Source organism: Triticum aestivum, chromosome 5D, assembly GCF_018294505.1.
Source record: "Triticum aestivum cultivar Chinese Spring chromosome 5D, IWGSC CS RefSeq v2.1, whole genome shotgun sequence".
Lineage (NCBI taxonomy): Eukaryota > Viridiplantae > Streptophyta > Magnoliopsida > Poales > Poaceae > Triticum > Triticum aestivum.
In genome coordinates, this window is record NC_057808.1 from 27,095,252 (window position 1) to 27,167,340 (window position 72,089).

The window sequence follows — 72,089 nt, forward strand, 5'->3', positions numbered from 1 at the left end:
TGGACGTAGAGCTTATCACACCCGATCATCACGTGGTGTCTGGGCACGATGAACTTTGGCAACGGTGCATACTCAGGGAGAACACTATTATCTTGAAATTTAGTGAGAGATCATCTTATAATGCTACCGTCAGTCAAAGCAAGATAAGATGAATAAAAGATAAACATCACATGCAATCAATATAAGTGATATGATATGGCCATCATCATCTTGTGCTTGTGATCTCCATCTTCGAAGCACCGTCATGATCACCATCGTCACCGGCGCGACACCTTGATCTCCATCGTAGCATCGTTGTCGTCTTGCCAACTTATGCTTCTACGACTATCGCTACCGCTTAGTGATAAAGTAAAGCATTACAGGGCGTTTGCATTACATACAACAAAGCGACAACCATATGGCTCCTGCCAGTTGCCGATAACTCGGTTACAAAACATGATCATCTGATACAATAAAATATAGCATCATGCCTTGACCATATCACATCACAACATGCCCTGCAAAAAACAAGTTAGACGTCCTCTACTTTGTTGTTGCAAGTTTTACGTGGCTGCTACGGGCTGAGCAAGAACCGTTCTTACCTACGCATCAAAACCACAACGATAATTCATCAAATTAGTGATGTTTTAACCTTCTCAAGGACAGGGCGTAGCCACTCTCGGTTCAACTAAAGTTGGAGAAACTGACACCCGCCAGCCACCTGTGTGCAAAGCACGTCGGTAGAACCAATCTCGCGTAAGCGTGCGCGTAATGTCGGTCCAGGCCGCTTCATCCAATAATACCGCCGAACCAAAATATGACATGTTGGTAAGCAGTATGACTTGTATCGACCACAACTCATTTGTGTTCTACTCGTGCATATAACATCAACGCATAAAACCTGGCTCGGATGCCACTGTTGGGGAACGTAGTAATTTCAAAAAATATCCTACGCACACGCAAGATCATGGTGATGCATAGCGACGAGAGGGGAGAGTCTTGTCCACGTACCCTCGTAGACCAAAAGCGGAAGCGTTAGCACAACGCCGTTGATGTAGTCGTATGTCTTCACGATCCGACCGATCAAGTACCGAACGTACGGCACCTCCGAGTTCAGCACACGTTCAGCCCGATGACGTCCCTCGAACTCCGATCCAGCCGAGTGTTGAGGGAGAGTTTCGTCAGCACGACGGCGTGGTGACGATGATGATGTTCTACCGACGCAGGGCTTCGCCTAAGCACCGCTACGATATTATCGAGGTGGACTATGGTGGAGGGGGGCACCGCACACGGCTAAGAGATCAATGATCAATTGCTGTGTCTCTAGGGTGCCCCCTGCCCCCGTATATAAAGGAGCAAGGGGGCAGAGGCGGCCGGCCAGGAGGGGCGCGCCAGGAGGAGTCCTAGTCCCACCGGGAGTAGGACTCCCTCCCTTCCTTCTTGGATTAGGAGAGGAGAGGGAAGGAGAGAGAGGGGGAAAGGAAAGGGGGGCGCCGCCCCCCCCCCCCTCCTTGTCCAATTCGGACTTGGGGGGGAGGGGCGGGCGGCTGGCCCTTGGCCGCCTCTCCTCTTCCACCAATTGAGCCCATGAGGCCGAATAACCTCCGGGGGGGTTCAGGTAACCCCCCGGTACTCCGGTATATATCCGATAACCCCCGGAACGATTCCGGTGTCCGAATATAGTCGTCCAATATATCAATCTTCATGTCTCGACCATTTCGAGACTCCTCGTCATGTCCGTGATCATATCCGGGACTCCGAACTACCTTTGTTACATCAAAATACATAAACTCATAATATAACTGTCATCGAACTTTAAGCGTGCGGACCCTACGGGTTCGAGAACTATGTAGACATGACCAAGACATGTCTCCGGTCAATAACCAATAGCGGAACCTGGATGCTCATATTGGCTCCCACATATTCTATGAAGATCTTTATCGGTCAAACCGCATAACTACATACGTTGTTCCCTTCGTCATCGGTATGTTACTTGCCCGAGATTCGATCGTCGGTATCTCAATACCTAGCTCAATCTCGTTACCGGCAAGTCTCTTTACTCGTTCTGTAATACATCATCCCGCAACTAACTCATTAGTTGCAATGCTTAAGTGATGTGCATTACCGAGTGGGCCCAGATATACCTCTCCGACAATCGGAGTGACAAATCCTAATCTCGAAATATGCCAACCCAACAAGTACCTTCGGAGACACCTGTAGAGCACCTTTATAATCACCCAGTTACGTTGTGACGTTTGTAGCACACAAAGTGTTCCTCCGGTAAACGGGAGTTGCATAATCTCATAGTCATAGGAACATGTATAAGTCATGAAGAAAGCAATAGCAACATACTAAACGATCAAGTGCTAAGCTAACGGAGTGGGTCAAGTCAATCACATCATTCTCCTAATGATGTGACCCCGTTAATCAAATGAAAACTCTTTGTCCATGGCTAGGAAACATAACCATCTTTGATCAACGAGCTAGTCAAGTAGAGGCATACTAGTGACACTCTGTTTGTCTATGTATTCACACGTGTATCATGTTTCCGGTTAATACAATTCTAGCATGAATAATAAACATTTATCATGATATAAGGAAATAAATAATAACTATATTATTGCCTCTAGGGCATATTTCCTTCAGTATTATCCATGCTAGTTTATTTTCCTTTTTATGTTTTCTTCTTGTGTGTTTGTTAAACCTTAAGAAAAACCAAAAAAATTAGTTGTAGCTTTTAGCTAGTTTACTTTTCATGCCTGTAGTAGTAATAATTAAAAGAAAACCCAAAAAGATTCCTTGTTCTTCTTTTTTCTGTTGGGAGCTTTCCCGTGTAAATAGTTTTATTTCTTTTCTTTTCTTTGGGTGTCGATAGGAGAAGACCATATTGAAAATGTTGAAGTGGCTCTTATATACATTATTGTTGATTTAACCAAGAGCCCATATTGCCTTGTCTTCTCCTGTTTATTGAATGCCTGCAGATTCCAACTTAGTCCAATGCACGTGCACTATTACTATTATTCACATCGTTTGGTCGTGCAAGTGAAAGGCAATTATGACGATATATGATGGACTCATTGAGATGAGAGAAGCTGGTATGAACTCGACCTCTCTTGTTTTTGTAAATATGATTAGTTCATCGTTCCTGATTCAGCCTATTATGAATAAACATGTTTGCAATGATAATTAGAGATTATAGTTGCTTATGCCATGCTTAATTAGCTAGGAGTTTATAATGGTTTGCCTTGCGTGCCAACATGCTATTGAAATGGTTGTGATGTGGTATGATAGGGTGGTATCCTCCTTTGAATGATTCAAGTGACTGGACTTGGCACATATTCACACATGTAGTTGAAACAAAATCAACATAGCCTCCACGATATTTATGTTCATGGTGGATTATATCCTACTCATGCTTGCACTTAATGTTTATTAATTTTAATGCATGTTCATGACTGTTGTCGCTCTCTAGTTGGTCGCTTCCCAGTCTTTTTCTAGCCTTCACTTGTACTAAGCGGGAATACTGCTTGTGCATCCAATCCCTTAAACCCCAAAGTTATTCCATATGAGTCCACTATACCTTCCTATATGATGTATCTACCTGCCGTTCCAAGTAAATTTGTATGTGCCAAACTCTAAACCTTCAAATAAAATTATGTATTCTATGCTCGAATAGCTCATGTATCAACTAGGGCTGTCTGTATCTTCCATGCTAGGCGGGTTATTCTCAAGAGGAGTGGACTCCGCTCCTCACTCACAAGAAAATGGCTGGTCACCGGGATGCCCAGTCACATGCTTTATGCAAATCAAATCAAAATAATTGCAAACAGAACTCCCCCGGGACTCTTGTTAGTTGGAGGCACTCGTTGTTTCGAGCAAGCCATGGATTGATGCTTGTTGGTGGAGGGGGAGTATAAACTTTACCATTCTGTTTGGGAACCGTCTATAATGCGAGTAGCATGGAAGATATCAAGATCTCTCGGTTGTTACGTTGACAATGAAAGTATGCCGCTCAAAATATTATTCATCTCTATTTCAAAATCGAGCTCTGGCACCTCTACAAATCCCTGCTTCCCTCTGCGAAGGGCCTATCTATTTATTTTTATGTTGGGTCATCACCCTCTTATTAAAAAGCACCAGCTGGAGAGCACCGCTGTCATTTGCATCCATTACTATTAATTTATATTGGGTATGACTATGACTGGATCTCTTTTACCATGAATTACAATGTTTAGCCAGTCCTTGATCTTCAAAGGTGCTCTACATTTATGTTTTGCGGTCTCATAAAGGGCTAGCGAGATACCATCTTGTCATATCATATTATGATTGTTTTGAGAAAGTGTTGTCATCCGAGATTTATTATTATTGCTCGCTAGTTGATTATGCCATTGGCATGAGTAAACATAAGACCTAAGTGTTATTGTGAATATGGTTAGTCATAATCTTTGCTGAAAACTTGAATGCTGGCTTTACAAATTTACAACAACAAGAGCAAACAGAGTTTATAAAGTTTTTCTTTATCACTTTCAGTTTATCAACTGAATTGCTTGAGGACAAGCAAAGGTTTAAGCTTGGGGGAGTTGATACGTCTCCGTTGTATCTACTTTTCCAAACACTTTTGCCCTTGTTTTGGACTCTAACTTGCATGATTTGAATGGAACTAACCCGAACTGACGCTATTTTCAGCAGAATTGTCATGGTGTTATTTTTGTGCAGAAATAAAAGTTCTCGGAATGACCTGAAAATCAACTTAGATTATTTTTGGAAATAATAAAAAATACTGGCGAAAGAATCAAGGCCAGGGGGCCCACACCCTCTCCACGAGGGTGGGGACACGCCTGCCCCCCTAGGCACGCCCCCTGCCTCGTGGGCCCCCTGGAGCTCCACCGACCTCAACTCCAACTCTATATATTCACGTTCGGGGAGAAAAAAAATCAGAGAGAAGGATTCATCGCGTTTTATGATACGGAGCCACCGCCAAGCCCTAATCTCTCTCGGGAGGGCTGATCTGGAGTCCGTTCGGGGCTCCGGAGAGGGGAATCCGTCGTTGTCGTCATCATCAACCATCCTCCATCACCAATTTCATGATGCTCACCGCCGTGCGTGAGTAATTCCATCGTAGACTTGCTGGACGGTGATGGGTTGGATGAGATTTATCATGTAATCGAGTTAGTTTTGTTAGGGTTTGATCCCTAGTATCCAATATGTTCTGAGATTGATGTTGCTATGACTTTGCTATGCTTAATGCTTGTCACTAGGGCCCGAGTGCCATGATTTCAGATCTGAACCTATTATGTTTTCATGAATATATGTGAGTTCTTGATCCTATCTTGCAAGTCATTAGTCATCTACTATGTGTTCTGATCCGGCAACCCTGAAGTGACAATAATCGGGACCACTCCCGGTGATGACCGTAGTTTGAGGAGTTCATGTATTCACTATGTGTTAATGCTTTGGTCCGGTACTCTATTAAAAAAATGCCTTAATATCCCTTAGTTTCCATTAGGACCCCGCTGCCACGGGAGGGTAGGACAAAAGATGTCATGCAAGTTCTTTTCCATAAGCACGTATGACTATATTCGGAATATATGCCTACATTACATTGATGAATTGGAGCTAGTTCTGTGTCACCTTATGGTATAACTGTTGCATGAATAATCGCATCCGGCATAATTCTCCATCACCGATCCGATGCCTACGATCTTTTCACATATTGTTCTTCGCTTATTTACTTTTCCGTTGCTACTGTTACAATCACTACAAAACTATCACTGTTACTTTTGCCACCGTTACCATTACTTCCATACTACTTTGCTACTAAATACCTTGCTGCAGATACTAAGTTATCCAGCTGTGGTTGAATTGACAACTCAACTGCTAATACTTGAGAATATTCTTTGGCTCCCCTTGTGTCAAATCAATAAATTTGGGTTGAATACTCTACCCTCGAAAACTGTTGCGATCCCCTATACTTGTGGGTTATCAGGCTGCCAGGCACCGGTGTAAGCCGATGGAGCACCGAGGGGAGCCGGAGCGGACCATGGCATGGGCCAAGCTTGGATGAGCCCCGTCCAGGGATCATGTGGAGGATGCCAAGGCGTAGCTGTTGGTGGCGCACTTGGGGCCGGCGACGGTGAAGGAGTGGGCGCCGAGCGCGTCGTAGGCGGTCGGTAGATGGGGTTCTTGCCGCGATAATTAGGGCTGGGACGGCAGCCTAGCGGTGGAGCGGGCGCGGTCGAGGAGGAAGGCACCGCTGGTGAAGGGGACGCCGCGGGTGGCGCCGTGGGTGCTGGACCGCGCGGAACGGCGGCGAAGAGCTGAGGACGAGCGTCGTTGTTGGTTTGAGCACGGTCGGCCCACTGGAGGATAGAGCGCACCTCGGCAAAGGTTGGCTGGGGCCGCATCATGGGTATGAAAGAAGCCTGCTTGTCGAACTGTTCGCTGAGCCTGATGAGGAGGATGTTGATAAGCTGCCGGTCTTCAACGGGATCACCAAGTTCACGTAGTTCGTCGGCGATGGACCTGAGGCATTGGCAGTTGACACTGAGGGAGGAGTCGCCTTGCACCGTATTCCTGAGCTCGGTGTGGAGTAGATTGGTGCGAGCATCGACGTTGTCTTGGAACAACTGCTGAAGGGCCGCCCAGAGACTGGCGGCGGTGGCGGCTTCCCAGAAGACGAGATTGAAGATCTCGGTGGAGACGCGCATGTAGATCCATTGGATGATAGCGAGGTCATCCTTGACCCATTGGGGATCATGGGATTGCGGCACGGCGGTGGCGTCGACGTGGGAGCGAAGATTGCAGTGCCCGAGGTGAACTTCGAAGAGGTGGCGCCAATGGTAGTAGTTGTGGGAGGTGAGATCGAGGGTAATGGGGATATAGGGACTAATATCGGAGATTGTATCGGTGAAGGAGAGCACCGGAGGCATAGGTGGTGGTTGTGGTAGAACTAAGGCAGTGGAGGAGGAAGCCGCGGCAGCGGCCCGGGCGAGGATAGCGGCCCGGTGCTCGAAGTAGCCGGGCGGCAGCGGCGGTGGTGGGGTGGGCGGCGGAGCCATACCCTAGGACCAGAAACCCTCTGATACCATGTAAGATTAAATAGAACTATTATTGATGATTATTGCTAGCCGCATAGAGCGGTATATATAAGAGATTACAAGCCAACTAGACCTATTACAATACGACTAGGACTAGATAACTTGAGAGCCAAGTAATAGTCTAACAAGAACTTCGCCCTAGTTACTAGCCCAGTTAGGTTGCATCCAAAAGGCCGTGGTTTGAGTCACACATTAGTCTCATTTTTTTGTTTTCCTTCAGCCACTGACATATGAGACATGTTGGTCAGATCTGTGGCCGCAACTGGGCAGTAGACAGCCCATGCTCTTTCCTCTGTTTGTAATTTTTTTTAACTGCAGATTTTGTTTAAGTTCAAGTCAAATCCATGTGGAACCTATTAAATTACATATGATAGGTCCTTTTGTATCAGAAAAATGTGTGGATTTGAAATCTGTCCTCTAGTTACAGATTTGAGCACTCGAAACTAAAGGAAAAAGTAAAAAAAAAACTTAAACTGGTAGATGAAAGCCAAATCAAACCCTGAGCTTATAATGCACGAAAGTAGCACACCGAACTCTCTGATTCCGGTCTATTCTGAACCTTGAGCGCATTCGCAAACAGGGATTGTCGATGTGGTAGGTCGAACCTGGGATTGTTGTCTCACAACTGGGCCCACCCACCAGGCGTTGGGAAGCGTAGTAGAAAACAAAAAAATTCGCCCTACGATCACCTAGGAACAATATGAAGATGCATTAACGGTTTGGATTCAATCGACACCGACTCCGAGTTATTGCGGAAGTAGACGAGTCGGTGTAAATCGCACTTGGAGTCCCCCGAACCATAGATGAACGATCCCATGAACCGTCCATGAACAGTCGCTCGAGCGGAAGACCGAAATCACGGCCTCTCAACATGTTGCAAGCATACAATCTTCATGATCCGGTAGTGCTTCACCGTCCAAAGCGATTCGTCGCCGGAGAATTCAAGGGAGGAGATTAGAACCACATTGGGTTTCTAATTATGAGGATTAGAGAATCTAGGTCAAGCTCTAATTGATCAACTAGGACCAACGAGAACTAGAGGATGCTCTGAAACTTTATGTATTCAAAAGTGCCCAAAACCTCTAGTATATATATAGGTTGCAGGAGAGGGAGGGGCTCCACAAGGGGGGAGGAAACCTACCCCCTTAGGCCGGCCAGTGAGGGGGTTTCCCACTCCAATTCGGCCTCCCCTTGACCTCTAAAAAGGCTAAGGGGTGGCGCCTCCCTTATTGGGCCCAATACTCCCTCGACTACTTGACCTTTTAAGACCTCTTGATATTAAATTAAATATAAAATCCTCCTAACTATTATTAGAGCCTTTTATTATTAATTTAACATCTCTGGAAACATTTTGCACCTATATATTAGCAATACCCACTATTGCCCGATAAACTCCGAAACCCTTCTCATGGCCCCGAAACGTTTCTGGTTCCTCTCGAGACTATTTTGAATATTAAGGAAACTATTTCACAAATAAATCCCCGTTATTCCCGTCCTACTGGCACTCAGCAGATCATGATTATCTTAAGCTTGTGACCATGTAGGTTCGGTAAATCATAGACATGAACAAAATCGTGTGTTCAATGACCGATAGCAGAACCGTGGACGTCCACATTGATCCCTATGATTACTTGAATGACATTTGAGTGAATCTTGCGTTATCATATGCTATTCCATTTGCTTCGCGGTACTTTACAAACCCGAGGTGAGATGTATTAGTATCCATTTGAGTCATACACATGCTCACTATGCCGGTCTCCTCGTTACTGATTTTGTTCTTCTTTCTTGTTAACATGTTTCGGCATCCCCGTGACATAGTCACCTGTGTCTGGCCACTAGGATTATGGATGTCGTCACATCGAGAGGGCCCTAAGAATGTCTCTCCATCGTTGGAGGAGCAAATTTGACTCTCGAGCTATCTAGTCCCTTGTCAAACTTTTGGATGAACATGTAAGTTGCCGTTATGATCATTGTGTTACAGATGAAGTTTGAGCAACCCCAAAGTCCACCGTACGGTAAGAAGTTATTATGATACTCTCATGGTCGAAGGAACTAACACACATGTTATAACAATTGACAGTTGTTATAGCTCAATATGATTGTTCTTCTAACGTCATATTCTCAAAGTTGTTTTAGGACTATCGTTACACTTAACGATATTCTAAAATCTGGAAAACATGATCATCCACAACACTTGAGCTAGTCTTAGAGGCGAGACTAGAAATCTTATTTTACCGTTTATCATTTCACACGTGCATAAGAGTTTTCCAATTAATCGCACATTCCAGAATCATAGCAGTTATAACATAGAATATAAACTCTTAATTATGAACTTGTAAATATAATAATACAATATTATTGTCTCTAGGGCATATTTCCAACATGCACAAAGCGTAGTTTGTTTTTTGTAATGCACGCGTAAAAAACCGAAAAAGGAGAGACTCCCGGGGAATCAAACTTGCAACCCGGCGTTGCTGGACTCCTCCTGCTAGACACTAGAACCAATAGTTGTTAGTGATAATCAAGAAGCACGCAAATATTTAACCACAAACCGCAGTGTCGATATTTGAAACCATTTTCTTGAAAATTGTCAGCTATTTTTGGAATTACAAACATTTTTGAAAGGCACAAACAAATTTAGAATATTTGAACAAATTTTGAAATCCCAAGACATTTTTAAAATGCGAACACTTTTTTAAAATAAAAAATTGAGAATATAAACATTTTATTTAAATATAATATATATATATATATATATATGTATATATATTGAAAAAATGGGAACAGAGTTTGAAACCTGACAAATTTTTGAAGTGCGAACCCTATCTGAAAAGTTAAAAAAGCACGAAGAAATTATGAAACCTGAACAAATATGTAAGAAAAATGTTCGTGACATCTAAAAAGGTCAAGAGTTTTAAAAAATGTGCGTGAAATGTGTGATTAAAAAAAACATCATACATTCAAAAGAAACTGTAACACTTCAAAAACGTTCATGAGTTTAAAAAATGTGTTTGCAACATTTACAAAAAGTATGTATGATGTAATAAAAATGTTTGCATAATATAAAAAAATGTGTCATACCATTAAAAATATACATGACATGTATTTCAAAAAAGTATATACAATTTTAGAAATGTTTAAACAACATATAAAAAATGTTCTTGTTGTTTTCAGAAATGTCTCTTGTCATTAAAAAAAGTTACCACGTATATTTGGAAAATTATTACTGTGTATTCAAAATATTATTGAAAATATGTATTTTTTAAAATGTACATAGTGTATTTGAAAAATGTCGCAAGCGTATCAAAATATGCTTCATGTGTGTGCTAGAAATGTACATTGTATATTAAGAAAAATTAGACACGTGTCAAAAAATGAAACGGATTAAAATCAGCAAAGAAACCAAACGAAAAGAATAATACAAAAATAAACAAATGAAAACCGAGAGTACAACAACAACAAAAAAAGCACCAGTGAAAAAAAAAGTATTACGAAGGTAAAAAGAAAACCAAAAGAAAACCCTGATGAAAAAAGAAAGTAAGTCCAAATAAAACGAAAAAGAGAAAAAAAAACTAGAGCAAAGCGAACAAACCTACAACTAGCGCACCGTGCGTGGACCGGGCTCCCATCGATCGCTCTCGGATACGGCCGGGCAGCCAGTATCATCAGTCCGACTCGTCGACCTACCCACCGTGCGTGGACCACCGTTAGCCTATTATATACGTATATAGCTACCTAAACTACTTCCAAACACGACAGGCGAAGAACCTCCTATACTCTCGATCGATAGGAGCAGCGCGTTATCGACCGACCATGAACCGTTTGTGGTGCTCGCTCTCCCAGACGCTCCGCCGCTGCAGAGCTCCGGGCGCGCCGCTGCGCCTGCTTGACTGGTGGTGTTCTTCTGCCTCCCGCGTCACGCCCGCTCTACTCCGTCGTTGTCCGCCGTCGACTGTGTCGCGGCCGCTTCGTCGGCAGTACCGTTGGTACGACGACCCTCGGAAGGCCATGACGGCGACGGCGATCGGCTTGAGCGCCGCGGTCATGGCCGCCTGCCAGGTCGTGCCCGGCACCAACCGCTCCCACCTGGTCGTCCTCTCCGCCCAGAAGGAGCGCGACCTTGGCGAGTCCCATTTCGCCGAGTTGAAGCACATCTACAGGCACAGGACGGTCGACCCACACCATCCGGATAGCGTCCGCCTCCGTCTCATCGCCGACAGAATCATCCACGCGGCCAACCGCTGCCTCGGCATCTACGACAGCCGTGACGCCCCCTTGCTCAGCGTCACCCGGAAAGGGAAGAAGAAGCCGTGGGCACGGCAGCCGCACACGAGGCACCTCCATGGGCTCGACACCTGGGAGCTGGTCCTTGTCAGTGATGGTAGGATCGGAGCCACGTCCTCGCCCGGTGGCAGGATTTTAGTCTTCACCGGCCTGCTCGACTTGCTTAAGACCGACGGCGAGATCGCCTTCTGCATTGCACACGAGGTGAGGTTCCTACCGCAGGGTTTCAGGTTTAGGTTCATTTGGATTATTGGCTAGCTATGTAGTAATATCGTAGTACTCCCTCTATAAAGAAATATAAAAGCGTTTAGATTAGATCTCCACTTTAATGATCTAAACGCTCTTATATTTCTTAACGGAGGGAATACAATGCTGGGTTGATGTGTTTCTAGCTGGTGTGTTCAATCTAACGACGTGCGTTGCTGTCGGTTATTTTCTCTAGGTTGGGCACCACATTGCAAGGCACACTGCGGATATCACGATTTGGTTGTGGCTACCGGCGTTCCTACGCCCAACCTTCTTACGACGGTACATACCATATAATAACCGCTTCACCATATGCATTCCACATTAATTGTTTTTTAGATTAACTGTTCATACTGGTTATTTGTGTTTTGCATTAAAAACAAATATATATGTTTAGAAAATATTAGTGTGTAGAGGTAGTCTCTTTGTTGCCCATCCTTTTTCCCTTTTGAAATAATTAATAATTTATTTAGATATAGACTTATTTAGCTTTGGAGTGTGTTATGTTACGAGAACATACTATATGTTGCCACCGACACCTCTCTCCTCATTAACTATTTGCCACATAAGCAAACTTGTCTAGGAATGTGTTCTTACTTGCTATGTTACTCCCTCTATGACCACCCCAACCGAGACCATCACCCGATGGAACTTGGCGAGTTCAGTTAAATTCCAGTTACTATGTAACTAGCTTTTTTCTTTTGAGAAACTATCTAACTAGCTAGTATGGTAATGTTCAATGTGCCCCCTTCGTGGAGACCCTTTTCAAGACTTAGATTGCTTACTTTGTTTAGTATGAAACCCATGCAAGTATTTCATGTTAATTAGAAACTCTCCTGATAATGTTGCCTATGTATGTAAATAGGGCTGAGATAGAAGCAGATCGGATTGGAATCTTGCTGCTCGCTGCTGCTGGTTTTCATCCAGACCATGCCCTTGCATTCGCTAAGAAGGCAGCTACAGTTGTACCAAAGTATTCTGTACTGAAACAGATGCTAGAAATTACTCATCCCCACCCTGAAGACAGACTGGCGCGTTTATCAGAGGCTAAGACCATGGAGGAAGCGCTTGAACTGTACAGAGAAGCTACTGCCAGGGATAAAGTAACTGAAAAATATTTCAGTAACCCAACCATGTAAGATATACTCCCTCCGTCCCAAAATAAGTGTCTCAATTTGAGACACTTATTTTGGGACAGAGGGAGTACCTTTTTGGGTGAATTCCATGCAAAGTTGGGCAAATTGTATTTTAATTCATTTTGTAAAGGTGTGTTCGTAAAGACATCTGATACTTAATATATGGCCTTGGATCTCTCCGGAAAGATAATGGTATTTCAATTTATGAAAATACCATCCAGTGAAGATTAACTCTCCTAGTAACGAAGACTAAACTAATACCCCAAAACCCCCTGGTTACTAGTCTGGAGGTGGAACTTGAGGATTGTAGAGAATGTTTGCAACTCGCGCTGCACCGGACACAACTTCCTATTATTTTCGAGATGGACTGCCCTGAGGCGGTATCTATGATCAATTTAAAGGCTGGAGACCAATCCAGGTATATATATCCGAGCGAACCAATATGTGGTTGGATGTTTGGAGTATAGTGGTATCCTCGGCCCATCAGGGTTCAAGTCCTAGACTTGCCGCTGGTGCTTGCATTTTTCTGAATTTATTTCAGGCCTTCCGGCGATGTGTGTTCAGTGGGAGGAGACGTTTTCGTCGACTACAAATGTGTTTATGGTGACTTCGTCAATCTCAAGATGATATGTGCCGCCTCAGTCTCTCAAAGGTGCTCATAGGATAGGGTGTGCGTATGTGTTCATAGGGCAAGTATATGTATATGAGCGTCTGCGTTGGTACTGTATTAAAAAGGAAGATTTTGATGTCCGGAGATAGGGAGATTGTGCTTACCTTAATTAGTTGCGCTCAAAATAAGGTTAGCCATGGCCTTGTGGCCTATGGACGAAGCACCCTGCAAACTGAAGTGTGGTTCAGCTCGAACACACCCCCCACGGGGAAGGGGGGCGGGGCAGCTTAATTTCTAGTCACTTATTCCTCCGGAAACAAAGAGTATCTTCTTTTGGTTTTATTTAATTTTTATTTATGCAGCTCAAATCTTCTTCCTTTTGCGAGGTGAAAGAGAGTTTTATTCCGTAATGATGGGGTTACAATCTCGAGACAACAAGTCCTCACAACACAGAAGGCTCAAGTTCAATCACACCGCAGTACAAGCTTCGGTGCAGCTATAATATGTCAATTGATGTGCTAGCCTGTTCGTTCCCTGCTAATTTTGAGAGAAAAAACTCTCTAACAACCATATTTTCTTTAATCTCAGCAGCTAAGTGTCCATATGCCGACCTGGACAAAGTGTCGCCTGCAAGAATGGCTAAAGCATTAACATAATCTGATTGTACCACCATGGGAAATTCGAATGTTGGATGACCAGTGTCATCCCTTGCATAATTGCATATATTTCCGCTACAAGGGCGCCATTGCAGTGAAATATGTATGTATATGCCGTGAAGATCAACGAGCCATCTTCCCTTCGTAAGACCATTTTGGCCGCTGCCCGACCATCCATGCTCGAAAAGGAGCCATCAACAGAAAGTCCCACCCAGCCCGACTGCGGTGGTGGCCACAACTTAGGGGAGCTAGTTCGATTTTACTTGATAAACGCGGTTGTCGTCACGCGTTGCCATCTTTCCTTTTATAATTTCCTCCATACTATATCTGCTAACAAGATTCAGAGATTTGCAGTAATTGTTCAAATATTGCACAGTCACCTCCATCGGGCCTCCTTTTTTCCTTGCGCTATGTCATTGTGAAGCTACCAAATTCGTCAGATAGTCATGATTAATCAGTCACGAATATGATCTAGACAATTACATAGCACTTGCAACAGCCAATCCTTTCCCGTATCCACAAGAATTGAGTGATCTGGCCAGATCATACGTTGAGCCTCCCACACATGCCGAGCATGCACACATGTGATAAGAGAATGAAAACTGCTTTCCCTCTCAATATCGCAGACCGGGCAAGTACTGGACACCGGAATTCACTGGTTCTTTGTCAGATTAGTGGCCAATGACCCCGCCGCTGTCCTCCATGTCATAATCCGCATCTTAAGGGGAACCTGTGAATTCCAAATATTGCTCCAAATTGTACGCACACCATCTGGACTTGTGCTACTTGCGCCACTAGCATGCAGTACATCATGTGCTTATGTTGCCAAACGATAGACCGATTTGACCGTAAACATGCCGTGTGGTTCAGGAAATCACCCAATGAAATCGCTTATGTTCCTAGGCGAAGTTCGAATTTTGATAATTTCAACAACATCCAATGGCCAGAAATGTTCCTCAAGGCAATCAATGATCCATGCACCACTTTCATTCAAAAAATCAAAAACACGGTTAAAACATCAGTTCCTCTTAGGAGTAATAGGACGAATCAAATCGTCGAAGGATCCAGGGGTCCCTCCATGTCCTGACCGAGGCCCCATCACCAATTCTTCAAATTATACCCATGCACGCACACTATGCCTTTCCAAACAGCCGAAGACTATCCTGTAAACACAGTATCAAGAATGCTGCCATTCGGATAATGTTTCGCCTTTAACAAACGAGCACATATACTTGCAGGGCATCAATTAATCTCCATGCTTGCTCAGCTCAAATCTGTTAATCTGATGCTGATATGTGTTGTTTGTGGGGAATATAGCGGGGCACGTTCATAGGGTGTGTCCAGTGATTATTGACAGGATGATTTTACTGTTGACTGGATTGTTGATCGGTCGGTTCATTTTGGATATGCACGGTCTCATCTCTTGAGTACACCGTCCTAGATGCAACTGCGTGCCGAAAAGTTGCGACCGGCCAGGCGCCCGGCTGTGACGACGAGCTCCGCGAGGTGAAAAGCTTCAACCGGCGAGGTGCATAGCTGCAACAACGAGCTCCGGCCAGGCGCGCGGCTCTGACAAAAAGCTCCGGCGAGGTGAAAAGCTGCGACCGTCGAGGCGCATAGCTGCAACGACGGGCTCCGACGAGGCGAAAAGCTGCGACCGGCCAGGCGCACGGCAGCGACGACAAGCTCCGGCGAGGCGAAAAGCTGCGAGCGACGGGGCGCACAGCCACGACGTCGAGCTCCGGCGAGGCGAGAAGCTGCGACCGGTGAGGCGCGTAGCTGCGACAACGGCGTGCGCGATGCAGTTCGTGGGCGGCGACCCCTTTTTTCCCAGGCTGGAGCGTTCGTGCGAGCAACGATTTTGGGGCGGGTTTGACTGTTTCATCGAACGGCTGTATTTGCTTTAATCCCACGGTTAAAAAGGGGGCCGATCTGGGCACTTTGTAGGCGCCGGCTATGAGTAAAACCCAGAGCATGCACTATATCCCAGCAATTAATTTGGGCTGCCAAACCTCCTCTCAGTTAATCGGACGTCTATCATAATGATATCTACATACAGTCACAGATGAGATTAGGCCAAATAGAGTCTGAGGTGCGCCTTTGATGTTTCTAAAGGCGCTCAGCATGCTCTTCTATTTCTTTTTCATGACGAACAAGTTGGTATACAACAGCATATATGATGCCACATGGCATTATACAGGGCAGCATGTTCCTATCCTTTTATTACACTTTGCATCATAAATCATACCACAAGCGGGGTCGTCTCATCTTCGGCGGCGCCAGCCGAGGGGTCCAGCAGATCGGGCAGGTCCTCTCTGACGGAGAACCTCAGCCACCGCTTCTTCTCCATGTACACCAGGGCCGGTTGCAGCGCAAACCCGACGAGCACCGCCAGGATGCTCACAGCCATCACCTTGAAGGAAGCCAGCACCATCACCACGACAATCAGGATAGTCGGAGGGATGATCATCAGGACGGAGCCAACGGTGCCCAGCGGGATCCGGAAAGGCCGGGAGGTGCTAGGGTGGGTCATCCTCAGCTTGATGAAGGCGATGAACTCCAATATCATCCCGAAGCAGTAGAGGTAGTTCTCAGCCGCAATGATCTCCTGGAAGCTCATCCAGGACAGCAGGACCACACCGAACGCGGAGAACAGGATGCCGATCAGTGGGGTCCCGTAGCGTGATCTCTTGCCGAAGAACTCAGGGAGCATGCCACGCTCAGCCATCCCCAGAAGCTGGTATGAATCACTGCTCATTTCAGTAACAAAGTTGCCCATGTTCGACAATGCGGCCGCCGCTTGAATCCATGAGTGCAACCAGAAACCACCAAGAATTTTTGCAATGTCTGAAAAATATCCGTCTGTCCACGACTCCCGAACAACCGGAAGTGCTGCTGTACAAGTGATCAGAGGGTAGAGGTATCCCCCGACTACTAAAACAAGAGCATAAGAAAGTGCCCTGGGGAGGGTTCTCTTTGGATTCTCAACCTCTCCAGCCAATGTACTGATTGAATCCCAATAGTTGAGGTTCCAAAACAGAGTGTTCAGATACAGGCCCCAATTCACATTGTCCAGGTCCATTTCAAACCATCTTGAAGGTTCAATATGTGGAATTGCTATCAATCCCATTACAAAGAAAGGGAGCAGAGAGAACACCCCAAGAAAGACTGCCACCCAGCCAACTATCGTTAATCCTCTGTAGTTCATGTAAGTAAGGGCAACTGTGAGGATAAGCACCGCAAAAGTCCTTGGAAGCCCACCCCCGAGAGCTGGAATACTGGACTTGACATAGTCAAGAAAAAGGACTGGATAGAGAGCATTATCTATGACACCACTGAGCCACTTTGCCCAGCCTTGCTGAAAACCCCAAAAGGGCCCAAGAGCTGAAGAGACCCAGACGACATAGCCACCATTCTCAGGAAACATAGTACCCATCTCAGCTGTGATTAGGGCTTCTGGAATACTCCATATGAGCGCAAACAGAAGAAACCCCACAATTGCCAGGAGTGGTCCAGCAGCCTTGACACTGTCCTCAATCCCAAAGGGACCCCCTGAGACTTCATAGAATATGAGGAAGACAAGTGGGACCATGGAAACCTTTGGGATGCCATGCCCTCCCTTACGCTCTTTGCTCTCATTGTTGACACCGTCATACTTGAAATCAACACGATCCTCCATATGAAGAAAGGCTGAATTTGCTCGTGTTACTGCTGTACTCCTCAATATCTGCAGTTGGAAAGCCAATTATCCATTAAACTACAAGCCTTATGTTGTCCCTCGTTTTATCATCCAGAATATGTACACAAGGACCACAATTTTGATGTCACAAACTTGTAGCTTGTTCTGAATTAAATTAGTAATAGAAAGGAAAATATGCCTTTATGCCAATCAAAGATGCATAGCTAAGGAAATTACCACTGAATTCGAATGGTTCTATGTAATAAAATTAAAAGGTAACTCCACTGGCATTTTTACCATTGTGTCAATCTAAGTTAGGCTTTTTTCCAGTCAGGTTCTGCATTTCACGAAAGCCATAGTTGAAATCAAAACAATCCCCCATAGGAAGGAGAGGTTCAATTTTCTTGTGTTATGCTGTGCTCCTCAATTTCTGCAGTTGGAAAGCCGATTATCAATAAAAAGGTAAACCTTAGATTATTCCTTGTTATAACATGCAACATGCCCGCAAGGAATGTAAATGGTAGTATAAATCTAATTTTTGATATTAATTTGACAGCTTGTCTACACGTACTACTAAAAGAAACGCGGCTTTTCAGTCACGTATAGTTCAAACATACACAAGGCTTTTCAATCTTTGCCAGTAAATCGTGTATAAGTAACTATCAACGTTATCATTTTATCCATCCTGTAGGCCTCACCAAATACCTTTTGGTCGCCTATAAGATAGCAGTCGTGTTAACTTTGTGAAACTCGAATATGTAAATCATGCATAGTCAAAACATGCACAAGGCTTAGGTGTCTCATGGAATTTTCGTATGGCCATATAAGGTATGTAGCATATAGTACATCAGTATGGTATTTAAGCTGTTGAATTATTGATGCAACATGAGCAAGTTTGAGTGATAATTTCCCTCCATAAATATCAGGATTTCTAAAAGCTTCTACTCCATGCAGTGATGGCCAGCAAATATCAGGACAATCCATTACTACAGCACAAATCCATGGGGCGAGGACCAGCACAAAATCTACCACGGCACAGGAGAGGAACAAGTAGCTTACCACCTGTGCCGGAGTATAAGAAGCACAGGAATCGGCCACCGGAGGGGCAGGAGGCGCCGGAGTGGAAGAAGAATCCCCCGCGCCCCACCACACGGCGTCGGTCTGCGAGAAGAAACCGCATCAGTGAAGAAGAGCAAACGGAGTCGAACCAAGCAAGGGGCGGCTGCAGATAGAGGAGAAGTGGGAGGGGGACCTTGGCTTGACGAGCTCCTCTCCCGGCGGCACAGAGAGGAGAAGAGGGAACCAGGGGGCGGCAGCACACAGAGGCTCCTCTCCCGGCGCGGCCCTGCTCGAAGCCCTTGGCTGCGCCGCGGATCGGGCCTGACCTGCTCGATCTGCGGCCCCCCGACCTAGGGTGGGGAGAGAAGCTGAAGTGAGGGAGGGAGGGAGAGGGTGGAGTGCGGCGGCGGTGGGGGAGAGGGCGAGTTCGCCGGCGGGGTTGGCTGTGGGGGCGGCGCCGATGTGGGAGCGAGGGAGGAACAGATCGAGACTGAGAGAGAGAGAGAGGAGTCTCGGGTGTTTACGTTTTGTTTTTCTGAGAGCATCGCCAAAAACTGGGAGCGACTACGGTAGAATCTCGGTTTGTGGTAAAAAAAAATACTAGAAAATTTGATCTGGCCGTTGGATCAAACAGAGATGGTACAGATTGTAGCGGAGGATAGAGTCCCGGAAATATTAGAAGCCATGAAGGTTTTGAGGCTCTATCTCTGGCAGCCGATTTGGGTTATCAGAGGATCCAAGTTTCCACTGACTCTATGGCAACGGTTGTGCATCCGAAGAGTGAATACAGCAGGTCTTCTCTGGCTATCGTTCAGGATATCAGAGGAAAATTACATGATTTTGTATCTGTAGAGTTTATCCACGAGAAGAGGGATATGAATGTTGAGGCTCACACCCTCTCCAAGGCAGCAACTACTTACCTTTTGATCGTCACGTGTCGCTTTCGAATTTACCAGACATTATTTGTATTTCTAAAATTATTTCAAGTTAAATAAAGTTGTGGCAACTCAAAAACAAAAGAACATTTGTCCCTCGTTCCTAGCCATTGTCATTTCGACACCCTTCTTCCCTTCATCGCAGCAGCGCACATAGAAAATTTTCCCGAACCTAACCCTCGTCTCTGTCACCGCTGCCCGCTAGTGTTGATGGGTAAACGCCGTATTAGAGAATTTCTTTCTTAGACAAGAGGTGACGGGGAAGCAGCCACGGACACAATTGAGTTCTGCCACTCATCAAGCATTCTTTCCCCTCCCTCCTTCACGGCGTGGTCTGCCTCTACACGCCTACTCTCCTGTAGCAACTCATCTCTACCTTCTTCCTTGTTGAATCATCTTTTCTTTCTCCCTTGGCGTCTCTTTCCCCCCTCACATGGCCCTTCTCAACCCAAACCCTCGCCTCTGCCACATCATGCTGTCATCGCAGCTTGCGAGCGCTCAGGAGGGAGATCTTAAAGGATTTATTCATGGATGCATGGAACCTGATATCATTTTGCCTATTGCGGAACTTTGGAGTAGTAGAGAAATGACCTAATGTGAAGCACATTAGTACCGGTTTGTAACAAAACCGGCACTAATGTGTCCATTAGTGCCGGTTCGAACGGCTAGGCGGGCGGAGCTAATTAGTACCGGTTCGTGGCGAACCGTTAGTACCGGTTCATGCCACGAACCGGTACTAAAGAGGCTGTGGCACGCCGTGGTCCGGCTGGGGCCCCACCAGCACCTTTAGTACCGGTCTATACCACAAACCGGTACTATAGGTTTCTAGTTGATTCATTCTGCAGCGCTTTTTTAGTCCCACGTCGATCAGCTAACAGAGTTTTTACCACCTTAAATATGTTACTTCTCAAACTATCACGAGCACTTGGTCTTCATTGAACTATATGTGTAGGATCTGTACCCGCAATAGGAATCCTCACCGGTTCTTAAACCAACCCGTGAGGATTCCTATTGACAATTTAGATTCTACACAAAAAGATCATTGATGATCAATGTATTTTTGATGTATTTCTCTATAGCAGTAGCGCGTTTTGGCTGAAACGGTACTGATCAATGTATTTTTGATGTATATTTTTACATGTTTACACAATCTCTTTCGAAATATCAGGGTTTCGTACGAAAACTCATATGTTACAAAGGCATTTCATTTAGTACCGGTTCTAAGGCTGGGGCTCCACGAGCACCTTTATTACCGGTTCGTGGCATGAACCGGTACTAGAGTTCTTTAGTAGATTCTTTCTACAGCTATTTTTTAGTCCCACCTCGACAAGCGAGAGGCACTCGCAGCGGTTTATAAGCCTTGAGTGCAAAGATTTGAAATGGCTGGTGTAGACTGCACGGAGGTATGTGTAGTTTCTCAAGGCCTGAAGCTAAGCAACATGCAGGTGAGCATTGCAGCTCTCTTTTGTTTTTTTTAATAACTTATTACAACTCCGGACTTTTTTGCGTTCAGTATGCATGATTCAAGGCCACGTCATCAACTTTCAACCCTTTCTGACATCATTTGCTATTTTTGATGCATTTACTGATTTGTTTTGAGCTAAATGACCCCGAAATTGAAAAGCACTACAAATGAACTCTTAAAAGGTTGAAATTTGGCATGGTATCATCATTTCACCCACATGGCATGTGCAAAAAAGTAGAGATGGTTACGGCAAAAACTGGATGCACTTCATGTACAAACTGGACACTCTCTTTCGAAGTATCAGGGTTTCGGACGAAAACTCATCTGTTACAAAGGCACTTCATTATTTTAATAACTTATTACAACTCCAGACTTTTTGCGTTCATTATGCACCATTCAAAGCCACGTCGTAAACTTTCAACCCTTTCTGACATCATTTGCGATTTTTTATGCATTTACTGATTTGTTTTGAGCTAAATAACCCTGAAATTAAAAAGCACTACAAATGAACTCTTAAAAGGTTGAAATTTGGCATGGTATCATCATTTCACCCACATGGCATGTGCAAAAAAAGTAGAGATGGTTACGACGAAAACTGTATGCACTTCGTGTACAAACTGGACACTCTCTTTCGAACTATCAGGGTTTCAGACGAAAACTCATCTGTTACAAAGGCACTTCATTATTTTAATAACTTATTACAACTCCGGACTTTTTTGCGTTCATTATGCACCATTCAAAGCCACGTCATAAACTTTCAACCCTTTCTGGCATACTCAGAAATAAATAGAAGAAAATAAATAAAGCGGAAAAGAAAAAAACTATATAAAAAACTACTCAGAAATAAATAGAAGAAAATAAATAAAACAGAAAAGAAAAAACTATATAAAAAACTACTCAGAAATAAATAGAAGAAAATAAATAAAGCAGAAAAGAAAAATTATATAAAAAACTACTCAGAAATAAATAGAAGAAAATAGATAAAACAGAAAAGAAAAAACTATATAAAAACTACTCAGAAATAAATAGAAGAAAATAAATAAAGCAAAAAAGAAAAAACTATATAAAAAATAATTGGGGCGCTGCCCAGTGGGCCTGCTAGGCCTCGGGTGTGGAAATTCAGGCTCACAGGGCAGCGCGCCTAGGCCCAGAAGCCTGCTTTACTGAGGAGTTCGAAGGAGCAGTTGATACGTCTCCAACGTATCTATAATTTTTGATTGTTCCATGCTATATTATATTCTGTTTTGGACATTAATGGGCTTTATTATACACTTTTATATTATTTTTGGGACTAACCTATTAACCAAAGGCCCAGCCCAGAATTGCTGTTTTTTTGCCTATTTTAGAGTTTCGCAGAAAAAGAATATCAAACGGAGTCCAAACGGACTGAAACCTTCGGGAACGTGATTTTCGGAACGAACGTGATCCAGAGGACTTGGACCCTACGTCAAGACATCAACCAGGAGGGCACGAGGTAGGGGGCGCGCCCTCCACCCTCGTGGGTCCCATGTTGCTCCACCGACGTACTTCTTCCTCCTATATATACCTACGTACCCCCAAACTACCAGATACGGAGCCAAAAACCTAATTCCACTGCCGCAACCTTCTGTACCCGTGAGATCCCATCTTGGGGCCTTTTCCGGAGCTCCGCCGGGGGGGCATCGATCGCGGAGGGCTTCTACATCAACACCATAGCCTCTCCGATGATGTGTGAGTAGTTTACCTCAGACCTTCGGGTCCATAGTTATTAGCTAGATGGCTTCTTCTCTCTTCTTGGATCTCAATACAATTTTCTCCCCCGCTCTTGTGGAAATCTATTTGATGTAATCTTCTTTTGCGGTGTGTTTGTTGAGACCGATGAATTTTGGGTTTATGATCAAGTTTATCTATGAACAATATTTGAATCTCCTCTGAATTCTTTTATGTATGATTGGTTATCTTTGCAAGTCTCTTCGAATTATCAGTTTGGTTTGGCCTACTAGATTGATCTTTCTTGCAATGGGAGAAGTGCTTAGCTTTGGGTTCAATCTTGCGGTGTCCTTTCCAAGTGACAGTAGGGGCAGCAAGGCAAGTATTGTATTGTTGCCATCGAGGATAACAAGATGGGGTTTATATCATATTGCATGAGTTTATCCCTCTACATCATGTCATCTTGCTTAAAGCGTTACTCTGTTCTTATGAACTTAATACTCTAGATGCATGCTGGATAGCGGTCGATGTGTGGAGTAATAGTAGTAGATGCAGGCAGGAGTCGGTCTACTTGTCTCGGACGTGATGCTTATATACATAATCATACCTAGATATTCTCATAACTATGCTCAATTCCATCAATTGCTCAACAGTAATTTGTTCACCCACCATAATACTTATGCTCTCGAGAGAAGCCAGTAGTGAAACCTATGGCCCCGAGGTCTATTTTCCATCATATTAATCTTCCAACACTTAGCTATTTTTATTAACTTTTATTTTACTTTGCATCTTTATCATAAAAATACCAAAAATATTATCTTATCATATCTATTAGATCTCACTCTCGTAAGTGACCGTGAAGGGATTGACAACCCCTTTATTGCGTTGGTTGCGAGGATTTATTTGTTTGTGTAGGTACGAGGGACTCGTGCGTGGTCTCCTTCTGGATTGATACCTTGGTTCTCAAAAACTGAGGGAAATACTTACGCTACTTTGCTGCATCACCCTTTCCTCTTCAAGGGAAAACCAACACTGTGCTCAAGAGGTAGCAAGAAGGATTTCTGGCGCCGTTGCCGGGGAGGCTTACGCAAGGTCAAGTCAAGATTTGGACTCCCGACAACGAGCCATTTCTGGCGCCGTCGCCGGAGAGTCTACGCAAAAGTCAACATACCAAGCACCCATCACAAACCCTTATCTCCCGCATTACATTATTTGCCATTTGCCTCTCGTTTTCCTCTCCCCCACTTCACCCTTGCCGTTTTATTCGCCCTCTCTTTTCTGTTTGCCTTCCTCCCTCTTTTTGCCCCTTACACTTTCTGCCGTTATGTCTGAAATTGGGGAAATTATTATCGATATGGACAATAATAATATCATGGAAATTTCTGATGCTCCTGCTGAGGAACCCCCTATCTTACATACAAAAAAATTCCGAATTGGTAGTGCTAATATTATTGGAAAGGAGTTATCCAAGATTTCTTTACTTGTGCCAGTGCTTTGCCTTCTATGGGTAGTTCTATTCTTCATAGAACTAGTAGTCTTGCGGACGCTATCGCCATGCTTGTAGTTGAACTTGAAAGACAATTTATGCACATGCATCCTTGCATACAAAGGATTTTTCTAGAATTTTCTAATGATGAGCATTCTTCTGTTAAGCGTGCCGCTACTATCTTTTTGGCTCATGGGTTCAGATTTATAATAAAAGAGGCCAAAGAAATCTGTGCGCATTATAGGGTGGATGCTGGCCATCCTCCCATAGAAACTAGTTTATTTGATCAAGAGGAAATAATGCATTTTCAATCTCTAGACTATGTTGCTTTTAATGAAAACCTTAGAAAAAAGGTTCCTACCAATATTCTAGTTGATAGAATTTCTGAACTTAATAATGATTTTGCTATTCGAGATAATGAGCTAGGATATTCTCTCGAATATAGGCTCACAAAGTTCTATCAAAAGAATGCTTATAATGATGAATTGGTTGTGCAATACGAAGGGCCAAAGGAGGAACCTATACCTCCTAAAGTTGATCTTGGGGATTTTTGTCCCATTAAATTCAGCCCTTTTGATTAATTTTGTTTGCCTCAAAGAAAACTCTCTGCTGAACGTAGAGAATATGAAATGAGTTTTACTGATCTATCCTATTATTATGGCAATACCTAGATCTATCCTTGCTTTTATGCCTAGCTAGGGGCGTTAAACGATAGCGCTTGTTGGGAGGCAACCCAATTTTATTTTTAGTTTTTTTCCTTTTTCTTCTCTTTAGGAATAAATATTTGATCTAGCCTCTGGTTAGATGTGTTTTTATGTTTTAATTAGTGTTTGTGCCAAGTTTAACCTATAGGATCTTCTTGGATGATAGTTATTTGATCTTGCTGAAAATTGCAGAAACTTTCTGTTCACGAAAATAATTGTTAAAAATCACCAGAACGTGATAAAATATTGATTCCAATTGCTTCTGATCAATAAACAAATTTTCTAGGTCGTCCTATTTTGTCTGAATTTTTGGAGTTCCATAAGTTTGCGTTAGTTACAGATTACTACAGACTGTTCTGTTTTTGACAGATTCTGTTTTTCGTGTGTTGTTTGCTTATTTTGATGAATCTATGGCTAGTAAAATAGTTTATAAACCATAGAAAAGTTGGAATACAGTAGGTTTAACACCAATATAAATAAATAATGAGTTCATTATAGTACCTTGAAGTGGTGTTTTGTTTTCTTTCGCTAACGGAGCTCACGAGATTTTCTGTTAAGTTTTGTGTTGTGAAGTTTTCAAGTTTTGGGTGAAAGATTTGATGGATTATGGAACAAGTAGTGGCAAGAGCCTAAGCTTGGGGATGCCCATGGAACCCCAAGATAATATAAGGACACCAAAAAGCCAAAGCTTGGGGATTCCCCGGAAGGCATCCCCTCTTTCTTCTACTTCCATCGGTAACTTTACTTGGAGCTATATTTTTATTCACCACATGATATGTGTTTTGCTTGGAGCGTCTTGTATTATTTGGTTCTTTGCTTTTTAGTTTACCACAATCATCTTTGCTGTACACACCTTTTGAGAGAGACACACTTGATTCGGAAATTATTAGAATACTCTATGTGCTTCACTTATATCTTTTGAGTTATATAGTTTTTGCTCTAGTGCTTCACTTATATCTTTTAGAGCACGGTGGTGATTTTGTTTTATAGAAACTATTGTTCTCTCATGCTTCACTTAGATTATTTTGAGAGTCCTACAAAACAGCATGGTAGTTTTCTTTGACAATGATAGGCATTGAAGATTAAAAAAATCTTATGAGTGTGTTGAATATTATGAGAAGTTTGATACTAGATAATTGTTTTGAGATATGAAGATGGTGATATTAGAGTCATGCTAGTTGAGTAGTTTTGAATTTGAGAAATACTTGTGTTAAAGTTTGTGATTCCCGTAGCATGCACGTATGGTGAACCGTTATGTGATGAAATCGGAACATGATTTATTTATTGATTGTCTTCCTTATGAGTGGCGGTCGGGGACGAGCGATGGTCTTTTCCTACCAATCTATCCCCCTAGGAGCAAGCGCGTAATACTTTGCTTTGATAACTTGTAGATCTTTGCAATAAGTATATGAGTTCTTTATGACTAATGTTGAGTCCATGGATTATACTCACTTTTCCTCCTTCCACCATTGCTAGCCTCTCTAATACCGCGCACGTTTCGCCCGGTATCATACACCCACCATATACCTTCCTCAAAACTGCCACCATACCTACCTATCATGGCATTTCCATAGCCATTCCGAGATATATTGCCATGCAACTTACCACCGTTTCGTTTATTATGACACGCTCCATCATTGTCATATTGCTTCGCATGATCATGTAGTTGACATCGTATTTGTGGCAAAGCCACCGTTCATAATTCTTTCATACATGTCACTCTTGATTCATTGCATATCCCGTTACACCGCCGGAAGCATTCACATAGAGTCATATTTTGTTCTAAGTATTGAGTTGTAATTGTTGAGTTGTAAGTAAATAAAAGTGTGATGATCATTTTTAGAGCATTGTCCCAAATGAGGAAAGGATGATGGAGACTATGATTCCCCCACAAGTCGGGATGAGACTCCGGACGAAATATATAAAAAAAAGAGGCCATAAAAAAGAGAGAAAAGGCCCAAATAAAAAAATGAGAGAAAAAGAGAGAAGGGACAATGTTACTATCCTTTTACCACACTTGTGCTTCAAAGTAGCACCATGATCTTCATGATAGAGAGTCTCCTATGATATCACTTTCATATACTAGTGGGAAATTTTCATTATAGAACTTGGCTTGTATATTCCAATGATGGGCTTCCTCAAAATGCCCTAGGTCTTCGTGAGCAAGCGAGTTGGATGCACACCCACTTAGTTCCTTTTGTTGAGCTTTCATATACTTATAGCTCTAAGTGCATCCGTTGCATGGCAATCCCTACTCACTCACATTGATATCTATTAATGGGCATCTCCATAGCCCGTTGATACGCCTAGTTGATGTGAGACTATCTTCTCCTTTTTTTGTCTTCTCCACAACCACCATTCTATTCCACATATAGTGCTATGTCCATGGCTCACGCTCATGTATTGCGTGAAGATTGAAAAAGTTTGAGAACACTAAAAGTATGAAACAATTGCTTGGCTTGTCATCGGGGTTGTGCATGATTTAAATACTTTGTGTGGTGAAGATAGAGCATAGCCAGACTATATGATTTTGTAGGGATAACTTTCTTTGGCCATGTTATTTTGAGAAGACATAATTGCTTAGTTAGTATGCTTGAAGTATTATTATTTTTATGTCAATATTAAACTTTTGTCTTGAATCTTTCGGATCTGAATATTCATACCACAATTAAGAGAATTACATTGAAATTATGCCAAGTAGCATTCCACATCAAAAGTTCTGTTTTTATCATTTACCTACTCGAGGACGAGAAGGAATTAAGCTTGGGGATGCTTGATATGTCTCCAACGTATCTATAATTTTTGATTGTTCCATTCTATATTATATTATGTTTTGGACATTAATGGACTTTATTATACACTTTTATATTATTTTTGGGACTAACCTATTAACCGGAGGCCCAGCCCAGAATTGTTGTTTTTTGCCTATTTCAGAGTTTCGCAGAAAAAGAATATCAAACGGAGTCCAAACGGAATGAAACCTTCGGGAACGTGATTTTCGGAACGAACGTGATCCAGAGGACTTGGACCCTACGTCAAGACATCAACCAGGAGGGCACGAGGTAGGGGGGCGCGCCCTCCACCCTCGTGGGCCCCACGTTGCTCCACCGACGTACTTCTTCCTCCTATATATACCTACGTACCCCCAAACTACCAGATACGGAGCCAAAAACCTAATTCCACTGCCGCAACCTTCTGTACCCGTGAGATCCCATCTTGGGGCCTTTTCCGGAGCTCCGCCGGAGGGGGCATCGATCACGGAGGGCTTCTACATCAACACCATAGCCTCTCCGATGATGTGTGAGTAGTTTACCTCAGACCTTCGGATCCATAGTTATTAGCTAGATGGATTCTTCTCTCTTTTTGGATCTCAATACAATGTTCTCCCCCTCTCTTGTGGAGATCTATTCGATGTAATCTTCTTTTGCGGTGTGTTTGTTCAGACCGATGAATTGTGGGTTTATGATCAAGTTTATCTATGAACAATATTTGAATCTCCTCTGAATTCTTTTATGTATGATTGGTTATCTTTGCAAGTCTCTTTGAATTATCAGTTTGGTTTGGCCTACTAGATTGATCTTTCTTGCAATGGGAGAAGTGCTTAGCTTTGGGTTCAATCTTGCGGTGTCCTTTCCAAGTGACAGTAGGGGCAGCAAGGCACATATTGTATTGTTGCCATCGAGGATAACAAGATGGGGTTCATATCATATTGCATGAGTTTATCCCTCTACATCATGTCATCTTGCTTAAAGCGTTACTCTGTTCTTATGAACTTAATACTCTAGATGCATGCTGGATAGCGGTCGATGTGTGGAGTAATAGTAGTAGATGCAGGCAGGAGTCGGTCTACTTGTCTCGGACGTGATGCCTATATACATGATCATACCTAGATATTCTCATAACTATGCTCAATTCTATCAATTACTGAACAGTAATTTGTTCACCCACCGTAATACTTATGCTCTCGAGAGAAGCCAGTAGTGAAACCTATGGCCCCCGGGTCTATTTTCCATCATATTAATCTTCCAACACTTAGCTATTTTTATTACCTTTTATTTTACTTTGCATCTTTATCATAAAAATACCAAAAATATTATCATATCATATCTGTCAGATCTCACTCTCGTAAGTGACCGTGAAGGGATTGACAACCCCTTTATTGTGTTGGTTGCGAGGATTTATTTGTTTGTGTAGGTACGAGGGACTCGTGCGTGGTCTGCTACTGAATTGATAACTTGGTTCTCAAAAACTGAGGGAAATACTTACGCTACTTTGCTGCATCACCCTTTCCTCTTCAAGGGAAAACCAACGCAGTGCTCAAGACGTAGTAGCAGCCGCGACTGGGTTTATAAACTAGTGCGGCTGCCCTTCGCCCGGCGAGGTGGGACTAAAGTTTCTGCACCGTGCGATGGGATCGCACACCTTTAGTACCGGTTCGTGGCTCCAACCGGTACTAAAGGGAGGTCTTTAGTACCGGTTGCTGCCACGATCCGGTACTAAAGGGGTGCCGTTCCCGCCGCTTGGCCTGGCCAAAATAGGCCTTTAGTACCGGTTGGTGGCTCCAACCGATACTAATGGCCTCTCCTATATATACACCACTTACGAAAAATTCAGTTTCCATCTGCTTTCTTTGCCCCCGTCGCGCGCGCCCCGTACGTCGTCGAGCCCGTCGCGCCCACTAGCCCGTCCCCGTAGCCGTCGTCGCCGCCCCAGCCCGCCCCCGTCGCCGCCCCCGTCGCGCCCCGCCGCGTCGTCGTCGCCGCCGCCCAGCCCGGCCATCCCCGTCGTCGACGTCGCCGCCCCCGCCCCCGTCACCGCGCCCCAGCCCGTCCCCATCGTCGCCCCGCTGTAAGAGATCGACCGCGCCCCGGCACTGCCGCGCGTCGGCGGCCTCACGCACACACACACACACGGTTTTTCCTGTTTTTTGTTAATGATTTTTTCTGTTTTTATTTTTTTAGTTTTTTATATATACTTTTAGTTTATATAAATGTTAGATTAATGTCAAATGTTAGATGAATTAGATAGAAATATATGTTAGATATTAATGTCAAATGTTAGATGAATATTAGAATTAGCTAGATATTAATGTTAGATGAGTTAGTTTTTAATACTTTTATAGTTATAGATGAATTAGATATATTAATGTCAAAAGTTAGATATATTAAATTTTTACTATATATATAATTAGCTACTTTATTTTTAGTAAGAAAATTAATTGAACTAGTTTATTTTTAGTAAGTGCTTAGTTGAACTAGTTGAATTAATAGAACTAGCTAGTTGAATTAATATAGAACTAGCTAGCTAGTAATATAAGTGTTTATCAATTAATGTTTCAACTATGAACATAGGAAATGTTGTCTGACGACGAAAACGATTTCATTATGTGCGAATACTGCGAAGACCAGCGCGGCCTGTGCGGTAGAAATTTCCTAGTTGATGATAGGCGCTTCAGCATCAAGATGGATGAGACCTTCGAAGTGGATACAGTAAGTCACAACGACAAGTCTTCTTTCGTAATTAAGCATGACTTATGCTTCATTTGCTTCAACTTATAATTTTAAATTTTCACTATTCTACTAGCGTATCCCCTGCCATGCATGAATTTTTGTCTTGGATAAGATAGGTTTCAATCATATGAATACTATGGAGGTAAAGAGAGTTTATTTGAAGACCGAGCATGGTTATACCTTCAACGTCAAATTATACAATGCAGACACCTACACCTATTTTGAATGCAAAACTTGGCAAGCACTATGCAAGGCTTGTGCATTTGAGCCTGATATGTTTATCACCTTTGATATTCGTCCCGAAGATGATATTGAAGGTAATAGAGACATTTGGGTCGATGTGCAGACGCCTTCAGTTCTACCATTATGTGAGTATCTCAACCATATTTAAGTCTTTGATATTGTTTTTTCAAAAATAGTTGACAACTAATTTCTTTTGACAGCTTATTTCCATTCAAGCAAACATGTCCGGCGCTTGGTAGACAGGACCGTCCACTGTCCCGAGGCTGAACTAAACTGCGAGGAGATAAGTCATTATGTTTCATGGCTTGAGGATCTTGATGCTATCAAGACAAATTATTTTCCTGAATTTGAAAATCTTAGTACTCAAAACATGCGACCAATAGTGATCGTATTGAACTATGGTCACATCTATTTAGGAAAGATGGTAAGATTTTTACTATTTGTCCTCAGTGCATTTTTGCATACATTATTTTTCAAGCTGAACTTCATTGCTAAGTAATGTTACTATACGATGTTCTTCAATAGGGACTCCCGATGACAGTTGTGCCTCAGTGGATCGGTACTAAAGGTCGCATGTCAATGGTTAGCTTACGGCCAAGATATCCTACAATCCGCATGAGTGCATTCAGGATTTCTAAAAGCGAGGAACGCTTAATAGTGAAAGATTGGAGCAAAATTATTAACGATAGCACAGAAGTACTAGGGGGCAGCAATCAGAAGCGCAACCCACGATTAGGAGACAGGTTCATCTGCATGCTCCAATATGATGAATCAGGAGAGCTATACATGTTCTATGCTATTTTACCTCAGAGAGAGCAGTAGGAGTGATTAGCTAGCTAGGTCATGCTCTTAGTACTTGTCCTCTCATGTCTGTGTTCTTCGTCCTGAACTTAATCTCAAAGAGTGATTTGCTTTTGTGGTCTTATGAACGCTTATAATCTCATGACCATGTTGAACTCGATGATATCTTTGCTTATGGTACAAGTGAATGTTTCTTCTTTAAGCTAGTGTTGGTGGTGATTAGATAGCGGTAGTGACTATGATGATTAAATAGTGGTAATGACGACTATGATGTTTTTTAGCTAGCTACCTAGTATACTGTTGTTGGTGATGATATGATGCAAGAGTACTTTTATATTAATATGATGATGATGAGTTATTATATCATTTATGAAAGAAACTGCAGATTAGTTTCGACTGGATGCATGGATCCTAGCTAGCTAAGTGATGTAATATGGATATAGCATATACTTGATCACTTAGCTAGCTAGGATCCATGCATCCAGTCGAAACTAATCTGCGGTACTTTCACCTAATGATTTAACAACTCATTATAATGTAAAAACAATCTCTAAATTAAATTGAAAACACAAAATTAAAGGTAAAATAAAACCCAAACCCCCCGAAACATTTAGTACCGGTTGGTGTTACCAACCGGTACTAATGGTCTCCCCGCACCCGGGCCTGGCTCGTGCCACGTGGTGGCACTTTAGTGCCGGTTCATGCCGAACCGGTACTAAAGGGGGGGGGGACCTTTAGTCCCCACCCTTTAGTGTCGATAACCGGCACTAAAGGCCCTTACGAACCGGTGCTAAATCCCGGTTCTGCACTAGTGGGAGTTGTAGACAAAGTTTAGGTCGCAAACCAAATAAAGCGTGGGTTTATGTGCATCAATCTTTTTTGGCATTTGTCTATTGGATGTGGTACTGTTGTCCTTACACTAGTAGAAAACAGGGCTTTGGTTGGGGCCTGGCCAGCCCATTAGTCCGGTTCTGTCACGAACCGGGACCCATGGGGGCATATGTCCCGGTTCGTGCGCCCACGGGGCCAGCCAGGCCTCGGGAGGCATTTGTCCCGGTTCGTGTGGACCCATTTATCCCGGTTCTAGGCACGAACCGGGACCAATGGACCTCGCTCCTGGCCCACAGCCATTGGTCCCGGTTCGTGCCTAGAACCGGGACGGAAGGGGGGCCTTTAGTCCCGGTTCCAGCCATGAACCGGGACCAATGAGTTGCCTATATATACCCCTCGCCCGCGAGCAGAGCACTCCACAGTGCTCTATTTTTCTGGCCGGCGAGGGGAGAGCTTTGTGATGCTCTAGCTCACCTCCTATGCACATGAGGTGTTCGATGAAATGCCCGAGCCACACTAGTTAAGCTTTCTCCTCTCGAAGCTCGACCTCCAAGCTCCATTTTCCCCGAGATTTGTCTAGGTTTAGCGGTTCGTCACGTCCCGTCCCCGTCTTCACCGCCGTCGATCGCCCGCGCCGATCTCATCGCCGGCACCACCGTGGTGAGCCTCTTGTTCTTATCTTCTTCTGAAAGAAAAAAAATCTTACTTTAAATAGATACTTGTCTAATTTTCTTACTTTTATTATTGCTTGTTATTATATAGTGCGATGGTTTTGGTAACGCCCCCGTCGGCCCTCGTCCTGGCTATGATTCGGATGTGGTATATATTGTCTTTTATAACTATTTGGTTCATTTATTGTTTATGACAATTATGCCCATCAAGTTGACATAGATTTTATTTATCTAGGAGGTAGTTGAACCGGCAATTCCAACTGACCCTATTGTCGAGAGGTTAAATTTAGTTGAAGAAGAAAACAATTATTTGAAGGAAAAAATAAAAAAAAATGAGGAGGAGAAGATGATATTGGAGTTGCATGTTGCGGGTGTCGTCAATGATCACAAGATCAAGATGGACGCAATGCGGTTGAAGATTAGAAAGATTAGAAAATATGTCATTCATACCGAGGCTTGGTATCATTATGTCGTTGGATCAATTGTTACCTTGGTTGTGATTATGATCGCATTTGTTGTTGCATTGAAAGGTTTTACATAGTTTCAATGTATGGTTTAATTAGATGCTCTGGAGAGCTATATGTTGTTCAATGAGAACTATGTATGTACTTTGGTTTTAATGTGATGATGAACTTCTATTAATTTGGTCACTTATCTATCCCTGTGAATCTGTAATGGTTTTTGACACACATAATTATATGTAATGCACGCAGATGAACCGACAATGGATGTACGGTGACAGACACACAACCGAGTACGTTAAGGGCGTGCATAATTTTCTTGAAGTGGCTGAGGCAAACAAGCAGAATGGTTTTATGTGCTGTCCATGCCCTATATGTGGGAATACGAAGTCTTACTCTGATCGGAAAATCCTTCACACCCACCTTCTTTATAAGGGTTTCATGCCACACTATAATGTTTGGACCAGGCACGGAGAAATAGGGGTTATGATGGAAGACAGCGAAGAAGAAGAGGACGATGACAACTATGTGCCCCCGGAATATGGTGATGCTGCAACGGGGGAAGCTGCTGAAGATCAAGAGGAACCAGATGATATTGTACCCGATGATGATCTCAGTCGGGTCATTGTTGATGCAAGGACATAGTGCGAAAGTGAAAAGGAGAAGCTGAAGTTCGATCGCATGTTAGATGATCACAAAAAAGGGTTGTACCCCAATTGCGAAGATGGCAACACAAAGCTCGGTACCATACTGGAATTGCTGTAGTGGAAGGTAGAGAATGCTGTGCCTGACAAAGGATTTGAGAAACTACTGAAAATATTGAAGAAGAAGCTTCCAAAGGATAACGAATTGCCCGATAGTACGTACGCAACAAAGAAGGTCGTATGCCCTCTAGGATTGGAGGTGCAGAAGATACATGCATGCCCTATTGACTGCATCCTCTACCGCGGTCCGTACGAGGATTTGAACGCATGCCCGGTATGCGGTGCATTGCGGTATGAGATCAGACGAGATGACCCTGGTGATGTTGACAGCGAGCCCCCCAGGAAGAGGGTTCCTGTGAAGGTGATGTGGTATGCTCCTATAATACCACGGTTGAAACGACTGTTCAGAAACAAAGAGCATGCCAAGTTGATGCGATGGCACAGTGAGGACCATAAGAAAGACGGGAAGTTGATTGCACCCGCTGACGGGTCGCGGTGGAGAAAAATTGAGAGAAAGTACCGGGCTGAGTTTTAGGTGACCCAAGGAACGTATGGTTTGGTTTAAGCGCAGATGGCATTAATCCTTTCGGGGAGCAGAGCAGCAATCACAGCACGTGGCCCGTGACTCTATGTATGTACAACCTTCCTCCTTGAATGTGCATGAAGCGGAAGTTCATTATGATGTCAGTTCTCATCCAAGGCCCTAAGCAACCCGGCAACGACATTGATGTGTACCTAAGGCCATTAGTTGAAGAACTTTTACAGTTGTGGATTGGAAAAGGTGTACGTGTGTGGGATGAGCACAAACAGGAGGAATTTGACCTACATGCGTTGCTATTTGTAACCATCAACGATTGGCCTGCTCTCAGTAACCTTTCAGGACAGAAAAACAAGGCATACCACGCATGCACGCACTGTTTAGCTGACACTGAAAGTATATACCTGGACAAATGCAGGAAGAATGTGTAAGTGGGCCATCGTCTATTTCTTCCGACCAACCATCAATGTTGAAAGAAAGGCAAGCATTTCAAAGGTGAGGCAGATCACCGGAAGAAGCCCGCCATGCGTACCGGTGATCACGTACTTGCTATGGTCAATGATTTACACGTAATCTTTGGAAAGGGTCCCGGCAGACTATCTGTTCCGAATGACGCTGAGGGACGTGCACCCATGTGGAAGAAGAAATTTGGGACCTACCCTACTGGAAAGACCTAGAGATCCGCTCTTCAATCGACGTGATGCACGTGACGAAGAACCTTTGCGTGAACCTGCCAGGCTTCTTGGGCGTGTATGGGAAGACAAAAGATACACCGGAGGCACGGGAGGACCTGCAACGTTTGCACGAAAAAGACGGCATGGCTCCAAAGCAGTATGAAGGTCCTGCCAGCTACGCTCTTACCAAAGAAGAGAAGGAAATCTTCTTTGAATGCCTGCTCAGTATGAAGGTCCCGCCTGGCTTCTCGTCGAATATAAAGGGAATAATGAATATGCGAGAGAAAAGGTTCCAGAACCTAAAGTCTCATGACTGCCACGTGATTATGACGCAATTGCTTCCGGTTGCATTGAGGGGGCTTCTACCGGAAAATGTCCGATTAGCCACTGTGAAGCTATGTGCATTCCTCAATGCAATCTCTCAGAAGGTGATCGATCCAGAAATCATACCAAGGCTAAGGAGTGATATGGCGCGATGTCTTGTCAGTTTCGAGCGGGTGTTCCCACCATCCTTCTTCAATATCATGATGAACATCCTAGTTCATCTAGTCGACGAGATTGTCATTCCGGGCCCCGTATTTCTACACAATATGTTCCCCTTTGAGAGGTTCATGCGAGTCCTAAAGAAATATGTCAGTAACCGCGCTAGGCCAGAAGGAAGCATCTCCATGGGCCACCAAACAGAGGATGTCATTGGATTTTGTGTTGACTTCATTCCTGACCTTAATAAGATTGGTCTCCCTAAATCGCGGTATGAGGGGAGACTGATTGGAAAAGGCACGCTTGGAGGGGACTCGATAATATGCAGGGACGGGCATTCTTGGTCTCGAGCACACTACACAGTTCTACAGAACTCTACCTTGATGAACACAAGAACAGCCTGCGCTCCAAACACCTGGAGCAGTGTGACGACTGGATTACATGTGAACACATCAGGACTTTCGGCAGTTGGTTGGAAACACGTCTCAGAGGTGACAACACTATTTGTGATGAGCTGTACTCGTTGTCCAGGGGACCATCTTCGACTGTATTGACTTACAAAGGATACGAGATAAATGGGAATACATTTTACACGATCGCCCAAGATCAAAAGAGCACCAACCAAAACAGCGGTGTCCGCTTTGATGCAGTAACCAAGAGGGGAAAGGACACATATTATGGTTACATAGTGGACATATGGGAACTTGACTACGGACATGATTTTAAGGTCCCTTTGTTTAAGTGCAAATGGGGCAATCTGTCAGGAGGCGGGGTACAGGTAGACCCACAGTACGGAATGACAACAGTGGATCTGAACAATCTTGGGTACACAGACGAACCGTTCGTCCTAGCCAATGATGTGGCGCAGGTTTTCTATGTGAAGGACATGTCTACCAAACCGAGAAAAAGAAAAGATAAGGAAGCGAACACATCATACGATGAGCCAAAGCGCCACATAGTTCTTTCAGGAAAAAGAGACATCGCGGGAGTGGAGGGCAAGACAAACATGTCCGAAGATTATGAAAAGTTTCATGAAATTCTTCCCTTCAAAGTCAAGGCTGACCCAAGCACCCTGTTAAACGATGAAGATTATCCATGGTTACGGCACAATAAGCAAAGGACAGAAGCGAAGAAAAAGTGAAGACTTTCTCTCCACGACTATTATGATGATGCCTTTGATCTAGAATATCCATGTAACAGACGAGTTTCCGTATGAAACCCTGATACTTCGAAAGAGATTGTCCGTTTTGTACACGAAGTGCATCCAGTTTTTGCTGTAACCCTCTCAACTTCTTAGCACATGCTATTTGGGTGAAATGATGATACCATGCCAACTTTCAACCTTTTCAGAGTCCATTTGTAGTGCTTTTCAATTTCAGGGTCATTTAGCTCAAAAAATCAGTAAATGCATGAAAAATAACAAATGAAGTCAGAAAGGGTTGAAAATTGATGATGTGGCTTTGAATGGTGCATTTTGAACACACAAAAAGTCTGGAGTTCAAATAAATGAAATCCCTTTGTAACATTTGAGTTTTCGTCTGAAACCCTGATACTTCGAAAGAGATTGTCCATTTTGTACACGAAGTGCATCCAGTTTTTCCCGTAACCTTCTCAACTTTCCAGTTTTCCTACTTACTTATTAAACTTTTATAAAACTCTAATAGCAAAAGGAATCAACTAAAAAGCTTTTATAAACCTCTAGTATTGTTTAAACTAAAATTATATAAAATTTATGCAACTAAAATTATCAAAGTATTTTCTGTTCAAAACATTATAAGCAAAAATAAAATAAAATAAATAAGTAGAAACAAAATAAAATAAATAAGTAGAAACAAAATAAACTTTAATAAATAAGTAGAAATAAAATAAAATAAAATAAAATAGCAACAGTAAGTATTTTGTTGTAAGTAGAAACAAAATAAAATAAATAAAGCAACAAATAAAACAAAAAAAGTGCCACCTACTGGGCCAGCACGGCCTGAATACGACTAGAAACCCAATCATGGGCCAGGATTCAGGCCCACAACAGGCCTAGTAGGCACACAGTCACAGGTTAGGCCCGAAAGCCTGCAATTGAGAGGAACTCGAGAGGGTGGGTGCAGCAGCGCTTATAAACCACTCTCGAGCTCCCTCAGCAAGCGAGGTGGGACTAAACTTTTGACGCTGGCAGCACAAGGCCTTTAGTCCCGGTTGGTGCCACCAACCGGGACCAAAGGTCTCTGCTTCCCGCCCTTTCGGTTGTTGAAAAGAGACCTTTGGTCCTGGTTGGTGAAGCAGAGACCTTTGGTCCCGGTTGGTGGCACCAACCGGGACTAAAGGGGGGCATTGGTACCGGTTCGTGGAATTAACCGGGACCAATGCTTCGTGTATATAAGCAGGACTTGTGAAAAATTTCAGTTTCATCGACCATTTGCCCCGCCGACGACGCCGAACTCATCGACGTCGCCAGGCTGCCCGACGCCGTCGCCGCCCCCTGCCCCGTCGCCGCCCGCGCCCTGCACCGTCGCCGTCACCGCCCCCGCTGCCGCGCCCTGCCCCGTCGCCGTCCGCGCCCTGCGCCGTCGCCGTTGCCGCCCCCGTCGCCGCGCCCTGCCCCGTCGCCGCCCCGTCGCACATATGATGTTTTTTTTTCATATATGTGATGATGTTGATATGTTTATTTTCATATGATTTTTTTGTGCATATGATGTTTTTTTCATATGATGTATTTTTTCGTATATGTATTACATTTTTTATTTAGGTTGTTAATTAGTAGATATCGATTTTAGGTTAGTGGAGAGGAAAAAGTAAAATAAGGAAAAGGAAGGAAGAAGAAGAAAAAGAAGGAGAGGAAAAAGGAAAATAAGTATAGGAAGAAGGAGAAGAAGAAGGAGAAGAAGAGGAGAGGAAGAAGAGAAATAAATAGAAGAGGAAAAAAGAAGAAAAAAAGAATATTTTCTATTTTTTCTTCTTCTCCTCTATTCCTTTCTTCTTCTCCTCTTTTTCTTCTTCTTTTTTTCTTCGATCTTCTCCTCTTTTTTTCTTCTTCATCTTCTTATTTTTTATCGGGTATGTCGTTGTCGATATACCCCCTCCCCGATAACTTTGACATGAGGGGGGGTCGATATACCCCCTCCCCGATAACTTCGACGTGAGGGGGGAGGGGAGGGGGTCGACGAGGGTTCGAGGGGGCGAGGGTCAGGAACTAGCTAGGGTAGAGGGCCAAGGGTCGCCGAGGTTTCGAGGGTCGAGGGGTCGAGGGTCGTCGAGGGGCCAAGGGTCGAGGATCACCGAGGGGTCGAGAGGTTGCCTAGTGTCAAAGTATTGAAGAAATCCATGCCTTCATCATTAGCCGGAAGTAACCGGGGCATGTTGGTACGGAGTTCTGCAAAGTTTTTCTGGAACGGAGTCCCGGATAGGATGATCCGCCTTTTGGTACGAATTTCAGCAAATGTCTTCCAAATAGCGATATTCGGAAGGCTCTTGCTGAACTTTGTACCAAAAAGCGAATTATCCTATCTGGGACTCCGTTCCAGAACAACTTTGAAGAGCTTCGTACCATCATGCGCCTGTTACTTTCGCCTAATGATGAAGACATGGTTTTGTTGAATCCTTTGGCACTAGACAAACGTGACATGAGGGGGTCGAGGGTCGGGAACTAGGGTAGAGGGTCGTGGATCGCCGAGCGGTCGAGGATCGAGGATCGCCGAGGGGTCGACAGGTTACCTAGTGTCAAAGTATTGAAGAAATCCATGGCTTCATCATTAGCCGGAAGTAACCGGGGCATGATGGTACGAAGCTCTCCAAAGTTATTCTGGAACGGAGTCCCGGATAGGATAATTCGTCTTTTTGTACGAATTATCCTCTCCGGGACTCCGTTCCAGAACAACTTTGGAGAACTTCGTACCACCATGCGCCTGTTACTTTCACCTGATGATGAAGACATGGTTTTGTTGAATCCTTTGACACTAGAAAATTTTCTGCACATCCAGAATGGCGCCATTTTGTTAAATCCCTTGTCGGTCCGGACGTCGGACAATCATGAGAGAGGCGGTCCGGCCCAAACCCTAGAAGCGCTGCCGAGGCCACCCAAAGTTAGCAAGTTAAAAGAGCGTTGTCATCGAGGCCACCCCGAACCCTATAAGTATTGCCGAGGCCACCCCAAACCCTAGAGAAGCGTCAAGGCCACTAATATGATTCCTTGTTGTGATTAGGTAGCTAGGTCTACGTTTGCCACTAATATATCCACCTGCTGTCATGTTTGTATAATAATTTCCATGTTGTAATATTTGCAAAAACAATGGAGCACAGACGAGACGAGGCAGCAGAAGAGGTGTTGGGGGACATAATTGTAGCCGGAGCTGATGTCATGTCGTATCTTAACGACATCGATGATCTGGAAGGGCAGGGTGAAGAAGCAGGCTACGGTGATCGAACAATGGAGGAGGAGGGACATGATTATGATGGCTCCGGTGACCGAATGCCGGTGGAAGAAGGAAACCGTGACGACGGCTCCGGTGACCGAACGGAGGAGGGAGCTGTTGCAAAGTCCGGCGAGGTATATATATTAATTAAGCATGTGCTGACTAGCTAATTGATGCATTAATTGTTTTGGTATGTACATATATTAACTCTTCTTTCTTCTTTTCTAGTCCTCCGAATCGAGCCAAACTTCGGTAACGAGACGAGGCCCGAAGAAAAGGTTGCGCCAGGATGAAAGGTTCACGATCACAGAAATCGCATGCGATGGCCAATCGATTGCACCCATCCGGACCAAGTAAGCATTTTCTGCTCAGTGCGGGGTTCTTGTTAGGGACATCATCACGATCAGCATCCACCAATGGTATAAGCCTAAGGAGGAAGACCCTGAGGTGTCTTATGTCAACGATAGGTAGAAAGATGATCTTTGGGACGAGCTGAAGGCAAATTTCACCCTGCCGCCAGAGGAGGATCCCGAGAAGCCAGTTATAGAGCCATTGGTCAAGGCTCATGCTCTTAAGAAGATGGGGATCTATTCAAGAGGTGGAAGACTGAGCTGAAAACAAAGTTTGTCGACAAAGACAAGACTCCAGAATTCACTGGCCGGTTTGAGAAGATCAGAGATCACTGGGACGCATTTGTGGCCCATAAGACATCGGACAAGAGTAAGAAGATGTCAGCGACAAACAAGAAAAATGATGCGAAGAAGGAGCATCACCATCGCACAGGGTCAGGTGGCTACCTCAAAGCCAGGCCGTTGTGGGCCAAGGCTGAGAATGAGGTGCTTGATAAAGGGGTCGAACCAGAGACATTGAACTGGCCAGACCGTTGCCGTACTTGGTTCTTCGGGGTTGGCGGAACCTTGGACCCTGTAAAAGGGAAGTGCGTTTGGACGAACGAGCAACTGCGAATACCCGTCACGAAGCTTCAGGACTATATCGCCGCAGCGCAGGAAGGGACGTTCATTCCGACAGAGAGAACGACGAGCTCACAATGGCCCTCGGGAATCCCGAGCACCCTGGACGGACACGAGGCACGCCAGGCTCCGTTCAGTGGAAGGCTGGGTTTCCGAACACAGGCGGTTACAAATGCCAGGAGAGGAGGAAGAAAGTAGAGCAGACCCAACTGCAGAAGCTGCACGCAAGGGTACAAGCGCTAGAGGAACAAGAAGCAGTTCGCAGCAAGCGACCTGCCGAAGCTACCCCGCCATCTCAGCGGAGAAGCAGCGTGGCTTCCACCGAGCTGCTTCAGGAGCTTGTCTTGACGGCTCCTGCTAGCTACCCCGTGGATGCTATCACGGAGTCTCAACATTGCCACCTTATGACGCAATGGCAGCAATTCAAAGTCAAGGCGGCTGTCGGCTCTGTTCGACCTCCTGAACCCGACGCAACTTTACACTGCCGTCCGATTCCTGAAGGATATGCTAGGGTGACGGTGGACGAAATAACGGAGGGATTTGAGGACCTTGAGCTTGACCACCCTACCGGTGAAGGGGACTCTCGGCTGGGTTCTGCTCTGAGGACTCCATGCCTATGGCGGAAGGAGCTCATCAACCTTCCGAACTGGACGCCTCCGCCTCCTCCTCCTCCTCTGGCGAGTCAGGGCACTCCGCCTCCTCCTCCGGCGAGTGATCAGGGCACTCCGCCTCCTTCTCCGGCGCGTGGCGGCACTCCGCCTCCTTCTCCGCCTGCGCCGGCGCGCCCGAGCAGCCAGCCTCCTCCTTCTCCGCCTCGTCAGCAAGGGCGGAAGAGACCCGCCGCTGCTCCGGCTGCTCCGGTGCGTCGTAGTCCTTCTCCTCCGCCTCGTAAGCAAGGAAAGAAGATAGCTGCAGCCACTCCGTCTGCTCCGGTGTCTAGCAGTACAGCCAGAGGCGGGAGGCAATACAGATTCGGTCCATCTCTCAAGCCTCTAGGGAAGTTACCATACGAGAGGACCGTGGAGGAAAACAAGAAGATAGTGGAAGCCGAAGTGAGCGACTTCTTTGAAGCGGTGAAAGCAAAGAAACATCCACCTCCGAAGGAGAAGATAGATCCGGTGAAAGCGAAGCGCACTATCGATGCCCTGAAGCGACCACCACCTTCTTCGCCGCAATCCAACTGTGATCGCATTATTCAAAGGTCATATATCAAAGCGGAGCGGTCGGGAAGTACTATCAGTGATCAAAGGTTAGCAGAACGACGAGCTGGGAAAAAAATTGCCCAGCTCGGCGAAGCGAACCAATCGTGCCCCCCGCTCAAGGTGTCTAGTGACATCGTCGCTAATCATCCGGGGATTTTGCCCGGTACCAATCTTGGAGATTACCTGCCCGACGATGTACATTATGATGCACTGGAGGTGGACGAACACAAATACCATTACGGGAAGCCTCTCGTCAAAGATGAAAGATCTCTAACAACGATGATGCGAAGATTCCATGATTGGTACATGAAAACCTGCAGAGAGTCTGGGGGAAGGATACTTTGACGCTGAGAGTTAAAGAGGAGCATGACCTCGTTGGAATTGATCTGTTGTCTGTTCCATTTGAGGAGTTCTTCCAGTTTTTCAATCAAAAGGCCCTCGATAAATTAACGGTCACTTGCTACTGTCTGCAAGTACTACTTCTGTCATTAAGTCTCTATATATAGCTCAGCTCTTTCATTAACACAAATCTCATAGATGCATTTACGGTTGAATTTCATGCCAAAGATACCGAGGCCAACTTGCTACGATCGTTGGTAATAAATCAAAACAAAGATATAATACTCTTTCCTTACAACTTCAAGTGAGTGTTACTGTCGTGTGCATATTCGGTTTCCCTTATTAGTCGAGGTTATAGTAATGTAATTGATGAGTTATGCATGCGTGCGCAGGTTCCACTATATTCTCCTAGAAATTAAGCTTGAGCAAGGACTAGTAACCGTCTTAGACTCGAGACGAAAAGATCCCCAGGAATATGCGGACATGACTGAAATGCTCGAGAAGTAAGTTAAATCGATCATTATCGCACCATATCGGCAATTTTATTCACTTCCTGATATCAAGTAATTGTTTTCTTTGTCTAGCAGGGTTTGAAAAAAATTCACTGCAAAAGCTCCGGGACTGACGGGGAAGCTGCGATTTAGACACCCGAAAGTAAGTACAACTAGCTAGTTCCGCGCATCTCCTAGTGATTCAAGCGCTAGTTTCATCAATACCATTTAGCATGCTTGCTTATCAGTTTGATTGACCTCTATTTCTTGTAAAGTGGTTGTGCCAGGAAGCCGGGAATAATTACTGTGGATACTACGTTTACGAGTCCATCCGCCACACGACCTGTGAGCGGGGCTACTCTAAAAAACAATATGAGGTGTGTAAGCAATAATATTCACAATTTTATTTTATTACCATCATTTGTTTTGAGTTTCATTCATTCATATATATGTATTGAGCCCCTCCTTCAAATTAGATGTTTCAGATGCGGGATGAACTCCTAGCACCAGATCGCATGCGAGCAATTCAAGAGGAATTGGCGGCATTCTTTCTTGACCACGTGATCAATAAAGACGGAGAATACCATGTGGACCGTGAGTTCATATATAATTAGGGGATTATATTGTAAGAGATCTTATATTGTATATATGTAGCCAGTAGCGTTGGATAGATATACGAAAACTTGTTGTTCGACCAATATCTCGGAGAAGGAGAGGTCGATATCACTTCTCTCTGTATGCATATGTTCATGACGATCTTCTGTACTTAATGGTTTCCTTCATTTGCTTAATAGCTAGCGTGTCGAGTCCTCTCTATACGTATAGTACGTAGCGTCGACCAAGCACCGAGATAAGAGAGGACACTTCTCTCTATTAATTAGCTAGTTAACACAATATATGAAACACCTATATTAACCCTACAAAACCCACCCCCTTTCAAAAAAAATAAAAACCTCAGCTCCTTTCAACTGCTGACGTGTGGATGCCTTTTGGTACCGGTTGGTGCTACCAACCGGGACCAAAGTCCCTCCTGCCTGGGCTCGCCGCAACGGCCACGTGGAGGCCCATCTGTCCCGGTTGGTGTAAGAACCGGGACTAAAGGTATAGTGCTTTAGTACCGACCCTTTAGTCCCGGTTCCCCAACCGGGACAAATGGGCCTTACGAACCGGGACAAATGACCCTTTTTCTACTAGTGTTAAACCATTGTCCTAGCATTTTTGGATGCATCTTCTTAGTATGCAACCCCCATCTTTTTGTGTGGATTTATTTTCGAGATGTGTATGGCTGAGTAATCCTTATTTTGATTCTCAAGGCTGGCAACTTGAGAGGAACAAGAAGGATATCTCTCTGTATATGTACACAGGAAAATTAATCAATGGAAAAGCTTGTTGTGGCTGGCTTAGACTATTTTTTGAGCAATTAGGTATAGTGATTTTCATCAGCTCACCTTGATATTGTACATGAACACAAACTAATCTCACATGCATGTAAAAGTACCTGAACATGAAGTGCTTCTTGGCACAAGGCTGGAAATTCATTACACACTTTGCAATGTATCCCACTAAACTATTTTCTGAGAATTCACTATCTATTTTTTAGTATTTTGCATCGAGACTAAAACCATGTAAGTGTTGGTTAAGTGAAACAATTATATTAGCTCTTTGGTCTTTCTCATTTGGTTGCAACAACACTCTACTTTAAAAATATATAACATTTTTACCTTTTGTATGTAAAATATAACATACTATATTTTAAATTTGCAACCTATGATTGGAGTTGATTCCTCATTTTGTTATTTTTTGAGGTGGCTGTTAAGTCAGCTATTTAGATTGTCGTGTAGAACACACTTCATGATGTGGGTATGGCTCTATCCTGCCGCCGGGGTTATAGTGAGCCTTCCAAGTCTCTAGACAAACCTACTGTTGGGCTCCCCATTGCATTTTTGCCTAAAAAAACCATTGCATAAACCAACCAGTATTTGTGGATGTCATCTGATATTTGCAAATAGGAAGATCGCTTTCTAGGTAACCATTGTATAAACTAAACCGTTTTACTAGACAGTGATGGCAACAACAAATTGACAGGCTGACAAACGAAACCTAAAGACGGGTAATCAAACCGGCAATAAGTATTGTGTCGACACCTACATTCTACAAAGCAAGTTGACATGCTGACCAACGAAAGCTATAGACAAGTATATAGCTCAACACATCTAGTCAGTGTGTGTGCTAACATCACCATCTAGAATGTAACGCACGAAGTTCGTAATTACATCTAGTCAAAAGTCAAGATAAGCCCAGGTGGTAATCTTCTTAAAATAATACAATTTTTGTTAATTTGCAGAAATAATATGCTGATTTTTTTAAACAATACATAGTCGGCCAGGTGGCAGCCGACTGGCCCCTGTTGGCTACAAGAAGCAGATTGGGACTAATTGGCTTCCCTGTAGCCTTTAGGTGCATGCGCCCATCCCCCCCCCCCCCCCCCCCCCCCCCCCCCACAAACGTTTCCCGCTTCTGAGTTCTCGCTTATATCTCGGGTGCACATCTAATATATTTCACATTAAAACACATTACCGAATACTACCGCAGCAATAACGACAGAGAAAATGTTTGTTGAATTATACCCTTGAAGCGTGCGAAGCAACTCCAGCTCCGGTGATTGAAGGTCGTTGTTCGACGTTGCTTCGCACCCTTCAAGGGTATAATTCAACAGCTCCGGCTCCGGTGATTGAAGGCCGTTGTTCGACGTTGCTTCGCACCCTTCAAGGGTATAATTCAACAGCTCCGGCTCTGGTGATTGAAGGCCGCCGTTCGATGTTGCTTCGCACGCTTCAAGGGTATAATTCAACAGAGATTTTCTCTGTCGTAGTTGCTCCGGTAGTATTCGGTAATATGTTTTGATGCGAAATATACCAGGTGTGCACCTGAGATATAAGCAGGAACCCAGAAGCAGGAAACGTTGGGGGTGAGAAAATGGGCGCATGCACCTATCGGCTTAGGGAAAGCCAATTAGTACTTAGGGAAAGCCAATTAGTACTAATCGGCTTAGGGGAAGCCAATTAGTCCCAATCGGCTAGCCGACAGGAAGCCAATCAGCTTCCCTGTAGCGACAATGTATTGTTTAAAAAAATATTAATCGGCGTATTATTTTTGTAAATTAATAAAATGTATTATTTTAAGAAGATTACCAGGAAACCACCCGACAGCGAACCACCTAGGAGCTCTCACAGCGACAGCAGCCGTCTGATCGCGCTTAGCAAGTATCCAGATCTCACGGGCTCGAGTCTTGCCACTTCTCACAGCGTCATCTGCGAGATCCTGTCGGCCCACCTTATTTGGTCCACTATTCCGGAGGTCAACCTTTTTGTTTTGAGGGGCGGAAGTCTACGTGGGGCACCCCTATTTCTCGGAATTCCCTACTGGACGCATGTCACGTCAAAGTGTTGACCTTTTGCACAGACTTAGCGATCGATCGATGACCTGGGCCGGCCCATTAGTGGGTTGCAACGTTTCCGGTTTTGGGAACCTTCTAGAGTGTTCCCAGCTGGTTTTTCTAATTTTGGGAACCTTCTAGAAGATTCCCTGAAACGGTTTTTCTGCTTCTTTTTTGTTTTATTTTTTTAGTGTTTCTATTTATTTTTATTTTTTCATTTATTTTCCTTTTTTATTTTCGTTTCTTTTCGCTTTTCCCTTTTTCATGTTGATTTCATGCTGATATTTGTCTTCTTTTAAGTTCAATTTTTTTCAGATTTTAAAATATGTTCCACTTTATAAAATATGTTGATAAATTCAAAAAATGTACAAGAACTTAAAAAAAATCATGTATTTGTATTTTCTTTCACAATTTAGAAACTGTTCTTATTTCAAAAATACTTCTGGAATTGTAAAAAAATTTGCGGCTGCAAAATTTGGTCCAAAATAAAAAAAATGTTTGCAATTGAAAAAGTGTTCAGGAATTTCAAAAAATGTTCGTGGTTTCAAATTTTTTGTTAGACATTTAATGAAGTTCCATTTTCAAATTTATGCTCACAAATTCAGGAAACTGTTCGGGGTTTCAATTGTTTTGTAATTTCATCAAACGTTCCGTTTTCAAATATTTTTTCAAAAATTCAAAAAAAATTGTTGTTAAAAAATTTGTTCAGAATTTCATAATTTGTTCGAAACTTCAAAAAATGGTTCATATTTTTCGAAAACATTTTCTGTAGTTTCAAAAAAAGAAATTGTTCACATATGCGAAAAAATGTTCCAGTCTACATTTTTTTCAGATATTCAAAAAATGTTTGCACTTTTTGAAAATATACACTTTCAGAAAAAATTTGCACTTCTTTTAAGATGTTCACTAGAGTAACTAATTCCGGTTCGATACAGTAGACAAGTCCGGTTGGACAGTTCTGCTAGGTTATTTTAGATGCGCGCTGTTCTACTACAAGTAATGCTATGCAGTTGGAGTAGTTGAGAGTACGCATTTGCAGCAGGTTGCTGGTTCGATTCCTTCCATCGTCCCTGCCTCTCCTTTTTGCTTTCTTTTCCTTCCAGCGGTACAGCTCTATGGGCCAGCCCAGCCAGGCAGCCTCCCTGTGTGTCCAGGACGACAATTTCACGCAAAAGCGTCCTATAGGAAGGAAATTCGTATTTGACGCTCGTTGCGTCAATTCCTGTTTGACGTGCTCTGGGCCGGTCGAGTATGTGATCAGTTTCGTTGGGTTGGGAACCTTCTGGCAGGTTCCTGTCCGGTTTTACCGGTTTTGGGAACCTTCTAGAATGTTCTCCGAACCCTTTTTTCCTTTTGTTTATTTTTTCAGTTTTTTTTCCTTTCTTCTATTTCTTTTTAGAATTTTTGTTTTATGTTTTTCCTTTTTGTTTTCTCTTTTGCTTTTAAACTTCAAGTATTTTACTTTTCAAATTTCTTCGAACATTTCAAATATTGTTTGAAATTTCAAAAAATGTTTTGTTTTCAAAATTTGTTCCGAATTCAAAATATTTTTTGGGTTCCAAAAATTGTTGAAGAATTTCAAAAATTGTTCCCGGATTCAAAATATTGTTAACAATAAGAAAATTTATTCTCGTTCTCAAACTTTGTTCTTAAATTCAAAAAAAACTTTTGGAAAATTGTTCCCTATTATTTTTTTTTTCAGAATTTTAATAATTTTTTCCTTTTCCCTCAATTTATCATAAATTTTAGAACATACTCTCGTTTAAAAAAAGTTAACAAATTGCTTGCGGTTTTTCAAATTTTGTTCAGAAATATTTTAAAATCGCATATTTGCAACAAATAATTGGGTGTCTTCAGAAAATGTCTGTGCTTTAAAGACATGTCGTTTTTTCCACAAAAAATGTTCCTTTTTTATAGAAAAATAGAATTTCGAAAAATGTTAATGTTTTAAAACTTTCTCGCAAATTCAAACCGAACAATTTATGAACCTGCAATTTTTTTAAGATGCGCACAATACATAAACGTGAACAATTTTTGGAATTACGAATAAGGATTTTTTTTTTGAAATGTTTGATTTTTTTTGTTATCCGCTCAATTTTTCAATTCTCGGACATTTTCTGAAATCCGAACAATTTTTGAATTGTGGACAGTCAATTGAAGAAAATGAACAATTTTTGAAGTTTTTAAAATTTAGAACATTTATTCCAAAACACCAAGAATTTTTTAAATTTACGATTTGAAACAAGGAAGCAGAAGTAAAACCAGTAAAGATACAATCAGAAAGAAATCGCATTTGAAAATTCAAGCCAATGTTTGAGATCTGTATTTTCTTTGTGTGTGTGTGCGGGTGGGGGGAGGTGGGTAGATCTGTTGTGTCTGATATTCTTATAACGCTCGTTTCTGTTTAGTTAACGGAGATTATTAGCTCAGCCAACATGCGACAACCGTCCACCATCTCGAGGTGCAGGGTTCGAATACTGGTACACCTGTTCCCTTCATTTCGGTGATTTTTTCGCTGTTTTGCCCCCAACAAATGGTCTGGCCCAGTCGGGGATGTTCCTGTGCGTCACTCGCGAATCGGACGCAAAGAGTGGCGTATAGGAGGTCCCCTATTTCTTGCTTTCTTTTCCTTCCAACGGTACAACTCTATGGGCCAGGCCACTCAGGCTGCCTCCCTGTGCGTCGGGACGACAATTTGACGCAAAGAGCATCTTATAGGAGCTCCCCTATTTCTTGCTTGACGCGAGACAGGGGAAGCGCTCGTGTCTGGCGGACACAGATGGGCCGGCCCAGCCGCGCGGGAGCCACGGCCTATTTTTTTTGTTCTCGTTTTTTGATTTATTTTTGTACTTTTCTTTATACTTTAAAGTATTATACATAAATGAAAAATGTTGCACAGGTATTTCAAAACACTCTTCAAAACACATTTGATATAAATATTGAACAAGTATTTGAAAAATGTTGAATAAGTATTTAAAAAATGTTTAACAAGTATTAAAAATGCTAAATAATTATATGAAAAATGTTGATTAATTTTTTTAAAGAGCATTTGAAAAATGTTGAATAAGTATTAAATGTTGAACAAATATTCAAAGAAATGTTGAATAAGTTTAAAAAAATGTTGAATGAGTATTTGACAAATGTTGAACAAGTAATTGAAAAATGTTGAACAAGTAATTGAAAAATGTTGAATAAGTATTAAAATGTTGAACAAGTATTTGAAAATTTTGAATAAGCGTTTGGACAATGAAAAAATGAAGAAAACGGAGAAGAAAAAATGAAGAAACAAAAGCAAAGAAATGAAAAAAAGGAGAAGAAAAAGAAAAAAGAAAAAATGGAGAAAACCGGCACATCATGCTTCAAGTGGGTCGCCCTTTGCTATAATCACGAAGTGTTGCGGTGGCTAGTGCGCTTCGTTTGTTCGTGCGCGACCAGGGATCGATTCCTGGTACTTCTATTTTTCTGTGCGAACGATCACCGCAGGAAACCTCGACGCGAGACTAGTCTATAGGATCGCTTAATGCGATAAATAGCTCTCGCGGTCTACCTGGTCATCCTCTCCAATTAATCAGGCCGAGTAATGGTGACATGCATAAATCGTCCCATACTCAATATTTCCTTTGCTTTCGCTGCCTCTCTCCATCGTTTCCCATCATTGCGTGTGTTCCTCGAGCCGCCACAGGAACTCAAGAGGAGGGGAACGATGCGGCGGCTTTAAAGAAGCAAAAGGCGGAGCGGGCGTCTCGCGGCAACCGTGGAAGAGGGTGTTTCTTCCTTCGGCCAGCTGCCGATGCCGCCCTCCTTCTCCCGCCTTTCCATTGGCTGCACAGAGGGATCCACATCCTAAGGAGGCATTTGTGAAGGTTCGTTCTGTCCTTGCCGCTGCAAACCCCTCACCGTCATCGCCACCCCATTCGAGAACCTCGCCCAATTGCCGCATGCAGCTCGTCTCAACAACGGGGAAGAATCCCTCACTATCGAACACGCAAAGGTTGGAGTAGGGGAGAGGAGACCCTGAGTGACTTGGAAATATAACGATATATTTTCGCGTTTACACTGCCCCTCGTGCAGCTTCCCCAGCTTGATGCAGATAGTCTTCTTCTAAGTGTTCCTTTTTTCCCGAGAAAATCTTATGAGTGCCCTCATTGATAATACACATTGAACATATATATATTTCTCATATGACTCTGCTCAACTCCCATTGAACGTTTATTCACACACTCATTTTCTGATGCATGATACCGCTTTCTAGAAATTTATGATATATTTGGATTCAACATGTGCAACCTTTTGGCAGTTAAATGTCTTTTGGTTTGGGCAAATCACAACATCAGAACATTGAATCTTTACTACAACCACACTGATGTTCTGTTCTTGTTATTAGAAAAGAGATTACTAGACCCCCAAAGGACAAACAAGACGGAGATAATGAGTACACAATCCCTTTAACCTTGGTACCACACACCAAAGAACAAATAGTAATGCTCAAGACCCTGGCTTTCTATTTTTTTCAGCAATGCAGGGTAAATATATGTTTTATCAGAGCAGCAGAAAAAATAATAGGGATGCATATTACTGGCAATAATTGTACTGTGTGGCAAACACAAGAAATTTTACTTTTATTCTCAGTGTGAGGTGCCCAAGTATTTACGTCAAATAGCCAGACTTTCCACATTGTTTTGAAGCTAACCTGTGTTTCCACATAATATGTGGAATCCATGGTTATATGTTTAACAAAGTAATCAGTGGATAATTGATATTCAGTTACTATATTTAAGAAGAGTGAATATATATTTTGTTCTACTGGTGAAGACAAGGTAACACATTCATCTTCCTCTGTTTCCATCATTGCTTTCTTATTTCCTGTATATCCCTCATCATACCGATTACCGAGCTGTTCACATTCTTCTACGGCCATTTTGACAAGTGCAAACATTCCCCGTGAAAGATAGTAGATAGGATGTATCTGCATGATATCATTGCGTATCACTATTTTTTTATAGAGCAAGAAGGTCAAATTTTAATTGTCCTCAATAAAATTTCTATAACAACAATCAGCTAATCATTTCTATGTTTTATGAAGAACAAACAATAGGTTTCCCTGAATCAGAATCATTATAAAACTGAACCGTTCAAATCCTTAATCAAATATCTGACTGTTATCTTTAAAAGAAGGCGTATTTTGTAGCCCAATTAAATTGCACACGGACTCTGTGTAATTAATATCTTTCTTGTTTGTCCTCTAACTAATCTTGTACGGCATTGCAAAGCACCTTGGGAATGTTGTCATTCATCACGGCACTGTATATGTTTTTCTTGGAGAAACGAGGAAAACCTCCCGATATATTTATTTGTTGTAGCTTCTTTAGTATTTGATCTCGAGCACTTGAAATTAGTGGATTTTAGTAAAACAAAAGGGGTTTGATATGTTTCAAAAACCATGGCCATGTACTTTTTAGATGCAAATGCGTATCTCACAGCAAGCTTTTTGTCCACGGCATTTTCTCAAAGCTCTCCAGCAATATCTATTTCCCCTGCTTTCTTGTTTTCAACTGTCATTAAGAGACATAGATATACATCTTACATAGAGATCTGTTATATATTAATCTCATTTCTTTCCCTTGACTCCTAGGCTCGGATTAATTGGGCTATTCTGGATTTCATGGTGTTACCAATTTTGTAATAATCTTGGCCACTTCATTCCGTTTTAGTAGATTTTGTTGATCACTTATTTTTCTTTGGGAAGAACATGTTGGAAATTACATTATATTGGTCAAACGAACAGTTTGAAGCATATTTCTGAGTAGTCAAATTTCGTCACCGCATCAAGTCATCAATGTTGGTTTGAGCTGTGCACCAGGTGTGTGACATATGTAACTTAATCTGTATTATTTGTGACTCTGTGTCATGAAATGAAAACAAAATGTACGTAACAGTTGCTCTTCTTCATATTTATTGAGCTCCTGACTTATTTTGCCCTTGATTTTATATAAAATTTGAATCCATAAGAAAGATATAGATTATGTTTGGCATAGCTATTTACATAAGTTCCTAACCTTTTCTTGGTATGCTGAAGTTGTCATATCGTGTGGTGAGGGTTTACACTGGATGAACAACACAATGCAATGATAGAAGGGCTGCCGGAATATTTATTTATTGTCTATCACACTTCCCTTTTTGGGTTTGATTTATTTCCATCCTGAAAAAATCTTGAAATGTTTAGACGAACATGCCACTCAAACAACTAGACATAATAATTTCAACTGTTCGAATTATATCTTATGTTTATATGGCCTTATGTATTTCTATCCTTTTTACCTCAAGATGGACGGGCGCGGCAATGCGCGCCTTAATGTATACCTGAAGGCAGAATCCACATGCCACCATGTAAACCACCCTGCACGATGTAACCTACGGACATGATCCTCTTCATGTTGTCATCGGTGATGCTGTTCTTCGAGTCGTCTTCCTTGTAGCATGTCATGTCTTTGCCGTCGTTTGAGATTTTCAAGAATACCTTGTCACTAGGGATGCTGGTGTTTCGACCTAACCAACAATGACGCGAGTAATAGATGCGGTTTCTCTCCATACCGCCGCGCATGTTCGTCGCCGACACCTGCACTGCTTTAGAGAATGACGTCCCCAAAAACAATGCATAATCACCCAAGCTTGTAACCTCCATCCACTTGTGTGCCTTCCGTTTACCCGTGCGGATGACAACAAGCTTGAAGACCTTGAAGAACTGCTGGATGCTTGGCAACCACCGATTCTTCATGGCCATTGCAAGCGTGCCCTCCAGATCAAAGATGTAACTAATAAAACTGTCCCTGTAGTCGCCCGTATGGATGGTGCGGTTTATACTTTGCGTGACTAGCCCGCGTTTCGCGGTGATAACCGGGGCACCATCCTTATCCACGCCAATCTCAAACTTCGTGAGTTTCCTCTTGTCACATAGCCCATAGAGCTCGCCGTTGCAAAACGTGATATCGACGAGCTTTCTGTCCCGGTGACATCCTTGTACCCTCCATCCACTCTTCGGACAACCAACTCTACAGAGCGCGATGCCACAATTGTATTGTTAGTGAACCCTACTAGTGTGCTGGGCTGGGCCATATGCTGCTCGGCTTGGGCTGCACGGAGGCCTGGCAAGAAAGCAACTACATATACGAGGCCATCGGCAACAGATAAGTCGGCTAGGAATTGGAGGCAGAAATCACATATTTGACCTGAGGGCGAAATCAAATCACAAACTGACCTGCTTTCGAAATTTTTCACTCGGCTGACCCTTTCATGTGGCGCCCGACAGCTAGGCGCCGCACACTACCATGCAGCGCCTCTGCCTTAGGCGTCGCACCTCCTACCAGCGTGGCAGCCCTGGTCCAGTTGCGGCCCCACAGACAGCACTGCAGCGCCTAAGGCTTAGGCGCCACACTGTGTAAAGTGCAGCGCCTATCGCTTGGGCGCTGCACATTGACTTAAGCCGCATCGGGCCAGCCCCTCCCAGCAGTTTTTCCTCCTCTCTGAGGAAGTTGCTCTGATTACAGAGAGCGGCGGCGGCGGCGCCCCCTTCGGATCCCCCCACACCCCTCTCAGATCTGAAGTTTTGAGGCCCGGATTCGATCTCCAATCCCTCCTACTAGGTAAACTCCTCCGTTACCTTTCTTTTCCTCCGTAAATACGTTGCAATTTTAGGGATTTGCCCAAGATTAGGTGGAACCTTTGATTTGCTTGGTTTGGATCTTTGTTTGCCCAAGATTAGGTGGAACCTTTGATCCCCCCCCCCCACACACACTATATGATTCTTGTTAGTGAAACCTAGATTGTAATTTTTTTAGATATATATGAGATGCCTAGTTTTGTAGATAATTATGAGATGTTGAGTTTTGTAGCTATATGTGAGATGTTGAGGTTTTTTAGATATATATGAAATGTTTAGTTTATTTGAAATATGAGATGTTGATTTACTTGAACACATATGACATACTAGATATATATGATAATTTACAATCATTTATTCATTGTGTGAGAAGGAGATGTTGAGATTCTTGTAGATGAATACATATGAGATGTTTAGATGAACACATATGAAATGTTGAGTGTTTACCGATATTTGAGATGAACTCATATATGTTTATTGTTTGAAATTTGTAAGGATGGTTTGGCTTCTCGACGATGTCTACGACACGAAACACCGGGCCTACATGATGCGCGAGAAGGAGATGGTAATAACGAGTAATCTAAATATTTTGCAAATTTTCCTTAAGTTGAAATTTACATGCCCTAAGATTTGTCATTACTTGTTTTTTGCAGAAGCTTGAACCTTTGAAGATTCGGTATCACGGGGTCTCTGGTCCTGCCATGCCTTACGATGAGCGGTACACACCGTACATCAAGCAGGTAGGACTACTCCCGTGGATTCAGTTGGTCAGCCGGTCCACGCCGAATCTGAACGCTCCACTGGTGTCCGCTCTTGCTGATCGGTGGAGGCCGGAGACGCATAGTTTCCATCTTCGGACTGGGGAGATGACCGTGACGCTCGAGGATGTCTCGTTGATCACCGGTCTTGCTATTGACGGGATGCCTCTCTGTATGAGCACCGATTCTGATGGGTGGCGCGAGCAGATGATTGCTCTTATCGGTATGGCTCCTACTGAGGCTGAGGCTGATGTAGAGGAGGGAGAAGAGAAGAAGAAGAGGGAAAGGAAAGCAGCCGGAGCTGCTTTCACGTGGATTCAAACTCACTTTGCGATGTGCCCTCCGGATGCCACTGATGATGTGATCCAGACACATGCTCGTGTCTACATGTGATATGTTGTGTCGAGGACTTTGTTTCCTGACTCCACTGGCAAGAACGCTCCATGGATGTGGCTGAAGGCGTTGACCGTCTTTGATAGCAAATGGAGCTGGGGTTCAGCGACTCTTGCCTACTTGTATCGACAGGTAGTTGGTCTGTTTTGTGATCAACTCATTTCTTCATTAGCAATGCAAGCTTGCTGTCAAGTTAACATTGTTTTTCTTTCATATGCAGCTGGACGATGCGTGTTGCAGGATCATAGATAGTGCAGGCATTGGTGGTAATATGCTTCTACTTTCTGTATGGAGCTGGGAGCGTCTGCCTGTTGGACGCCCGAAGAGCGTCAGGTTTAATCCTTGGTATGAAGATGAACATGACGAATTACGGCGCCCCACTTGGGCTTACAAGTGGGATGTGGTTTCCGAGATGACGAACGATGTCAATCTCATGTACCAGAAGTACGTTGCCTAGTTGGACACGATTACGCCTGAGCAGGTAACGAGGTCATTACTTCAGTCATTTCTCATGTTTGCTAGAAAAAAGTCACCAATTTTGCATTGTTGCCCTATTTCATAGGTGGAATGGCAGCCATATGGCGCCGATGACCGACTTGGGTACACCCCGGAGTTTAGCATCAACCCGATGTGCTTGCGGGATAGGGATCTCTGGCTTATGCGGTGCCCACTGATATGCAACTGGGCTGTTGAGTTTCATTTGCCACATCGCGTGTTTCGTCGGTTTGGTCTGTTCCAGCCTCACCCGCCGGAATGGGTGGATACGGACAAAGCACTTCATAGGTAAGAGAGCGTATTGACTAAGCATCGTCAGTCCTTCTTGATTTTGCTAATGTTTGGTATTGTACCATGCAGGTTGGACAGGAGAAGGCAACGGAAGATAAAGGACTGGGACAAGCATCATGCTTCGTATGTTACCCGCTTCCAGCTTTGCGTGGAGCAAGCTCGTAGCAGTGCACGCGCCCAGCTTCGTGAGTATAACCCACTTGCTTTTGATAACTACATACGATGGCTTCTTGAAAATACTCGAGTTGAGATATGCCCGCCAGCATATAATGAGGATATTCTTGAAGTGTAGGGTAACGCAGCAGAAAACAAAAAATTTCCGACCTACGCACCAGCCCAGGACCACTATGGAGACTGCATACATGGTTTGATCTTTTTCGTTACCGACTCGTAGCGCAGCGGGAAGTAGAGTCGATGACGATCGGCGGTGCAGATCCCCGCAGCTAGGATTTACAACCTCCCAACCGCGAGGATGTATACCCTCATCTGCTCCTCAGACAGCCCTCAGGGAGGCGGTCCAACAGCCCCCCCGGACGGTGTCGCGGACAGCCCTTCGGGAGGACCTTCGAAACTCGAACGCTCACTCGGACAGCCCTTCGGGAGGACCTTCGAAACTCGGGCGGTCACATGGACAGCCCTTCGGGAGGCACTCACGAACTAAGACCGAAACTACGATCTCTCTACAGAGTTGCACACATACGGTGTCATCTATCCGGCAGGGCTTCGCCATCCAGAACTAGTTCCTGCCGGAACCCAGACAGCCTTTCGGCTCTACGAAACTCTTTCGCTGGGAGGGAGAGAGAAGCCAGATCATGCATGGCACTGTGTATGTGAGAAGGGATGAGTGTGGAGGGCTGCCCCTCCACCTCTATTTATAGGAAATCCCAAGGGGTAGGGTAGTTTCACACAAAAACCCAAAATGCACATGAATGAAGTCCTTCCACAAGGACCTAGGAGTGAAACCAATGAACAAGAGGGTCCCCAAGGGGGATACCCCATGTGGCCGGCCACACCCCCATGAGGGGCCCAAAAAATGGCTCCTATCCATCCATGTCATCCCCAAGATCTTTTGGAGCAAAGCCCCAAAAGGTGGCTTTCCATAAAGTAACCATAAAGCTGATTTTCACTATTCACGACGACATTTTTCAGCGTCTGATCGAACTGAAAATATTTATGTGGGCTAAGAACATTTCCAGTACCCACTAAAATGATTTTCAACGCGTTCCGAAACAATTCCGGTTTTAGTGATTTTCATCTGCGAAACGCATCTGAAGTGGCTCCGGCAGCTCCGGAACATTTCCGGTTTTTATCTCAGAAAATTCCAAAAAGCTTCCAGAATGATTCTGGCATCCTCCAAGAATTATCAGGCATGTGCCGAAACCAATTTGACTTAATGGTGTATCCCGAAACAACTTTTCGGTATCATCGAAACTTATCCGATGACCTCTCTCTGCGGTACGATTCCGCTGTCCGAAACTTTTCGGTGTCCGAAACTTTTTCGGTGATTTTCTCTCAGACTCCCTGTCTAGTATTCAGCAGATAGATGACCCTTAAGCGTGTGACCCTATAGGTTCGGTGAAGTATAGACATGACCCGGAACCCCTTCCGATCAATGATCAACATCGGAGCCGTGGACACCCATATTGACCCCTATACCCACACGAATAAATATTCGAGTGAACCTCCAGTTGCCGTGTGCTATTCCTGTTGCTTCGCGATATGTTACAAATACCCGAGGTGAGACATGTTGGCATTCCCGTGGATCAACAACTTGTCCACTATGCTAGTTACCTCGTTACCGGTATTGTTCTCTTTTCTCGTTATCGTGTTCCGGCATCCCCGTGATCAAATCACAAAGTGTCTGGCCAGACGATGATGGATACCGTAACACCGAGAGGGCCCAGAGATATCTCTCCATCGTCGGAGGAGCAAATCCCAATCTTGAGCTATCAAGTTACTTGACACACTTTTCCATGAACCCGTAAGCCGCCGTAATAGCCACCCATTTACGGATGACGTTTAACAAACCCCAAAGTTCATGAAGCAAGCATGAAGAAACTCGATACTCTCATGGTCTAAGGAATCATGCAAACGTTAACCATCTCTGTGTTATGTACCATTAACTTGTGACGAATGAATCTCATAGCATAACATCAATCCGGGTCGATTCAACACAAATGTTCTCTTAACATTGTGCCCTCAAAGTTGCTGGCATAGACATGCCCATGATCAGGAAAACAGAACCATCATGCAACACTTGAGCTAGTCTTAGAGGCCAGACTAGGAATACTTCTTACCGTTTATTATTCCACACGTGCATATGAGTCTTCCTCCGAGCCTCGTGGATATTGCAGACTCGAGAATCATTGCAGTTATAGCATGGAACATAAACATAATTATGAACTCGGAGATAAATAATATCATTTATTATTGCCTCTAGGGCATATCTCCTACAGACTCCCACTTGCACTAGAGTCAATAATCTAGTTAATGCTAATGCACTTCACACCTATGGCATACTGGTGTAAAAATGCTTCGCATGTGGTATAGCCTGATGTCCATCGGATCTGACAACTTCAGCTCCGTGTGTATCTCTGCATATCCTCGCATTTTCACGCTTTCACAAAATTCATATTTTGTGTGGACTTGGCGTTGTATGTATGTGAATCATAGGTCGAACCTGGATTCCTCAGACTGAGTTATGGAGCAACTACCTGCAGTAGTGTCCCATTGACAAAAGCCATCTTGGAACCATACTAAGTTCATGAATGAACTATATGATTCAACATCTTCTTTTGTCGCTTCTAAAGCGTCAACATACTTAGTCATTTGTTATAGAATTCGCCACAGTATCCTGTTGGGAACAATTTCCAACTACCGTGCCACCATATTGTGTATTACACAAAACCCTTAACTTAAATCGAAAATCGCATGGAGAAAAGATGAAGACTGTATCGATGTAACATTTTACAACGAACTCTTCATGATCTCCGCTTGCGAGAAAACATATCATCAGTACTTACTCTAGTACTCAATGACATCTTTCACTGTTGTCCCATGATCAGTACTTTGATCACTTTGGTATCCATACTCGCAACACCTTGGGAGTATCGGACATATCTGGTTGTTTTACATACCATGGAATACATGATTAATCCAAACACAAAGTGTGTGGAATCTCCATCATGTATTTTGCTCATCAGTGTTTTGGGACACCGAGTCTTGCAAAAACTCTTCCATGTGACTCCGGCAAGAATCACTCCCTGGCGGTTTTAAATGCTAAAAGGTTTTAGCACCTTGTCAATATGTATTCATTGCTTAGCCCTATTAGGTAAATCTATCTCCATAGATCATTATGCCTAATATTGAGGCTATTTAGCCTAAGCACTTCATCAAAAAACTATTTCAAATGAAGTCCTAATTCGTGTCAAGAAATTTATTTCCAATTAACAATGTGTCAAGCACACAAGGTTTTTAGAAATATTATTACGCTCCCACTTACTTTCTTGAATTACAAGCATCTTCGTTACCCATTGATGAAGTCAAACCCCTTTGACCATTTCATCAAAGCACGAAGATTCCAACTCCATTTTGCTCTCTTCTGTCCATCGCTGGAACTCTGAAGTTTGCACCCTTACTAGCATCCTCTGGATAGACAAAATGCCTTGGACTGTAACACATGCAAGTCCTTGGTTTCATTTCCATCAGATGGAAATCCTATTGTCATCCATGTTTCATATCTCATGATTGAAATATGTATTAATTGCTAGTTCAACCCGAACCGACTTTAAGCATCGCTACGATGAAAACAACCTCATCGTAGTCAACTCTTGAACTTGTTATTTCAACAAGTCGAGCTTTATGGATAAAACATTTTTATCCGTATCAGTTTTAAGTTCCATAAATATTCGTTAGACTCTAAGTCTTCCGAAAGGTGTATCAAGGTTTTAATCTTGAATCACTTATATGGAAACTAACTCGGGTTGTATTGGCATTTAGCCAATTCCGGAGTCAGGGCCCATCAACGCTTCCTTGTGTATCGTAGGTATAATGTTGTCTAACAACAATATCTCGTTTGCGCACCTGAGAGGTTTGCACGAGCCTTGCCTACGTGGTTCAGCTGCAAGTTCGACCGAAGTTCATACATTTTATTGTAGAGACTTCCGTATCAGTCGCAGTAGGAAACTCTGGAATTACTTCCAAGGTCTCTTTCCTTTGATCTGATGACGTAGATACTGTTTATCTCGTCGAGTTGCACTATTCTCCCACTCACCTTTTTGAAAGAACCATTCTCTTTAAAAGCACACCGTTTCGCGGCAAAACTATTTGCCTCGGTATAGTGAGGGAGGAATACCCAACATTTTGGTATAACCTACAAAGTAGCACTTGTCTGATTTGGAATAGGTTTGTAACCTTTTACACAAGCCCCATATTCCAAATGTTAAGAAAAGATATAACATGGTTGGGCGTACCATACCATGGCTTCATTTCAACAGACCCGATGTAGCTCTTTTCAGTGTAAAAGCCGCAGTCTCTAAAGCATCACTTTAAAAGGGATAATGGCAAATTTATTTATGTCATCTTTGACCTTACCATGTCATAAATGGTTTGATTACATCTCCACGGACTTTCCACTTGCAGTGGTGTTCCGGGAGGTGCAAGTTATGAAACCCCTTTCACAACTCATCAGACATTCGCTAAACATGTAACTCAAATATTCCTTTGTGCAATCAAATTGCAGAAACATAATTTTCTTGTTACAATAACTTCTACTTCATTTTTGAAAACCTTTCGAATGATTTCAAAAGATCCAGACTTACGTCTCATCAAGTAAATATCCATATATCTACTTGAGTCATTTCTGAAGATAAATAAATCCACCACTAACAACACTTATCGGACTACACACATCAAATGTATGATCACTAATAAGTTTGTTGTTCGTTCCTTATGGCCTGTGAACGGTATTTTAGTCACTTCACTTTTCGGAGGAAAGTTGCAAGTGTCAGATGATTCAAAATCAAAAAGACTTCAAAATCCATCATAATGGAATTTTCCATGCGGGTTTCTCCAATGTGACCAAATGTAGTGCCACACTTGTGTGGTATTCTTTTAGTCTTGCGACATTTAGCGTCAGTGTTATGGATGTATCATATTACCATCAATATTCATAACATACATGCCATCTTGGATGGAAGCATGGCCCTTCATGTTATTCATAATACTTAACAACAATTGTTGTTTTTATGAACAACTCTTTTGCAACAAACATTGTGCAATGGGCTAGAGTGTATGAAACTCTAAAATGAATTATGAAAGTAAACCCAGAGGTATTGTATTATTATCAATATTCATAACATACATCTCATTCATAATGAAAGTATGGCCCTTGTGTTATTCATAACATCGAACATAAAAAGTTCTCTTATGAACAACCTTCTTGCAAGATACCTTATGCAATGGGCTAGAGTTTGTAAAACTCTAAATGAATTATGAAAATAAATACAGACGGCAATACACCGATGGAAGGTATAGTAACATTTACTATGTTCCCTGTGTATACCTTAACCTCATTTCTGGCTAGTCTTTTTAGGCCATAGTAGCTCTTACATTGATTCGTAACAGAATGCAATCGAGCGGGTATCTTTGTGATTAACTCACAATACCCAAGAATTAGTGATTAACATGTTTAACCATAATTCCCAAGAACTATATCTTTGACCAGCCTACTATACATCAAAAACTTGTATGACATTCATACATGAGCTGGATATTCCAGTCATCTTTCTTTCTGCCTTTATACTTCTAACAGTTTAACTTTTAGTATTTCTCCTACTCGCAAAAGAAGCACCCAACTTAAGAGTGGCGTTAGCCCCGGACTTCCTAGGCGTGTAAGTCATACTAACACCCTTTGGACACTTCCTTTCTCTTTAAGTTGTTGTTTTATTCACCTTTCATTATATGACAGGCGTTCTTCTGGATCCCTTTCCCAACAGTCAAATGCATAGTAAACACTTTTACTAATACTTGCAAACAAACATTGCTTTGTTTGTATCTGAAAATAATTTTCAGTTCCATGAATATCATATAACTATCCCAACTTTCGAAGTTTGGGTTTCATGGAAGCAAACATATTCCACTTGACCGTAACAGAATTCTAGCTTTTGGATCGAAGGACGAGAGTCACATGATCCATAGCATTAGCGGGAGGATACGGAAAGCATGCGATAGGACAAAGTCCTTCTCGGCACTTTTGAGGACAATCCTCATATTACGTTACCAATCGTAAAGTTTTAACCAGATATTTAACAGCTATTCAATTTTAACAGGGAAGGTGGAATCGCGAGCCATTATTCTACAACTATTTTGCAAGAAACACTTAGACAGTGTTCATAATTAATTGCACTGAGAATTAAACATGTTAATTCAACAGTGCGCTCCCACTCAAATCAATATCTCTCATAATTGATTTAGAGTGATTCAAGATCCATATTTCTATTCGATGCCATTGACGGGTTCATCACTGATGACACGAATTTCAATCGGTAGGCCAACTTGCCGATCACATCTCTATGTGATTCTTGTTCATCTTTCGATGGGCGTGTTCCGAGCTCAGGACTCTCCTGCCTGAACGTCAAAGACAACCAAGTGATCTTGCTGCGAGGTCTGACCTCACCCGCCTCATTCCTCTCGATTCGTTCGTGCTCATGTGTACATGGCGCACCCCGAAAAGATACGAATTTCAGACGGTGCTACACTTGGGTGAACACTAACTACTTTGATATTTTAAGTGAGAGATCACCCTAATAAAAAGCGACTACCGCGCAATCAAGAAGGGTGCATCATAAGGGATAAACATCTCAGGCAATTCATAATAGCATGATATGGTATAGCCCTTTCTGACGGAGAAGTATTTCATTTCTTCGTCTTCGGCATTCGCGTCGGTGTTCACCTTCACGAAGATTGCCACCACCTTGTCGATGCACCAGATAATATTGCTATCTCTATAGCTAATAAAATAAGTGCATTACTTAAGGTTGACACGCAGGTCATTAAAGTGACAATCATATGGCTCCAGCCATCATGCCGAATCATGACACGCAGGTCATGTTAATTACATCATATAGTCATCTCATACATAATCAAATTGAATATGAGCATTGCTATACCACATCACATGCACATCCTGCAAAACCAAGTTAGACGCCTCTAATCGGTTTATGCAAAATTTTATTTTACGTGGCTTCTAAGGTTTTGACTTAAACCGCAGCTACCAACGTTTTATCATCAAGTATGATTATTCAAGTTGCTAGATTAACATCTCGGGGTGTATGAAACACGAGATAATTAAATCTCGAGCCCCATACTAAACTTCGTCATACGCATGACCCCCGTGCAGATCATATCTGCAATGCCCTTTCATCTGCGAATTTCATCTTTCTTTTGACTACGGCAGAACCCAAAGAACTGATAGCACTTCCATGATCAATCAGGATCACGGATTGCCAGAACTTTGTCAAATTCCACCATGCTGTCTCGAGATTGAGCAAACGCAAATTCTAGGGAAGCAACAAGAACCTCGGGTAACAGATTTCATCTGTCACCCGCATAAATAATTTTCAGCAATAGATCTCATCTACTACCTAATTATATTATGCAATACCCATACATCTCCATGTATTCTAGATCGAAACCTGCATCTACGCATAGCACGGCTCTTGATGCCACTGTAGGGTAACGCAGCAGAAAACAAAAAATTTCCGACCTACGCACCAGCCCAGGACCACTATGGAGACTGCATACATGGTTTGATCTTTTTCGTTACCGACTCGTAGCGCAGCGGGAAGTAGAGTCGATGACGATCGGCGGTGCAGATCCCCGCAGCTAGGATTTACAACCTCCCAACCGCGAGGATGTATACCCTCATCTGCTCCTCAGACAGCCCTCCGGGAGGCGGTCGAACAGCCCCCCGGACGGTGTCGCGGACAGCCCTTCGGGAGGACCTTCGAAACTCGAACGGTCACTCGGACAGCCCTTCGGGAGGACCTTCGAAACTCGGACGGTCACACGGACAGCCCTTCGGGAGGCACTCACGAACTAAGACCGAAACTACGATCTCTCTACAGAGTTGCACACATACGGTGTCATCTATCCGGCAGGGCTTCGCCGTCCAGAACTAGTTCCTGCCGGAACCCAGACAGCCTTACGGCTCTACGAAACTCTTTTCGTGGGAGGGAGAGAAGAAGCCAGATAATGCATGGCATGTGTATGAGAGCAAGGGATGAGTGTGGAGGGCTGCCCCTCCACCTCTATTTATAGGAAATCCCAAGGGGTAGGGTAGTTTCACAAAAAACCCAAAATGCACATGAATGAAGTCCTTCCACAAGGACCTAGGAGTGAAACCAATGAACAAGAGGGTCCCCAAGGGGGGATACCCCATGTGGCCGGCCACACCCCCATGAGGGGCCCAAAAAATGGCTCCTATCCATCCATGTCATCCCCAAGATCTTTTGGAGCAAAGCCCCAAAAGGTGGCTTTCCATAAAGTAACCATAAAGCTGATTTTCACTATTCACGACGACATTTTTCAGCGTCTGATCGAACTGAAAATATTTATGTGGGCTAAGAACATTTCCAGTACCCACTAAAATGATTTTCAACGCGTTCCGAAACAATTCCGGTTTTAGTGATTTTCATCTGCGAAACGCATCTGAAGTGGCTCCGGCAGCTCCGGAACATTTCCGGTTTTTATCTCAGAAAATTCCAAAAAGCTTCCAGAATGATTCTGGCATCCTCCAAGAATTATCAGGCATGTGCCGAAACCAATTTGACTTAATGGTGTATCCCGAAACAACTTTTCGGTATCATCGAAACTTATCCGATGACCTCTCTCTGCGGTACGATTCCGCTGTCCGAAACTTTTCGGTGTCCGAAACTTTTTCGGTGATTTTCTCTCAGACTCCCTGTCTAGTATTCAGCAGATAGATGACCCTTAAGCGTGTGACCCTATAGGTTCGGTGAAGTATAGACATGACCCGGAACCCCTTCCGATCAATGATCAACATCGGAGCCGTGGACACCCATATTGACCCCTATACCCACACGAATAAATATTCGAGTGAACCTCCAGTTGCCGTGTGCTATTCCTGTTGCTTCGCGATATGTTACAAATACCCGAGGTGAGACATGTTGGCATTCCCGTGGATCAACAACTTGTCCACTATGCTAGTTACCTCGTTACCGGTTTTGTTCTCTTTTCTCGTTTCGTGTTCCGGCATCCCCGTGATCAAATCACAAAGTGTCTGGCCAGACGATGATGGATACCGTAACACCGAGAGGGCCCGAGATATCTCTCCATCGTCGGAGGAGCAAATCCCAATCTTGAGCTATCAAGTTACTTGACACACTTTTCCATGAACCCGTAAGCCGCCGTAATAGCCACCCATTTACGGATGACGTTTAACAAACCCCAAAGTTCATGAAGCAAGCATGAAGAAACTCGATACTCTCATGGTCTAAGGAATCATGCAAACATTAACCATCTCTGTGTTATGAACCATTAACTTGTGACGAATGAATCTCATAGCATAACATCAATCCGGGTCGATTCAACACAAATGTTCTCTTAACATTGTGCCCTCAAAGTTGCTGGCATAGACATGCCCATGATCAGGAAAACAGAATCATCATGCAACACTTGAGCTAGTCTTAGAGGCCAGACTAGGAATACTTCTTACCGTTTATTATTCCACACGTGCATATGAGTCTTCCTCCGAGCCTCGTGGATATTGCAGACTCGAGAATCATTGCAGTTATAGCATGGAACATAAACATAATTGTGAACTCGAAGATAAATAATATCATTTATTATTGCCTCTAGGGCATATCTCCTACATGAAGAACCCGTAAACTTTGAGGATCTATCAAAGGGGAAGTACAACAGAGATGTCAGGGTAGGGCAAGGAGTCCCTGCTGTTCCGGTGATTAACTATGTGGTAAAGTGTTCCTTCTTTACTTTCCCGTTGGCCGTACTACACATGTTTGAATGGCTAACGTGTTCATTCTTTCTCATCTGCAGCGCACCGAGATCAAGAAAGCAGCTGATGAGAGCCAGTCTATTCTCGAGAACACACCGGTTGGAAAAGGCAATGATGATGGTTCACTACGAGCATTGCTCAAAGGCCCAAAATGCACGGCCAAATACTCGGATGGTCCTCCCGTTATGAATCAATGTTTGGTGCCCATGAGGCTCAACCACATGAACCATGCCTGGGTTTGTGGCGGCCATAGCTAACAACAACCTAGGGAGTCGGTTGTATGCTTCCTCCCAATTGCCATATAACATCTTGAATGCGGCTTGCTTCGCCTTCCATGCCTTGCCGTACTTCACCTTGTAATGAAAGATGGCTTTCACAAGGTCAATGACACTCTTGATGCTCATTATTGGAAGTGTGGATATTTGGTTGGATAACCTGTAAGCAATGAACTCGGACGTGAGTTGTCTGTGTTGTTGGTACACAAGCTCGCCATCCGCATTCTTGTGCCGGCACGTGTGAGTTGGTAGACAACTCACTATGCGCCAAGTGGGACCTCCTTTCCATGGCCTCACACGCACAATCCATGGACATCTTGGCACTTCACATTTGACCGTGTAACGCACATTGACGTCCGAGTTGGCCACTTTATGTGGACGATAATGTGTAACCGAATAGTTGTCAAGCCACATCTTCAATTCCAAGAAGGATTCAAACTCACAACCGGGATATATCCCGTTCTTGCTGTCTTCCAAATCACGGTGAGAACTTGGCCTAGCTCCAAGAGATATGCATTTTCCACCATCCACAACGGCTTCATCCGCGAGACTAAGATCCTTGAACAATGGTGTCTTGTGGTCCTTCCCGAATACCTTCTTGAGTGCTTGGGCCTCCTTCGGCGTGAACCCCTCCTCATCAACTTCTTCATCGGGACCATCGTCATCCGAGTCCGATGCATATGCACGGGAAAAAGGGATGGATTGGTCCATTGTCTCTTGCACATAATATTGGTCGAGATCACCCACATTGTTGTCATGGAGATCAACTTCGTTGTCATCCTCCTCGTACTCATCATTCTCCTCTTCAAAAGCTTCATTTTGGTTGTTTGGAGTCGGGCTCAATGTTGGCCAATCTTGTTGCATGAAATGAGGTTCACTCATTTGATCTTGGTTAATGGGTGGGGGAGTGCTAGCAACCAACGGGGAGGGGTTCCGGTTCAAGTCCAAATTCAAAGTAGACTCAACCTTCTTGGAGGCAAATAACTCAAGAGCCTTGTCTAGAGATTCGGCAACCGTCTCCTTATATGCAACCCAACGTTGCTCGGAGTTCACACGCATTGTCTTCCAACGGATGTGCATTCCAAAACCAACATTATGCCTTCCCTCGAACTCAACAACGTCACTTGGGTCCATCCAATTCAAATCCTTCCTCACTTGGTCCAAGAGCTCCGCATAGCTAGGACTACTCTCAAATACCATGTCAAGCTCATCCGGGTCCGGCTCAACATTGCCTTTCAAAAAGGCCTCTTTATCCACATGATGAACATAAACACATGTTCTCCCCATCCCTACAATAATCAAAAACACACATATATCAAGTAAGTACTTAACAAAAATATTTGCACAAAATGCATATGCCATAACATATATATGAATTAATAACCATAACCCCCACTTAACAATAACCACAATCCTAACCATAGGATAACCCTAACACCAACATCAAACACACATAACCCTAACCCTAGCATACTATGAAAGCCTAACCATACCAAATTAGCAAAGAAACACAACATCATTCAACACAAATTTGCAAATTCAAGCCAAAGCTAGGGTTTCCCCAAAGTTGCAAGATTTGAGCAAATGTGACAATTCCTATGGATGAAAACGAGGGGATCGGAGGAGATTACCTTAAGGGAGGGGTTGGCTTCGAAATCCACGGTCAAATACTCCGGATTTGCAAGATTTGAGAAGGATTTGAGAGGGGGGAGAGGGGAAGAGAGGAGGGGCGCAAGTCTAAGGGTTGGGTGGGGTGGGGGTGTGTGGGGTGGGGTTGGGAGGGGAGAGAGGGTGGGGCCAGCCTAAGTGGAACACAGACTGTGCAGCGCCTAAGCGATAGGCGCTGCACATTACAAGTGTGGCGCCTAAGACTTAGGCGCTGCAGTGCTGTCTGTGGGGCCGCAACTGGACCAGGGCTGCCACGCTGGCAGGAGGTGCGACGCCTAAGGCAGAGGCGCTGCATGGTAGTGTGCGGCGCCTAGCTGTCGGGCGCCACACGAAAGGGTCAGCCGAGTGAAATTTTTTCGAAAGCAGGCCAGTTTGTGATTTGATTTCGCCCTCAGGTCAAATATGTGATTTCTGCCGGAATTGGACGGCTTCGGCCTCCTCTGCTTCTGTATCTTCTTCCTCTCGTGTTCCTCTCCTCCTCTGTACTAGCTAAACCTTGGTGAATCCATGGCTTGTAGTTCAAATCCTTGAGCAATTGATCTCTGTACTAGTGTGTTGCTAACATGTATGTTACCGCGGCAAGGATGCATCGGGGCGAGGTGGGCGGCGCCGAGAAGACAACTCTCGAGACGGCCACCGGCTGGCCTCGGGCATGACGTCGGCCCGGGCATACCATTGCCTTCTCAGCGAGCACCACCTCGGCGCCTGAGAAAAGGTTGACGACCCTGACAAATCCTGACACGGGCACCGCGACCCAGCTGCCGTCGTGGCCGCCGACGATCCACCTCCCAGGGACCCGCAAGTGCACGAGGGCACCGTCCTCAAGGCAGTGCAGAGCCTTGGTCCTGCTATTATCGAGAGCCGAGAAGAGCAGCCACGGGACCGCCGGCGCGGGAGGCGCCGCGCGCGCCGCGGCACACCAGGACCGGCAGACGGCGGCGAACCGTGCGCGGCCGCGCGGGGAGGCGATGAGGCTGTAGATGATGAAAAGGAGATCTGCGCACGAGGGCTGCTGCAGATCCGCACCCACGCATGCATACGCGCTTGCCGGATCTATCGATGGATTCCTCCCGACCCATCGATCGACAATGCACGAGATCCCCCGCAAAAAAAGAAAACCGGGAAAAAAATGCACGAGATCGACAAGACGAGGTGTCCGTGTGTGTCGATTCGATTCGATTTGATTTGCTTTGATTGACAATCAAGGAAAGGAAAGGCCCTCACGAGAGTAAGTCATCCGCCTCGTTTATGCGAAGCACTAGGCATCAGACTACTGGTTTTTTGCTTCTTATCAGACCAGTCGTAGGCCGTTGGATGCAATCTTGAATGAATGGTTCGGAGACTGATAGACGTACATGGGCTTACCATGCAGGGTGCTAGGTTCCGGCAATCGCTCTTCGATGCTGATTTTATGGAAACAAATTATTGCATATTTTAAGGAAATTAATTAATTACTTGGGCGCGATCAAAGGTGATTCTGACGCAATGAAAATTTGCTTCAATTCTATAGAAATATGCTTCCAATAATCGCAAACTTCCTTTGATCATGCTATTGTATATGATCCGGATATTCACCCCAGGTCCATATAATCACACATTCCTCCTTTCATATCATACTTGTTTCCATGGTAATATAAATGTGCTTCCAACGTTACAAACCATGCATCATGATTATCTGCTATGAAGACCATGTTTTTGTATTGCGAAGCACAATTTTTTGATGGTTGAAGCATGGCACTTACGATATTGATGCATTTCACGTTTTGGTGAGACATTGGAAACATAGTTTATAATTGTCGAAAAAGGACTAAAATAGTACCAAAGCATTGTCAATGCTATGGTTGTTTAAAAGAAGGAAGCAATCCAGTAAATACTTCAAACCATATTATACACAAGTTGGAATCATGTCACATGACATGCGTACATAGGCACTAGGAATCCTAATACACATGCTGAAGAATAGCATCTGTGACAATGATGCACCACATTCCCACTTCGGGTGTACATACATCAAGAAACCGGTGGTGTAGATGGCAAGAAGCATAAGAGACAACGCCAACTCAAACAAGGGCGCCATGGAATAAAGGTGTCAATCTCGTCGTGGGCGGTGTTGCACGGATGGGGAGAGCGACGACGGTGAGGAGATCAGTATGCTGAGATAATTGGGATCACCAATGGTCGCACTCACGATCGTCGGCACGTGTGTGCTCTTCCGCCCCTCGTCGACCTCGGCGGATCACGACCACAACACTCGTGGAGAATTCGTGCCTGATCACGGCCATGGCGTCGTGGAGAATTAGCACCTCGTCGGATCGCGTCCATGACGCCTCCTCGTCGGCATTCTCGCCAAGACGTGCTCTTTGTTTCCGCTCCCCGTTGACCCTCACCACCATAGCCGGCGGCAGCGATGACGTGCGAGGAGCTCCAGGATTGATGGCGGTTGTGGTGGTTACCTATCTAGGTCATGGCCAGGATAACGTGGGGCTGCCTAGGATTATATAGAGAAGCCGCAAGGCGTTGGATCGTTTCACAAAATCCAACGGAAGGGATGTGGTCTGACACGAGCGTGGGATCAGATGCCTGGTGCAAAGCGTTTCCCCTCGTTTTTTCTAGTATTTCTTTTCTTCTTTTTCCAATTGCAATTACGGCCGTCATCTCCTCGTTCCCTTCCCGCAACGCGTCTCCTTCCTCTCCTCTCCTCTCCTCATCAACATAATCAACTTGTGCCGCCTCGTCTCCTTCCTCTCCTCTCCTCATCAATCTTTCTCTTTTTCCCCCTCCATTGCATTGCACGGCCAGGGACTTAATCTCCTACGGTCAATGCCGTCCGCCACCGGACCGTCAATTCCGCCGACTCGCGCGTCCGTCCAACGGCCGGAGCTTCAAAGCCTCCGGCTGCCTGCGCATCTCCACTACAACCGGACCGGACCCACTGTCGCGGCAGCGCTTCACCGCCCGGTGCCGGCTCTTCGCCAACACCTGCTGCTCGCGGCCAATGGAGACCAGCATCATGCTCCGCGGGCTCCTCCTGCTCGCCGTCGCTCACCTCCTCTCCTCCTCACCGCCGCCCAATCCCAAAGTCCTAAGTCGCACGCGCAACCCGCACGCGGAGAGATGACTCTTTCTACTACACATAGACATGGTTCTAGAAGAGAAGCCATGGTGGAGACAACGAGGATGCCGCGGATCGCTGAGCTGGCGCGGGCCAGGCCCCTGCTAGGTGGGACGGCGGGCATCCCTAGGGCGTTTATTGACATGATGACGAATGATTCGTTTCGTTTATAAAAAAAGGACAATTATTACATGGCACGGGTTTCTCGTGGCTTTCACAATCTTGAGAATGTTGTTTCCAGGAAATAAGATTATTACATTGCACAGGCGGATTTCCCACTGCTTTTACAATACCTAAATAGTGAATATTGTGCCGAGTTCAACTTCCTATTTTTTTTAGCAAACTTCCAAAGTCTGTCGAGCTCTCTATTCCGGTTTCTTTGACGATGTCCAAAAGGTGAGCTCAGTTATTCTGAAGTTTGTTGTTGTTTTTATTTGTTTCTAATAATGTTCTTTGATGTCAGTCTCTTTTCTCTTATACTCCCTCCGTAAACTAACGTAAGAATGTTTTAGGTTACTAATTCAGAAGAATTACAAGAAGCATATCTATCCACCCATAGGCATGGATCCTCAAACAAGGACAAACTGATTATGTGCTCAGCAAGTCCTTTAGACCATCAACTTA

General features: G+C 43.8%; 2 protein-coding genes across 6 annotated transcripts; one reads left to right on the forward strand and one right to left on the reverse strand.

Annotated features, from left to right (window-relative positions):
* The first annotated feature begins 10,842 nt into the window (after positions 1 to 10,842).
* LOC123124161 (mitochondrial metalloendopeptidase OMA1) lies at positions 10,843 to 12,896 on the forward strand. The gene is made up of 3 exons (XM_044544831.1): positions 10,843 to 11,564; positions 11,803 to 11,888; positions 12,472 to 12,896. The coding sequence occupies exons 1-3, from the start codon at positions 10,890 to 10,892 to the stop codon at positions 12,743 to 12,745; spliced, it is 1,035 nt and encodes a 344-aa protein (XP_044400766.1). The 5' UTR covers positions 10,843 to 10,889; the 3' UTR covers positions 12,746 to 12,896.
* Positions 12,897 to 16,079: 3,183 nt separating this feature from the next.
* Positions 16,080 to 19,278, reverse strand: LOC123119196 (probable polyamine transporter At1g31830). 5 transcript variants are annotated; one of them, XM_044538910.1, is made up of 4 exons: positions 18,940 to 19,278; positions 18,747 to 18,848; positions 17,925 to 18,117; positions 16,080 to 17,735 (listed from the first exon to the last, which is right to left on the reverse strand). In XM_044538910.1, the coding sequence occupies exon 4, from the start codon at positions 17,685 to 17,687 to the stop codon at positions 16,251 to 16,253; it is 1,437 nt and encodes a 478-aa protein (XP_044394845.1). In that variant the 5' UTR covers positions 17,688 to 17,735; positions 17,925 to 18,117; positions 18,747 to 18,848; positions 18,940 to 19,278; the 3' UTR covers positions 16,080 to 16,250. The 5 variants fall into 5 exon arrangements, with proteins under 5 accessions (XP_044394845.1, XP_044394842.1, XP_044394841.1 ...); XM_044538907.1 differs by having other exon boundaries at positions 17,985 to 18,117; positions 18,750 to 18,848; positions 18,940 to 19,277; XM_044538906.1 differs by having other exon boundaries at positions 17,985 to 18,117; positions 18,940 to 19,277.
* Between the last annotated feature and the right edge of the window lie 52,811 nt (positions 19,279 to 72,089).

What these genes read in the sequence shown, in the direction of transcription:
- LOC123124161 (XM_044544831.1), top strand. Translation starts at nt 10,890, where the DNA reads ATGAACCGTTTGTGGTGCTCGCTCTCCCAGACGCTCCGCCGCTGCAGA. An exon ending in CCTTCTGCATTGCACACGAG is followed by an intron (nt 11,565 to 11,802) that starts GTGAGGTTCCTA and finishes TATTTTCTCTAG; the next exon opens with GTTGGGCACCACATTGCAAG. An exon ending in CGCCCAACCTTCTTACGACG is followed by an intron (nt 11,889 to 12,471) that starts GTACATACCATA and finishes GTATGTAAATAG; the next exon opens with GGCTGAGATAGAAGCAGATC.